The sequence below is a fragment of the Cricetulus griseus genome, assembly GCF_003668045.3.
Source record: "Cricetulus griseus strain 17A/GY chromosome 1 unlocalized genomic scaffold, alternate assembly CriGri-PICRH-1.0 chr1_0, whole genome shotgun sequence".
Taxonomy (NCBI): domain Eukaryota; kingdom Metazoa; phylum Chordata; class Mammalia; order Rodentia; family Cricetidae; genus Cricetulus; species Cricetulus griseus.
Window position 1 is genome coordinate 153423745 of NW_023276806.1, and position 60948 is coordinate 153484692.

Genomic DNA, 60948 nt, shown 5'->3' on the forward strand with positions numbered 1-60948 from the left:
CTGCTGAGGGTTCCTCTGTGTCTCCAAGATGCCACCTGTTGGTGCATCCTCCAGAAATGAGGTCTGTGTCCTTCCATGGAGAAAGGCAGAGAGGCAAGTGAGTCCAATACTGTGGAGAGAACCTCTTTGATAGGGACCTTAATCCCTTTCACCATGCAGAGGCCCTCCTGGCTTAATCACCTTTTAAAGGTCCCTCGTCTTAGTATCATCACCTTAGCAATCCCTGCACTGGGAAAGAACACATTCAAACTATAGAAACTAGAAAGTGAAGGAGCAGGACTTGAATTCAGATGAGAGTCCTTCTTAGTCTTTTCCACAGACTTCATGGCTTTGGCTGCCTGCAGATCTTAACTAAACTTGTGTTTGGTACTCAGCAGGAAACTATGATGCTTTTCCAGTGCATTCTGCATTCCATGACTCCTGCAGCCTCTTAGGGTCATGAAATATCACATCTCCAGAAGAGAATTGCTGTCACTGGTCATCAAACATTATCATATTTTGTCATTTGCTCTCTAGTAATTTTAAGTGACCAATATTTTATAAGCCATCATGGGCTGAGGGAAGGGGCCTGAGCTGCCATTTAAAAATCTAAGGTCTAGTTTCAGTTCTAATACTAGGGGATCCAAGATATTTTTAGTTGCAAGTCACAGAATTTCATCTAGTCTAACCCTGGCAAGGAGAGAATTCAAACGACAGAAAAGCGACTCCAATGCTGTGACCATATTCCCAGTTCCAATCATTAGCACTCTGTCTCCATCCTGCATTTTTCAAGTTGCTACTTGAGTTCCTGCCCTGACTTCCCACAGTAATATACTCTGACCTGGAAGTATAAGCCCAGTGAGCCTCAGTATCCCCTTTTGGTTGAGGTGTTTTATCACAACAAAAATGAAGAATTCCTGCCTAAGGCATATACCTGGTTTGCAGAGCGTTCTGCTCCTCCATATAAAAGAATTAGGGAGCCAGGTTTTCACATGACTTTTGTCTTATAGGTCCATCATCTTTAAATGTTTTGATATTATCTTCATTCAGTCAATAATGGAATGTGACATTTGAAGATGGGACCTTTACAAGGGGGCTCAAGTTAAAGCATGGGCATAAAGATGAGAAACTTATGGAGAAAAACTTGTAGGAAACAATGAATAGCATGAAAAGTCAACCTAAGAATTGACAAGAAAGGGGGTTCCAACAAAACATAACTTAAGTAGTGTTCTTGAAGCAGTATTCTCTGCACATTTGCATACATACTAAACAAATTCTTTTCTGTTTTGTGAATTTGTTTGCATTCCTTTCACCAGCAATGGAGTTTGAAAAGAATGATGCAGCCAAAATCTAACAATCTTCTGTCTCCACTTACGCTTTTCTTTCCTTCTTTACTACGTCCTTGGCTCTCCATCTGGAAGTTCCTCCCCCGCCCCATGCACCTGTGGAGAAACTCCAGCACAGGGGTAAGGATTAAGCAGCATTTGCACACCTCATCTCCTCAGTTTACACCCAACGTGAAAGGAAAGGTAACCCTAATCTGATCTCTTACAGACTCCCTTCTCTACATCTTCCTTTTACAAGCAAGTTCAACCTCGGTTACAATGCTTCGAAGACATTTGAAAGGGAGGCTGTGAGGGAAACTTCTATCTTGGTTGATCTTAGCACTTGGTGCTGACTAATTCCATGAGTAATTAAAATTGGAGTGCAAAAAGAAATGAAAACTGACGAAAACAAATGAATGATCTGCTGTTCTCAATTGTGACTTTTTTCTTTTAGAGAAAATACATAAATTTGAAAATGAAGATTGTATAATTAAAATATACCTATAAATACACTGAGCAAGAAAAGATATAAAGAAAATATGCAGAGCTGTCTGTGGTCCTGAAAAGATGGTGATTGAAAATATGAATATTTTATTCTGTATTTTAATATGTTGTAAATGACATATTTCACACACCATTGGGCTAGTCTTAAATAATTCCAAATGCAAGCAAACAATTTATCCTCTTATATCTTGACGTAACTGCTCCTTAGCAGGAAAAAAAAGCATAGAATTCTGTCTTCTGGCAGATAGCTGTAAATTTTGATAATATATCTCTACAAAGTAAGAATAAACACAAGAGAGGAAGTGGGAGAGGAGATGAGGAAGGGGAGGCTGTGGTCAGGATGTAAAATAAATGACTAAATAAATAAAACAAGAAAAAGAATAAACACACATAAGCAGTTAAAATACTCTAATCATGATGCAGAATGTCTGACATTCTAGGTTTTAGTTAAATTTTCTTCCTTTTGGTAAAGAAAAGTATCCAATCTCTTGAGAAGACTTCAGTACTATCATGTCATCTGTCATCTTCTTTGTTTTTTAAACATGTAAACAGAAGACATTTTACAATTATGCAATTTCTTTTTATTATGAGTATTTTGACAAATTAATACAATTCTATATTCTTGGTTCCATTTCTATTTGAAGACCGTTAACATTTTTACCTTTAGTTCAATTTGTTGACTCATGGTCTTACATAGCTCAGGCTGGCCTAAACTTAGCTAAGGATAATATTGAGCTTCTCATCTTCTTGCCTCCAACTTGAATTCTTCTATTTTTTTCTAAACTGAACTTTCTGTGAGAGGATTTTCCCACAAGGCAGGAGGGTAAAGAGCCTCTCTGAAGGATCATATTCTTTTGTGTGTGTGTGTGTGTGTGTGTGTGTGTGTGGTTTTTCGAGACAGGGTTTGTCTGTGGCTTTGGAGCCTGGCCTGGAACTTGCTCTGTAGACCAGGCTGGCTTCAAACTGACAGATATCTGCCTGTCTCTGCCTCCTGAGTGCTGGGATTAAAGACGTGCACCACCAATGCCTGGCTCATATTCTTAGTGGCAATATTGAGAACCATTGGACTTAATAATGTATGATGAATAAGCAGCAGTATCCAAATGAGACTGTCCAATTCCATGGATGTCATTGCCTTTCCTTAAGACATTTCTTGGTACCCGATAATGTATCATGCCCTTCCTTACTTTGCACATTGGACTTGGTTACTTTCCATCATTGTGAAGGGATGCTCTAACACCTTATCCAGGTAGCAAGTTCCTAAAGACTTCAAATTAGCTTTAAGCTTTTTCAACAGCAGCCTTGTGATCTGCAGTTCAAGGAGGAACTTGGCAGTTGACTTGTGAAAGTTTCAAAGCTTGCACTACTGGTCTGCAGTCAATAGTCATATGGAATTAACAGTATCTGCCTTGCATAGTCATGTGTAGAGTGAAATCAGTTTTCAAACGTATTGGTGAAGACATAGTCAAATAATTTAGGCTATATTTGGGGAAAGAGCAATGGCTTAATTCTGTAACAGAATTGGATGTCCTCGTTGCTGGACACCCAGAACTAGGTGGGCCTTACCCCTAGAAGGAAAGACTGCTGTTGCAGCATGGCCAAGAGCTAGTCAAAGGAGTTGTTCCTCTCAAAATAGAAAAGAATGGAGCCCAACTCCCCAGTTCTGGGCAAGGATGAAGGAGCAGGCAGAGAGCATGAAATAGCAAGACTAGTAAGACTAAACAAATGAGTACTGCCAATAGAAGTCCTCCATGGGAAGCATAACACTAGCAGAGATGGGGCCTCTGTCCATCACCCTGTCATCCCCCTGTTCTCAAGGGCACAGAAAAGCCCTCCTTTGGTCACCATTAGTTTCCCAACACCTCTTGTTTCAACCATCTTCTAACATCTCACCCAAGGCCATTCTTGCCAAAAATTGTGGTGACTGGAACCAACCAGGCCTTATGAACATGTCCTTTGCTCTGCCAGCAATGCTCCCCTCCAGCCTTACTGTTACATAGCTCTCAGGGTACAGCTGTCTCTCCCCGATGTCTCCTTTACTTCACTTGGCAGTACCCATTCTGGATTTCCCATTGTACATTGTACAATTGTGCACCTGCATTAACTGCCACAAATCTCCTGGTCATCTCCTCCCTACAAGGTTGGAAGCTTTTTAAGTGCAGTGACCATCCCTCTTATCTCTGAATCCTCTGACCTGAGATCTCACCTGAACCATGGAGTAACCTCTAATATTTGCATCTGTTTAATGCAGTGGTCTCAACCTTCCTAATGCTGTGACCTTTTAATATACTTCCTCATGTTTGTGCTGACCCCCAAACATAAAATTATTCCATTGCTATTTCATACTTCATGCAATTTACTACTGTTAGGAATCATAATGCCAATATCTGATATGCTACCCCTCAAAGGGTTTGAGACCAACAGGTTGAAAACTGCTGATTTCATGGTTATATAGTGAACCTCCATTCTTCTGACTTTTCATAACCCATTGTCCCTTCTAACAAAAAGAACACTTTGAGGAACTAACACTCTCCTTCCCTGCCCTATATAAGGCTAACATGACTGTATTTTAACCCTGAGCAGAGGGACACAGATGTTAAATAAGAGCAGAGTTTAGTAATGTTGGTGATGGTACCCAGATGTTTCTAGATGCTAATGAATGGTGAGTATCCATTGAAGGAAGGGAAAAGTGGTAGACAATAGTACTTTGGTTAAGTCTACAGAGACAGCTAGATTGTGTCAGTGAGGCTGAGCTACAGACAGGGCAAAGTAGACCCTGGGGTCTGGGTACCTCCTGCTTCTTCATTAAATGGCTTTGTATCTGAATGGCTGCTTCCTTGCCTGAACTATTTTGGTACATCTATTATTGGCTCCCATTTAGCGTCTGTTTATTTAAATCTGCTTTCAACTGGAACATAATTCTCTTGATTATTGGTTGATGCTGCGACACAGTAGGAATACAGATAATTGTCACTGTGCACATTCTGCTGGAAATGTAAAATTATTATCTTTAGAGCTGTTGAGTAGGGTGTTTGAACATGAATGTTATACAGCTTGGGCACGTGGAATTTGTAGAGTGCTAATTTGTTGGCTCTCTTGCCTTCCTCCACTGGCTGTCCTCTGAGCCTCCCCAGGAACCCAGGCAGACACCCAAATCCCTGGAGCATCTACTATTCACTCCCCTGATGGGGAGACAGAGGGTAATTTCTAAGCACTAAGCATATTGGGGCTTCCTTTGTGGTCATCAGAGACCAAAGAGAGATTGCAGACATTAATCCCACCCTCGACCCTCACTTGCCCAAAGCTTCCTTGCTTTTCTGGGATTGCTTTACCCAAGTACAAAAATCTAAGTGAGTGGGGTAGCTGCCTAGGGAAGACACGGTTAGAGTGGAGGAGTCTCCATGGTCTCCCCACTTTCCACTCCTCCATTTCCTAGCCCCTTTCTTTTATCCCATCCCCCACTCCAGCTAGTCTCCTCCTCACCTGCTCTGATTCCCCCCTTTGCCTCCCAGCCTCTGCACACCTACCTCCAGCTGTCAACTCCCCACCCCAAACTAGCTGCCTCTTCATTTACAGGCAGCATCACTAATTGCTTTTTAGGGTTCCTTTTCTGCTCTCTGTTCAAAATTCACTGGGCGTTCCCAGCCCCTTTTATGCTACTTTTTCTGAATCTTTTCAGACTCTTTTACAAACTTAGCACTTTCTGTGCCTCTTTTAGTCTTTGCTAGAAGAAAGAGACTTGAGAGGGTTGGTTTTTTTTTTTTTTTTTGGCAGTAAAGCGCCTTCTCTGGCACCCCCTCCCCCGCTCCCTCCCTCCCCCTGTCTACAGCCCCACTCCCCGCACAGCACACGCATTGGCCCTCCTCCCACTGAATGGGGCTTTGTGCAGAGAATTTCCGGAACATAGCCCAGTGCCCAGGCCCCTGTGTGAGGAGAGGAGGGGCCCAGCCTGCAAGGAGACCCTTAAGCCCACCCCATTACCACGGTCACTGTTTGCCCCGAATTCTCTAAAAGGCCTATTGTTGCCCGTTGCCAGGTGTTCCTTAGCAACGCTTGAGCCAAGCTGCCTACCCTATTTAGGCCCAAAACTTTTCAATGGCCTCCAAAACCCGTGCTTGTCAGTGCTGTAGACCGCTCCTCAAACAGCCTCAGAAGGGAGGGAGAACCCAAACCATCCCCCAGCCGTCTGCTTTTCAAATATCTGTGTTTGAGGCTGTTTTGGGGCTTCTTGTCTTTTGCTTAGGATCAATGGGCCAAACAATCGCAATTAAAATTTCTCCCAATGCTGTCTCTCCCTTTTTTCTCCAACCCCCACCCCCACCAAGTCACAGAGCCCCCTCTAACTTAATATTCAGCCGGGACTGGGTTTCATCATATTTTGTAAGGGCCTCATGACTTTTCTTCTTAAACCATTTCCAAGGAAATTGCTTTATTGCTTTAGGACAGTTGGGTGGGTTTGTGTGCAGGAGTTTGACCCTTCCTCAGCTCTGGCCAGGAGGAAGGTAATAGAATCATGGGGTCTGTGTTCCAGGAGGAATCTTAATGATGGCCCCAGATGAGGGTCTGGAAGTCCAGATCCGGGAATGGCTTGGCACAGCTCACCTACTGATTTACAAACAGATGGGGGGTTCTGGACCCAATTTCCCTGACCCCCTAAGCCTGAGAATTCCCCCACTCCACTGGGATGAAGTAATAAGAGAAACCAACTGTAAGACAGAAAAAGGATAAAAGAAAAAAAAAACAAAACAAACTGTGCCTCACAAGTCAAAAATGGAAGGAGAGCAGGTTTTGGCTTCCCAGGCATTTGAAGCATTGAGAAGCATCCCACTTTCTTATCCAGCCCCTGAGAACAAAGCATGTCTTCCAAGGTCCCTGTTATGGTTTGAGTATGAACTGTCTCTCTAGACTTGGGTTGAGCGCTTGTTCCCCAGGCATTGGTACTATCTGGGGAAGTTCTGAAGACTTGAGGATGTGGGGCCTTGCTGGAGGAAGTATGGCATGAGAAGAGGCAGCGTTGAAGGCTGTACCTGCCCCCAGTCCTCTCTTTGTTTCCCTGACTGTGCCACATGCTCCTGCCACCATGATGCTCTGACCAAGAGGGAAAAGCCAAGAAAACATAAGCTTAACCCTCTGTAGTAGTGAGACAAAATAAATTTTCCCTTCCTTAAGCTACAAATGGAATGGACATGCCACTGAAGTCCTTTTTCCTGTCTTATTTTCCTTCTGAAAGTTCCAGGCATTTCTTCAGATGCTGAATTAAATGGAGTTAGACTCCACAGTCTAGAAGGTAAGAGCCATTCAGCTGTAGTGCCCTTCTCACACCATTCCATAGGATAGGAAAGGGATGATTTGGCCACAGCCACACTGTGTGCAGAATAAATCAAGCACACTTCTTTGCTAGCCTGTCCAGGATGATCTAGTCCTGAATATCTTGGTCCCCTCACACAGTTCACCTCGTCCACACATACCTTTTTTTGTCTGTTGGACATAAGTTTCCTTCAATTTCAAGACTTTGCTCTGCCCTCTGACTTGGTAACTCTGTTCCTAATGTCTTTGTAAGACTAGATCCATCCCCTCCAGGCATACTCGACAGGTTTCATTTTTCTCTTGCTCTTTTAAAATTACTATAGTGCTTAGTGCTATAAATGTTTATGATTTGTTATTATTTATGAACTTTGACAGTTATGACCCTATTCTTCACCCTCATAAAAACATTATTATATATGGATATTTGTAATTGATTTATCATATCCCAACCTCAAGTGTAAACTTCGTGAGAGTGAGAGTTTTGCCTCTCTAGTACTGTGCCTAGAACACAGAAGGAGCTCACTGAATATTTGATGAATAAATAAATGAATAGATGTGCTATTGGTGATAGAGAGGAAAAAGTAAAATTTAAATTCCTATTCCCAATGTATTCCCAAATTCCTTTTCCTTCACAGGGGAAAAGAAGTGGGAAGTAGGAAGAGGAGTAAAGGGCACATAGTAATGTGTTTGCTTTCTTTGATTCGTTTTGTTGTTTGCCTTTTTTTTTTTCTTTTGGAGGTGAGGACAGGATCTCACTGTATAGCCAGGGTAACTTTGAACTTGTGTTTCTGCAGCCTGTTCTGTACAAACGCTGAAATCAAAAGCATACAGTCTACCATATTCAACTGTTCTAATGGGTTTTTTAATTTTCTTGTTTCCTCAACCTTTAAAATTGTTATTACTTCTCTTCCTAAGGGGACCTTTGTCATTCAAATTTCCTTCCAATTGTCCCTCATAAAATTATCAGAGACATGCTTTCTATGTAGTATGGTCCTCTGAGGGTCTACTAATGATAGCAATCTCTAAGATTTCTTCCGATTTCAAGAACAAAGTTTTGTGCCCTTGGCAGTAGTATTAACTCTGTTTAATAATGCATGTTATAGCCAAGACAGTCTAAATCTACCTAGTTCTGATGGTGCCACACACTAGGGAATTCACTATATCTCAGATGAAAATGGAAGAGAGGATTCTGAGAGCTTAGTGTGGAAAAACTCTGACCATAAATGTGCCATGATTAGGCAGAAAGACCAGTGGCCTTTGCTGACTTTGGGCTTCAAGCCTGGCCTCAGCACTATATATTTCACAAAGGTCTTCTAGAGGTCTTTAGAAATATCCCTTCACCTTTAGATCCCAGCACTTGGGAAGCAGAAACAGAGAGATCTTGAGTCTGAGGCCAGCCAGGTCTATGTAGCAAGCTCCAGGACAAGCAAGACAGCCAGGGCTGCATAGAGAAACCCTGTCTCAAAAAACAAGCAAACAAAACTTTGACTTTAGTCCCTGTGATGATAAAACACTAATTGTTAGCCTCTTATTCAGCCTTTAGTAAGAGGATACAAAGTTTTTTAAGGCCAGCGTTTGAACTTGAAGTGGGGTTTCCAATATGCTGCCTCTGAGTTCTGAATTTTAAGGTTTTACTGCCAGATATATCCACCAAAAAGAAAACAAAAAACAAAAGTGTGCACTAAAAACAAAAACCAGACTAGGTATCATGGCGCACACCTTTAACCCCAGCACTCATGAGGCAGAGGCAGGCAGATTTCTGAGTTCAACGCCATGCCAGCCAAGCCTATATAGCGAGACTCTGTCTCACAATGAACAAAGCAACCATTCCTGACACCTGCAAAACTACATGTAGGTTGGAGATTGACAAGGCTGTTCTCAGCATATGCATTCATGCCACTCATTAATTTAACAAGTGTTTATTGAATGTCACCTGTGTGCCAGGCACTGTGTTATGAGTCACAGGGACATTTTTTTCTTGGTAGCTGTTTTTTGTTTGTTTTTGGTTTTGTTTTGACATTTGTATCAGGTATTAGGAAACTAAAGAAGTGATTATTAGTTGGCTTTTCTCAAACAAACTGGCTATTCTTGAAGTCCTCAATAATGTTGCGGGGGGTGGGGGGCAGGTCCAATAATCTCTTCTGTAGACAAGTTAAATGAATGGAATGGTAACTTTCCACAGCAAAGTACTCGATGTTTGCCCACCCATTCAGCACCCTTCAGGTCCTTCAGGTCATGTAGCAGGACCTTCTTTGGGGAACCAAGCTCTCTGAGCTCTCATGGTTCTGGTGTGACTGCAACAGAGTATCTCATGCTGCACTTAGGATATCTCACACTGCTCTTAGATAGAGTGTCTCACACTGCACTTAGAGACTAGACAGATGGCATTTTCACAAGTGTTTGCCACTGAGCCCATGGACCCAATATGACTAAAAAGAGCTTTTCCTCTGTCTGTTTCTACCTCAATACAATAAAATAGCTATATGATGAGAGCAGATTGAAGACTACAACCTTTTGTAGGCAAGGAGTCCAAGAAAAATAATAAGCAAATGTTAGAAGTTAAAAGTCCCCAGGGATCATGAAGGCTGCTATTACTGACATCACAGTGAACCGAGAAGTTGGAACTAGAGGGCAGGTCCTGATAAGGGAGGTCAAGGGTTATGTTCCTGAAGTCGTCTGGATTTAGACGTAGGAGTCAAACCAGGAGTTCAGAGTTTATTAAGGAAGAGTTCAATACACAGAGCAAATAAGTCAACAGCTTGCAGATCACACCTGGACAATTGCTTCACATGCTGGGTAGGTCAGTAATAAGGTAAACCTAGTACTGTGAAGGGCAGTGAGCAGGGTCAGTTTAGAAGAATATATCCTTGGAGGGTATGGTTTCTTCTTCTACAGATTTCTTGATCTGAGCCTGAGTTGTTGGCTCCATCATTAATAAACTTGCTGTGAAGGTGTGAGGACCCATATTTAATCCCTAGCATGAATCTGAAAAGTGTGATCTAGTAGTGTGTCTTAATAGTTTCAATGCTGGGGAAGCTGATCCAGGTGGCTCTCCAGGGCTCCCTGACCAGCCAGCTTAGCCTAATTCCTAATTCTACAAGAACAAGAACACAATGAGAGACCCTGTCTCAAAAAATAAGACAAGAGGACTCACTCTCTCCAGTCAATATAGTGTTTGAAGTCTTGTCTGAAATAATAAGACAAAAAAAAAGAAAATAAAAGAGATACAAACAGGAAAAGAATGTAAGAGATCCCAAAGACTCTACCGAAAACTCATAGACCTGAGATCTATTTTCTCACTCATTTCAATGATACAGATTTATATTTTCATAGTAATTTGCTACAGCAACAATACTAAACTAATACAACCTCTAGCTTGTAATGATTTCAATTGTGTAGACCTATCTCCTGAATGCCACACCTCTCTTGTGACTGATGACTTGAACAGCTTCATGCTGATGTTTTCCAATTCAACTTTGACCCGGGCCTGTCTCATCCTTGTCTCTGTTTTATGTTGATAGCATCTCCATTATCTGGAAGAGGTACATCAAGGAACTTAAAGAATTCTTTGGTTCTTTTATTCATTGTTTCCTATGAAGTATGGATATCCATCATGTCCTCTATGTTTATCTACTGTACTGGTTACCCTAGTTCAAATCTTTATCTCTGAGATATAGAGTACCCAATAGACCCATAACTGTCTTGTTTCCAACCAATCATAGTCAATGCCAGCATGGTTATCTTGGACAGCTAAGTCATCCTCCTACGACCTGGTGTACACTAGCACACCCACAAAGTAAAGTCCAGCTCTCTAAAATGTTCAAATACCTTTGGCGTTTTGCTCCACTGTGTTAATATAATCTCTTATCATTCATTCCCCATAAAACACAAATGAATCTCACACAAATACACACATATACATACATGTGCATGTATATGCATAAATATAACCACAAGATATTACACAAAATTATTTACCCCCAGAGCTTCTATATTCTTTAGCATACAAGCCTCTTCTAATCCTTCATTGTCCAATGTCAATAGGACATTGCCCCCCACACTTCTATGTCCCCACCCAGAATAAGGACTTTCTTCTGTGGTTCTATACTGTAATCCATGCTCTCTTGTGGTATTAATCAATTATACTGTGGTCTTTCATTTATGCATCTGCTTTCCCCACTGAAAGGTGAGCTCCCTTTTCAATGACACTGTGGCTTGTTTCATTTCTTTTCTCTTTAACACCTGAATTCCAGTTTGTTGAACTTGGAACTACTTCTGTGAGAAGCCATAGGGAGGAAATTGGATCAGCGGTGACCTTGTTTCTTGTTTCTGCCAGACATGAAGGGGTATAATTTAGGAATAATGGGTGAAATAAAGGAACTACCCTTCTCTGCATATGTGCATAACAATGCACTTTCTAACTCCATGGTAGGAGATGCCTTGCAAGTTATCAGATGCTGGGATAAATATTTGAGTCCTTATTGGTTTAGGGTTTATTGACATAGAATTCATATTTTTCCTTCAGAGGTATGTTTTTATATTTAATGAAATCCATTAATTTCCTGTAAAATATTAAACAGAATAAATAAGTATTGCTATAATTTTCACTGAAAATGTTCTCAAAGGCAAAAACCTACAAGGCTGATGCTACTCAGAAATTTTCCATACAAATTACATCCTCAGACCTGCCCCATCCAGCCTGTTCTGTGAATTCCAGAGTTAATATAGAATGATGGCCCAGCATTAGCAGAAAATGACTAAGGTGAAAGTGGCAAAATTCTTCCTGGAATGTACAGGACAAACCTTCACATCAAGAGGCTGAGGAAATGAAAGAACAGATATCTGCTTCCATGTTAGTTAGTTAGTTATTAGTTGGACAATCAGTCAGTTAGTTGCTTAGCTTTCATTACTATGATCAAAATACATGACAGAAACAACTCAAAGGAGAATGTTTCCTGTAACCTATTTTGTCTGCTTAGGTCCCACTTCCTAGAGTTTCCAGAACCTTTAAAAACAATGTCACCAGCTAGAGACTAAGCATCTAATACATATTAAGCCCATGGCAATATCCAAATTGAAATCTTAGGATGTGTCTATTCTTTAAATGGTTTCACATAAATGATATTAATCAAATTTTAAATAAACTATTATTGAATTATTAAAGCAATGGCTTTGCTGGGCAGTGGTAGTACACACCTTTAATCCCAGAACTTGAAAGGCAGCTAGCTGTAAGAAAATAGAGTATGGACATAAGCATTAGAATACAATAGACTATTGGAGTTTATGATTCCCAGCTTACAAGAACCACTTTCTAAATATTCCTAAATTGTACAAGTCAATTCTTTTAATAAATCCATAAAGAAAAATCACATTAATAAAGTTACAACAAAATTAGCAATATTTTAAGTAACAAATAAACAGTATTTATCATTCCATTTGACTATGTTTTGCTGAGGTGATATATTGTTTATGATCTAATGCCAGAAGATCAAATGCAAAGCTAGCCACAGCCATAGAGGTCAGGCAGTGGTGGCACACACCTTTAATCTCATAATTCAGGAGACAGAGGCAGATGGATCTCTGTGAGTTCAAGGTCATGCAGCGCTACATGAGAGTGAATCAGTCTAAAAGAGAAACAGAGCTCACACCTTTAATCCCAGAACTAGAGAGTTATATAAGACAGGAGCAGGGTCTCAGATCTTACATTTAGTCTCAGGGCAATTTGTCTCCAGCCAGTTGAGGATAGGAACTCCCAGCCCTGGTAGAGGTAGGAACTCTCTGGTAGGTTGGCTGATTCGCTTTTCTGATCTTTATCTTGAACCCCCATATCTGTCTCTGGGTTAGAACGTGTGCAGGGAGTTAGTTACCTGTGGTATTTGTAACATGAGCAAATTCTGTTGATATTCCCTGTCAGAAATGGTTGCATGCAACTATAAAACTAGCACTTGGGAGGCTGAATCAGAAAGAGTTCCAGAATACCCTGAGTTACATAAGGAGATTTTTTTCCCAAAAGTCAAAACAAAACACCTAACAAGATGTCTGTCCAGCAAGAGAGTTCTGACTTTAAATCTCCTTCTGGCAGACAGTGGTCTTAGGGAGTTTAGGGGATAGCTGTGTTCAAATATATGCAGTAGAAAATGTTATAATTTCTACTTAATGACTTCCCTCAGAATGAATGTAGTTATAGCAAGAACTCTGAGCCCTGCACACATTCTAACTTTTGTCTATACAGATAAAAGTGAGGCTGGGATATAGAGAAGAGAAGTAGACGCTGAAACATAAGCTAATGAATGAGGGGGTCTTTGAGGTACTAGTAGAGGCAGCCAGGCAAGTGTCTTCTAGGCTTGATAAAGTGTGGGGGATGCTTTGATAGACATCTGTCTTGTCCTGAGTTAGTAAAACTGAAACAGATCTAGGGAAACCATCCATCTGATAAGTTAGAACTACCACAGAGAGGCTTAGGCTGTACAAGTCACAGCCTGTGAAAACAAGCATGAGCTAATGAGGGCCTTGTCAGAGACCCTGGGCCTCACATAGCATAAGACAAGCTGGCAGTCTTTTTTCTACTCCCAGAGAGGATCAGCTGAGACTTCTGTGTCAGAAAAATTTTCAGCAAAAGGAATGTATGTTTGCTTTGTTGAGCTGTGAAGAGGTTATGATTGAGTTCAGTAGTCAAGCCAAAGTGATGTTCTATGAGAAAAGTGAAGATATAACCCTAACTTCTGAGAAAAATGTGATTCTATTATGCCCAAATAAAGTGTAATTTTAATAATTGGTATTAATTAAAACATTACTCTTTAAAGATGCTTTTAAAAATCTAATTATAGATCATCTTACAGAACTCACTATGGCCAGATACTGAGCTAAATGCAGTATAGAAATAATCCTGTTGAATCTTTGTAAAAATCCTTTGAGATGGAGGGTATTAATAGCTCCTTGCAAATAAGCAAATTCAAGCTTTAAAAGCTAATAGAGTCACATAGAGCTAAGACTCTACCTTAAGCCTGCCTAGCTCCATGCAGTCCTTACTACATTCTACTTCAGCTTTCTAGGTATTCATAAAAACCAACAAGAGATGCATTTATTAATTACATTTCAAAGAGAAAGACTTCAACCAAATTAAAGGATTTATTCTAGGCCACCTCACTCAGCAGAAAATGGTGTCAAGCAAGGTCATCTGCTGGCAATGCACAAACAATGCAGCAGGATATAAGCTGGAAAATATGTCTAAAATCGGTAGGATTGCATTCAAATGACTACTGCTAAATGCATTAAAGTAATATCCCAGGACCTCAAGGCCGTGAAGTGAGATTTTGATACCTACATGAAAGGATAATTTTAAAGATTAAATGAGAAAATACACATACCCAAATCTTAAGCATTTTCTTTTCCTTTTATTGAGATTTCCCTATATGCATGAACACATTCACTCCCCCCATTGCCCTTTCTTATCCCTCTCCCACTCCCACTGAGTCTCTTCCTCTCCCCAACAAGTTTCCCCTCCTACTTGCACCTCTTTGTATTTTTGTGAACTACTGATCTTCATTAAGATCCCTTGGATAAGCATGGGTGGGAATATTTACTGAAGCACAGACAAATTGTTGGTTTATATACCACTGAAGGAAATAATTTCTCCCCCAGCTGTTATTAACTGCCACTGATAGCTATTCAGGGAGGAGTGGAGCTTCATGAGTTATCATCCATTTATGATGAAATATTGGCAAGAACTTAAATGTTTTCTTAAAAAGCATAGACAAAACTGTCAAGTCCTTGGCATACTTACTGAAAGAAAGAAGATGCAAATAAGATGAAATGGGCTGTTACAATAGACACCACTGAAATCAATAGACTCCTTAAAGAATTTTTTTAAATTAGATGTTGATAATTTGGAAAATTTAGAAGTAAGAAATAATTTTCTAGATACCAAAATTTACCAGAGGGCACAAAAAAATCTAAATAAATGAACAAGAAAATAAATGAAAGGTGTAACTAAAGAAGTCTCCCACCCAACAAAAGTCATGGGTCAGATGGAAGAACTAACATTACTGTTCCTCAATATAACCCCATAAAATATAAACTTAACAATTTACAAAGCTGGTATTAGCCTGATATAAAAACTCTTCATAGACACAACAGAAAAAAAAAAAAAAAACTACGGGACAATATCATCAATAAAGTGTTTACAAATTAAATTCAACAATAGCAAAAAAACATAACAATAAAAATGCAAACAAAGCAACAATGAGGGCTAGGAAGAAATACAACCAACCAAAGAAATGAAAGATCAGATGCTGGGCCTCGGATTAGTGCAGCTGGTCAGATCATGGTGCTGAGATAAAAAAGAGCATCTCCTACCTAGTCAGATAGCTCCACACTGTTTCTAACAGAATCCAACCGGTTTTCTCCAAACAGAAAGTGAGAATAAGGATATATCTCACTATGGTGGGTAATATTCCAATGAGGACCCCTCCGACCAACAATAGATCTAAACAAAAGACACATATAAGACTGACACAAGGTCTCAAGGCATAGTGAAAGATGACTGGGTGTAGGCATCTGGTCTGTGGACCTGAAACTGTGGCAATAGCACTTTGGGTGTGGCTTCAGGCAGACAGAAGAGGAAAGAGAGGAACTTGAGGTGTGCCTTTCCTTTATGCGCTCTTTCTGGTGGATCATCAGATCGGGAAGGAAGAGCAGGGAAACACTCTGGACGGTTCTTTGAATTTTTCTATCTAATTATCCCCAGTAAACACCCATTTATTGTTTATCTTGAGTCTAGTGATATAATTACATCCTTGCCTTCAATTGGCACCCAACATTTGCTTGGGTAAGTCCCCACGGCCGACTCCTGGTTAGCTGTATAGCCCTTATCTTTTGCATTTTTCTCCAGCTGCTGAGTTGGCTGTATAGTTTCTGAAGCCTATACAGGGGAACAGCTGGTACTTTGCTGTGCCTTTTGAGTGCCTTGGATTTGCAGGCTTGCACCTGTGGAAAGTAGCCCAAAGCTCTGAGTTGCAGTGTTTTTTCTTCAGCTTGATTTGCCTGCCCTGCTGCAAGGTTTCCTATGAGCCAACAATCACCCCTATCTCCATGTTTCAGGAATGTACTTAAGGTAAATTGACTACCTATAGCAATAGCAGATAATATTACAATACAGGAAGTGAAGGATCTTTTGGCTTCTTATATGGATGGGATTTTAGAAAAGATTAAAACCTACCTGAAAAATATGTATTATTCATGGTAGCAATTAGCTTTATGATCCATATAATATCCTTAAAGAAATGGTTTGACAATAGAGCTAAGAATGAGGAGCTTATAGAAATCATATGAACTTTACAGACTAATAATGAGAGTTTAGAAAAAAGGATTCAGAACATTGGAAATGGTACAGATGATTTAACAAACAATGCAAAATATGGGACATAAAACTGACCAGCTAACAGAAAAAAATTGTTCTGTGTCTGATGATTCTACAAACAGAATGCAAAAAAAAAAATGCAACATAAGATTGAAATACTAACAGAAAAAAAAATTGTGCCGTGTCTGAGACTAATGACAAGCTAGCAGATAGAACATTGTTTTTGGAAGGCAATTTACATGCCATTCAGATAGTATCTAAGGATAAGAATATTAAATCTTTAGAATTATATATAAACGAAGAGAACAAGAAATTAATTTACTGAAGTCCCTAGAAATTTATACTGTCCAGGAGATTCAAACACTCAGAGAAACAATGGTGAATAGATTACAGGCCATAGAAAACCTTCAGGCTGATACACCAGAAGTGGAGATACAAACCATAGAGAAAAAAATGATTTAACATGAGCAGTATCTTTTAGAGTCAGGGATGATCTACCTAAGGTCATTACATCATCCCCTATGGTTTACCCCATTATGGGCACTGAAAAACCATCAACAAAAAAAAAAAAAAAAACACCCAAAAGGATTTGTTGGCTTCATTGGAAGCCAATACGTATGAAAGATTTAAAAGGTATAAAGAAAGCAGTAGTTGTTATGGCATGCATTCACCGTATGTGAGGCAATTATTAGAGTCATGGGCAACAAGAAATAGGGTGAGCCCTAAGGATTGGGGCCAATTAATCCCAGCTGTCCTTGAACCTGCATCTCAAACTGAATGGAGGGCTTTATGGAGGGAAGACAAAGCACTTGAACTTCAAGGTGAAAAGAAAGATTATAAGGCTCCCCAAGATAAAATTCTTGGTGAGAGTCTTTATGCTGATGCAGAGACTCAAGCTGCATATGATGAACACATCTTGTCCCTATGCTGTACATCAGCCTTGAATACTTTGGATAAGATTCAAGAACCAGGGGAAAGAATTGAGTCCTATACTAAAAGGTTACAAGACCCGAAGGAATGTTATAGTACATTTTTGCAAAGATTGAACAGAGAGGTTCAAATAGGGGTAGCAGACCCAGAAGCTAGGTGAATACTCATAGAATATCTAGCTTACAAGAATGATAATTCACAGTGCAAAAAGGTGTTTTGGACCTTAAATATCAGATCAGCTCCATTGGATGAGTGGATTCTGCACACAGGCAATATTGAGCATAATGATTATGACACTGAGGCTTGGGTGGAAGAAGCTATTTCAAAAGGTATGATAAGAAATCAAAATACCAAATGCTTTAATTGTGATAGAACAGGACATCTGAGAAGAAATTGTAGGTAAGACATTCCTAGAAATAATGCTTCTTAGAAGAATAACTCAAACAGAAGGCCCCAACCTTCTGGATTATGTAGAGGATGCAGCAAAGGCAAACATTGGACCAATGAATGTAAATCAATCAGGGAAACAAGAAAACCTTTTACCATTGGGAAACTCCTTGGGGGACTCTTGAAGGCCCCCATGTAGAAAGTGGTCCAGTCATTCCCAGTCACTATGGAGGATAGTCCTCCCCAGAACAAATAAAATATTCGATGCCTATTGTAAAAAATCATACTCCTTTGGATTGTAGATTAGATCAAATATACATGGAGGAAACAAAAAAACATATATTTTAGCAGATTTCTATAATTGATAAAAGACTGAAATTAAGAGTACAAATAAGCCGGATGTTGGTGGTGCATGCCTTTAATCCCAGAACTCAAGAGGCAGAGGCAGAGGCAGAAGGATTTCTGAGAGGTCCAGGCCAGCCTGGACTATAGAGGGAGTTCCAGGACAACCTCCAAAGCAATACAGAGAAACCCTGTCTTAAAAATCAAAACAAACAAACAAACAAAAAGAGTGCAAATAAATAACATTTTGCTAATAGGCTTGGTGGACACAGGGGCAGATGTTACTATTATAACTCAAGAATCTTGGCCTCCAAGATTTGCAGGAGGTAAACATTCAATTCTTAGAGATTGAAACCCTATCTCAGGTCAAAGAGAATATGAGATGGGTTGAATTTAAAGGGCCAGAAAGACGAAGAGGAAGGCTGAGACCGTATGTGGCTAATATAGCAATAAATCTATGGGGCTGTGATCTATTACAGCAATGGAATATGCAGATCAACATTCCTCCAGTATCAGATATGAACCATAAGCAAACTCATGGTTGTTGAAAAAATATTGTAAGGCACTATAGAAAATAGTCACCAACTATCCTGGCTGCACAAAACAGAATACAAGTGCCAAACTAACAGAGGAACCAAAAGCCCTACCCTTAAAGTGACTAACTGATGAACCTGTCTGTGTGAGGCAATGGCATATGACATCTGAGAAGCTAGGGGCTCTAGAAAAGCTGGTTCAGGAATAACTAAATGCTGGGCATATCAAAGAATCTACCAGCCCTTGGAATTCTTTCATTTGTATTAAAAACAAATCTGGAAAATGGAGAATGCTCACAGACCTGAGAGCCATCAATAAAGTAATTCATCCCATGGGTTCTCTACAGCCTGGAATGCCCTTACCTTCTTCGATACCTAAAGAATGGCCCATTATTGTTATTGATTCAAAGGATCGTTTCTTCACTATACCTTTACAAGAAAGGGATAAGGAAAAATTTGCCTTCACGGTGGCTAATTACAATAATTCTCAGCCAATCAAGAGATATCAATGGAAGGTCATGCCACAGGGAATGTTAAACAGCCCCACCATGTGCCAATATTTTGTGCAAAAACCATTGGAAATAATTCATAAACAGTTGCCACAATCTATAATTTACCACTATATGGATGATATATTGTTAGCTGATTCTAAGGCAGAAACATTAGAAAAAAATGTTTGAGGAAGTAAAGGAAGTTTTACCTCACTGGGGTAAATTACAAATTGCCCCCCAAAAATACAAATAGGAGATTCTATCAATATTTAGGATATAAAATAGGTTTACACTCTTCTCCTCTCCTCTCCTCTCCTCTCCTCTCCTCTCCTCTCCTCTCCTCTCCTCTCCTCTCTTCTCTTCTCTTCTCTTCTCTTCTCTGTGGAGAGATGCTGAACAGATGCCATGTAGACCCCAATGGAGTAAGAGGCCCAGACCTTTTTTCCACAAAACTATTAGCTAAGCGCAGTTACAGGTGTGATGTCATTTGACCTATCTGGATTTCACAAGCATCTATGGAGACACCTTGGCAGAACAGATGGGATGGTATTCTATCTGGAGTTTACAAATGTCCTAAGTATCTGGGCAGAGAGCAACTCATCAGTTGACTGTTTTCCAGTTTGCCTCTCTTCTATTGCCTTCAAAGGAGGCTGTGCCCAGCCATTATACAATAAGACCAGTTCTCTGACTCTTGAAAAGCCACTGCTGCCCTGCCCTGGTTAGAGGGTGAGAAAGCCAAGGTCACATTGACAGGAGACACTGATGCTCCTCACCCTGCCTACAGAGACCTACTGCTACTTCTTTGGCCCCAGGTTCTTAAAATGGAAATAATCCTGTTCCTGAAACCACTGGCTTGTTGTGATGACAACATCAACTACAGGAAATGAAAGCCTTTGGCGAACCTGGGAGGGTTAACATGCAAGCCACAATCAACATCAAGGCAAGGATCAACATAGACATGTTCTAGAGACCAGCCCTGCCTGCAAGAGACATGGAGCACAACACAAAATATCTCCATGTGTCATAATAGAGGAGAACAAATGAGAAGCTTCTTCCAGGAAGAGAGAAGTGCTTGTGGCTACCCTCAAAGACAACCCCTCACCTCCATAAAGGATCAGGACAAAGGAAACCAGATGTTCCTGGTCACAAGCACACCTTCTCTTCTCGAAAGTTGTGGACAGTGGGATTAATTTCACCCAGAAATGTTCAGTAGATTCTACAGAGATGACTCCTAGGCCATTTCTTTGTTTCAGGGAGGTGACTAGTCACTGATTTTTATTTAACTAATAGATAAAATGTATTCTGGTATCTATATCTCCTTATGTGAGTTTTGGCAGTGGGAATTCCCAAAGAAATGTATTTTTCATATAAATTATCAAATTTGTGGACAAAGATTTCACAGTATTCCTTCATTGTCCTTTCAATGTCTATGTGATCCATAATGAGAATCTTCCAGTTCAGCTATGGAAATTTGTTTTCAATTTTCTTGGTTAACTTGAATAAAGTTTTATTAACTTTATTAATACTTTCTTAACACTTTGATCCATAGTGATTTCTGTACTTTCCTTTTGCCACATTCACTGATTTCTGCTTCAATTTCTAACTACTACTTTTTTGTTTGCTTGCCTCATGTTTACATTGTATATTTTCTTTTCCTACATGGAAGGTGAGGTTATTGGCTTTAGATCTTTGTTCTTTTGTAATGTATACTATATACTATAATGTATGTGATAATATGAATGCTGTTGTAAACATAACCTTGACTACAGTTTTATAAAGTTATGTGGCATTTTATTTTCATTAAATAAAAATACTTCCTGATATTTTTTTTAAAAAAATAGGTCTACAGAAAATTAGATCACAAAAAGTACAGATCAGGAGGGATCTTAATCTTCAATTTTTTTTTTTTTTTTTTTTTTTTTTTTTTTTTTTTTTTTTTTTGCTAGGCGAGATTTCCCAGCTACAGACTATTATTGGAGTAGAAGGTCATGATCTAAAAAAAAAATTTAAAAAGACCATAAAATGGGACAAAGACTTAAATAGTCAAAGAACATTATCATCTGAAGCTGAAAAGGAATTATAATAGGTAGAAAAAGAACACTAGAGGCACATGTGGACCGTGTGGATCCAAAGCTACACTGTATTCTGGTTATATTACCATCTAGGGAATACTCTTCAGGGATTTTGATACAGAGGGAAGATATCATATTAGAATGTATATTTCTACCACATAAACAGAATAAAATATTAAAAACATATGTAGAAAAAGATTTCTGATTTGATTTTAAAAGGGAAATTAAGATTTCATCAACTGACAGGAATGGACCCAGCAGAAATCATACCTTTAACTAATGAGGAAATAACCTCCTTATGGAAACATAATGAATATTGGCAAAAAGCTTATAGTAACATTTTTCGAACAATTAGCAACAATTATCCCAAAAACGAGAGAATAAAATTCATAAAGAAAACTATTTGGATCCTTCCATACATTGTAAGGAAAACACCAATCTCTGGAGACCCTACATTCTACACTGATGCAAACAAATCATGTAAGGCAGGATATAAATCAGGAGAAATAAGTAAAGTGGTTCAAAGACCTTATAACTCTGTACAAAAGGCAAAATTGTATGCCATTTCATGATACTTACGGATTTTATAGAACCCCTCAATACAGTTACCGATTCTCATTCAACATGCAGAGAGAGTATCTTATACATTGAAACAGCTGAATTTATTCCTGATGATACAGAATTAACTTCATTGTTTATACAATTACAAGAAATAATCAGGAATAGGATTCATCACATATATCACACATTAGATCCCATACGGGTCTGCCAGGTCCTCTAGCACAAGGCAATGATGAAATTGATTGTTTATTAATAGGAACTGTGTTGGAGGCCTCAGAATTTCATAAAAAACACCATTGAATAGCAAAGGTTTAAAAAAGGATTTTCTAGCACTTGGCAACAAGCTAAAGAAATAGTAAAAAAAAAAAAAAAAGTCCTACTTGTTCTTTCTATAACCTAACTCCTTTACTAGTAGGTAGTAACCCTAAAGGTATACATAGAAATGAAATTTGACAAATGGATGTGATTCACTTTGTAGAATTTGGAAAATTAAAATATGTGCACATATAATAAACACATTTTCAGGATTTCAATGGGCAACTGCTCTGAGCTCTGACAGGGCTGATTCTGTTACTACACACCTATTAGAGTTAGTGGCTATTATGGATATACCTGCACAAATAAAAACTGGTAATGCTCCAGCATGTGTCTCCAGTAAATTGAAACATATTTTTTTTAATATTGTAACATACAGCATGTTACTGGTATACCGCACAATCCTACAAGACAAGCAGTTGTTGAGAGATCTAATCCCACTTTAAAGGAAATGCTCTATAAGCAGTCAGAGGGGACTAAGACCCCCAAAAACAGATTACATAATGCTTTACTAACCTTAAACTTTCTTAATGCTAATGAAAAAGGAAAAACAGTCTCACAGAAAGACATTGGACAATAGAAAAAAAAACTTCTGAGCTAAATCAGCCAGTGTATTTCAAGGATGTATTGACCTCAGTATGGAAACCAGGATATGTGTTACCTTGCAGTAGGGGTTCCGCCTCTGTTTCTACAGGAGAAGAAAAGCGTTAGATACTATCAAAGTTGATCAAGATCTGATTTGAGCAGGAGAAACCTCTTAATGAAGAAAGATAATAGGTCATCCACCAAGGTATATCCTGAATTGTATGGAGACCTCACAAAGGTATTGGGAGTATTCTGTTCTTGTCATTACAGGAAAACAGAAAACACCCAGCTTCTAGAAGCCAAAAGACATTGGACATGTAGATGCCTAAAGAAGAAAGGATAGCTATCCAGAAAGAACCATCAAACAAAGAAGAATGTGACTTATGGTACCAATATCTATTCTTGTTGAAATCTTTCTATATAATAGAGTCTTTATCTTCTTACTTCCTAGTACTCTGCTAGTCCCAATTCTTGTAAAACCAATGCTGGCTTCGGAGTTGGATTTGGCTTTCCTTCTCTAAATTCAAGCATATTGTTTAAGTAAAATTCAGAGTTTCTGTCTTATATCAAGAAGCCAGTTGGTGTAAGATGGAGGGAAATAAAATCTAGGGACTATTATTTATCAAAATTCTAATCTCTCTAAAATCCTAATTTCTCTCATACTTATTCTCATCCTTATCGTTACCTATCCCAGTATGCATAGCTATGAAAGTTTAACTTTCTGTGTTAATATTAATGTTTAAGTCTTCCACAATGAACAATAATGTTTCCTAACAGCAATCATTGAAGTCTCTCAAAAGAAGATGGGGCCCCATTTCATCAATTCAAGTTGATTCAACTTGTTGTCTCTGAACTAGTAAACTTCACTCCAAGACTGGTTTCAGACTAGCTAGCTGAAATGGTGCACCCTCTTATAAGACTCTGGCCAGAGCTTCAGATAAGAACTCAGTCAAGCATCTCCTGCCACTCAGACACTAGCTACGAATGTTACAGCTAGTCCTCTCAAGATTTTTCATTGCGGTTTTTTGTTTGTTTGTTTGTTTGTTTTTTGCTACAGGATCCCATAGAGTCACCGTCACCCAATTTCATCAGGAAATACTTCTAAGAGAAACAACACCCCCTTTCCCTACAGTTGACATAGGGTATTTTGGGTTTTTTTCCTCTTGTTGCCGAAAAAGGGATAATTATCACCTGCTTTAGGGTTGGTTTTAAATTGTAGGGTTGCGTGTGTAAGGTGATGGTTAGACTCAGATATCTCTTATAGAAGTTTAGGGGTATGGATGGGAAGGGAATGGGTAGGATAGGATATAGGCAGATTAACTAATTTTAACAACTATTAGCTATAGATAAATTGTTAGATTCTTGTATGTTGACTAAGTAAGGTCTTCTTTCTGTTTACGATGTTTTGCACACAAATAATAAACTATATGTATATGTTCTGTATATTGATACAATTTAGGATATTTATCATATTACACTTTACAGTTTTACCTCTAGTCAAGACAATTTCAGTTCTGTCTCTGTCATTGATATAGTTACATTTTTTGACGTCATCATCCTTGCTAAATTATGTTGGGAAGCTTCCGCCATTGAACAATTATATTTCTAAGAATTACAGATTATAGTTACCCATGCTTTTTGAGGTTAGTCAGACATAGATATTTTGATCTTCAAACACTTCAAAGACCTGCAGAAATGGCATTTAAATGTGTTAATATTAGCATTCCGTTGGGATGAGACACAATTGCTCCTGACAGCACTGAGCTATTCCTGAGAGTATGTTGTGCACTGATGACACTCCATCAGGAGTTCATCCTCTCCTTGACTACTGGCCTCTTGGGCAAAGAACTGCCCCCACCTCGACTGCTGACCTTCCACATGTTATCCTAACTGAACTTGTAGTAGATAAACTTAAAGAAGACTTCTGAACCCTGCCAAATCACATTAAGACAGTTTTTCAATTTCCCTGCTTCTGAGACAATCCATCTGATACTTTAGGCCTTGCCCAAAGCTGGTTGCCCCAACATTTCTGTGAAACCTTGGGTGACTGTTCAGGTAGACTGCTGTTTATGTCTTTGCTTGCACTTTTGGAAATCACATGCTTGCACTTCCAGCCTACCCTAGTATTGTTACTTTTTTCCTCAGGTCTTCGATGAGGTTAAAGACTAGACAATCATAGCAATATCCTCTCTTATCTTAGACAAGATTTAGACTTTCTAGAATTGGACTTCTGTCAGAGTAATCTCTGTCATGCCTTTACTCTGATACTGGATACATATACTGGACATGTAGTATATATCTATTGATTAATGTTGCTCTTGCTGATCATAGGTTTTAATTTGTGTATGTTTACCTTTCCTTTTCCTGGAGTACACTTAACATTTGTTATCGTTGTATATACTTTTTGCGTCAGGCTTAAAACCTTCTTCTTTAGACTAAAAGGGGAATTGTAGGCATCTGGTCTATGGACCTGAAACCGCAGCCACGCCCCTTGGGTGTGTCTTCAGGCAGACAAAGGGGAAAGAGAGGAGCTTGAGGTGTGGCTTTCCTTTGTGTGCTCTTTTTGATGGGTCAGTGGATCAGGTAGGAAGAGCAGGGAAATACTCTGGGCAGTTCTTTGCATTTTTCTGTATAATTGTCCCAAATAAACATCCATTTATCATTTATCTTGGGTCTAGTAATATAATTACATCCTTGCTTTCAGCTGGACCATTTTGGAGGTCATTTTAGTAATATGCATGGAAGTTAAAATATATATGCTCAGTCGGTTGAAGTGGTGCACACCTTTAATCCCAGCACTTGGGAGGCAGAGGCAGGTGGCTCTCTATGAGTTTGAGGACAGTCTGGTCTATAGAGAAAATTCCAGGACAGCCAAGGATACACAGAAAAACCCTGTCTCAAAAAAAGAAAAGAAAAGGAAAACCACCAACAAAACAATATATGTCTTATAAGCCAGTGACTTCACCTTCAATGACTACCTTAAAGATAAATCACAGATGTATGGCTAGACAACATACAGAGGAGGTGTTTGCTTGAATAGGTAGCAATAATGTTTCTTGGAGACACAATTACTATAGAAACTAGATACAACTTTTGAAGTTTTCTGTATCTGTTTTCATTAAGTTTGATCTGTTTATATTACCCTAATACAGTAGTTCTCAACCTTCCTAATGCTGTGACCCTTTAATATAGCTCCTCATGTTGTGGTAACCCTATCCATAAAATTATTTTCCTTGCTACTTTATAACTTCATAATGTAAATATCTCATAGGAAGGATGACTGATATGCCACCCCTGTGAAATTGTCCTTTGACACACAAAGTACTCTCCACCTACAGGTTGAGAACTGCTGCCCTAATACATATATAAGACACAAGTTTACTATATTGTTTGTTTTTTTAAAGATAGATTTAGAATAGCATTTAAATGTGACACCACATACACTTTTTGTGTTTTTTAATCTTTTATTCATTTTACATACTAACCATAGTTCCACCACCTCATCCTCCCCCCTACTTACCCCCAACACATGTACTTTGACATTTGGTACATACACACACACACACACACACACACACACACACACATTAGATTTTTTTGAAAGTGCAGTTTAGTCTAATTGTATTCTTTAGACTATTTTTATTAGTTCTTTGAGAATTTTATATTCTGCACTTTGATCATATTTGCTGGACTTCCCCCACCTTTTGCTTAGCATGATCATCAGAAGGTCCATCCATTTCCCTGCAAATATATTCACTGTAAATTCTTATTTTTCAACTGTTATTTGTTTCTGTTTATGTGTAAGTGCTTTCACAAGTCACTTTAGAAGGGCCTGACAAATATGCTGAAGATGTATTGTTTTAGCGGCCCATGTTTCCCTGCTCCGGTGACAGCTTTAGCATCTCCAGGGCGGCCCGAATGTGCCTGTACTCCCCCATGCTCTGTGTTGTCATTGTTCTCCCTTGCATGGCCAGTGCTGTGCAGACCTTAACTGTGCCCTTGGTGGCGTTTACTTAGCTTGACAGCATTAATTGTAAGATTGCTTACTTCGGTCACAAACAGCTCCTGGCAAGGTTGCAGTAGGATTGACTCTCTTGTTCTAGATCAACTTTGACTGCATGGAAGAAACACCCCCAAAACTCTGAGAATCCTGGCTGCATAGGTACTACCCCAGACCAAAAAGTCAGATTCTCTGGAAATGGAACCAGGTCTTTATATCTTTGTGATTCCCAGGGTCTTTCAGCACCTTGAGCTTGAGCACCATGCCTCTGGTATGTAATGAACTCACCACCAGCTAGCAGAGTAACTGAAAGCCAATTAGTTTTAAAGCACATGACAGGACCAAAGGACTCAGACCACCAGGGCCATTGATCTAGGCAGAAGGCTTCCTCTTCAGACAGATGCTGGGGTGATGTTTTCCGCAGGTTACTGCCAGATAACACTGGCCAGTGAGCTTCATACTGCAGCCTGCCTTTAAGCCCCTTTCCATGGTAATGCTGCTTCTGCTTAATGGGTTCTGTGTTTTCCTTTTACATAGTTAGTGCACCAAGAATATGTTTGTGCCTCTAATTTTGTTGGTTATTTCATCTCTCTAGAATAGAAATCTGAACACAGGGGGCTTCAGCATCTTCCCTAAGTAGTACCAGAGCATAAAAGGATGCCACACAAGAGGTGGTATAGCTGCACACAATTGCAAACCAGATAGAAGAGAGCTGCTAGATTGCTCATACTCCAACCTTCTCAGTGCTCTGAGGACAACAGTCTAGAGAAGAGAAGAAACCAACTAACTAGTGGCTGATAGTACTAGACCCTTCCCTGGCCACCCTGCACCCCACTACGGCATCCTTTCACCTTCCTAAGCAAGTTTCTTATCCCAAGTGCCCCAAACCTGTTATAGCCTTGAAGGTAGCCTTTGTTTCTGCCTGAGACTTTCAAACACTCACTTCACTTTTACAGGACATTATTCACACATTGGGGAATCCAGTTTGAGATTTGAAAATAACCACTAAGTGATCCACAGAATCTGAGCCTAGAAACCACATGGAAAGGTTGCATTTTAAACCAGCTTTTTTTTTTAATGATTTGTTTTTTTGTTTTGTTTTGTTTTCCCTAATTTGGGCAGGAATAAAGAAGCTGTGAGATCTAGGCTTTGAATTGTGTAAATGGGCCCACTGCTCCCCACACTTCTCAGCAAGATAAGACCCAAATGGCATTTTCAGAAGAGCCTGGCTATCTCTCCAGCAATCCGGCTCCTATGCAGGCCCCTTGGTAACAGCCTGGCAAATCCGCAGAAGGAATGCAACTATACGGTTTGTGTGTGGACTGAGGAGTTAGTATGGCTTCCAAATTGCCTAGCAGGTCATTAATCATAGGCCAAGATAGGCCATCACAGCAGTCCAGAGTAAAAGCACTCTGCATAATGCCAGTGAAATCATGTTTAACATGCAGCTTTTGGCGGCACAGATATGGAGGGGGCGAGGGAAGGAAAAAATCATTCCTCTTTTAGGAAAGAAAACTTCTACTTATCTTTGATTTGCATTCAGTCCTCCCTCAATAGTCCTTAAGCCTGTTATTTAATTCATTTTGGTGCCAAGGTTCATCACAAAGCAAAAACTCTAAGCGAGACCTATGCAGTCTGTGACCTCCAACCCCCCCGTCTTTTCTTGTCAGTTCTATGTCATTTGTGCAGTTGAACTCCACCAATTTGAAATGCTGACCTCTTCCATAGACAACCGTATTCTCCTTCAGTGAAAGAAAAGCCCTGGGCCGACAAACCACTCAAGCGGGAGATGGCAAGAAAAGAGAAAAGTGGTTGACTCGTAAATCAATTTCCACAGCCCACCCAAAACCCACACACACATTGAATTTGTATAAAATTTTTAAAAATTGCTGAATGGGTTGATGAAGAAGAGGCCCCCAAGAACAACTAAAAAAAATATGAATTGGAGTCAGAAAGAACGGAAGCAGGGACTCTGCTCCCAGTGAGCTAGAACAGTGTGGAGGCCCCTCTTTCTTTACACCTGGGCTCTCTGAGGTTGTTTGAAAAGAAAAGTTGAAAATAAAATGCAGAATAAAGTTCCTTGTCACTACCGAAGACAACAAAAGAGAAGGGTTTGCAGGGAACTGGAAAAAACAGGACTTAAGTCATTGAGCCTAAGAGCTGAAACTATAAGACCCAGGTCATAGGTAAGTATTGTGTGTACCTTGAGCACATGAACAAGTATTTCCCATTGATGGGCTTAAAATATAGAACTTATCTTATCCAACAATGTATAGATTTATGTAACCATTTTTAATACTGTCTATCATCACTATTCAACTGTAGAGGTTTTCCAGTCATTGGCAAACATCAGTCATATACACTGATATTTCATGAAAATCTACATGCAGACACTGGGGACATAAAATACAGTCCTCTCCCCAAATGTCTAACAACTTAGTGTGCAAATAAAATATAAAATCTATCGTTTACAGTGGAAAAACTGCGGGAATGGAAATGAGTCTCTCCCTTAACACACGAGTCTGGTTTCTCTAATCTTTCCTTCCTGCGTCCCCTTTGTTCTCACTACTAGGATTGACTGCAATGAGAAGACATTTTTTTAACTGAGACTGAATTTTGCTAAAGAATATTCTTTCTGTTTCCTAGACCTCCCGCCTCGAAAGAGTTAAAAAGAATAGTTCTCTTCTTGTGCTGGGAAGTTGAGTTTCCCCATTATGAGGCACACTCTAATGAACTCTTTTATTTCAGCTACTTTCAAGATTCATGAAACATTGTTAGACAATTAATTAATGAGGATTCACAGACTGTTATAGCTGAGTGAGATAAAGCATCATGGAGTTTCAGGCTCCTTTTCTTAAGGGGTATTGTTCTCCAAGCTACAAAATGCTCATTGTAACTCCTGGTGGCCACTACGACATTCTCTCCCTTTCTCTCTCTCTCTCTCTCTCTCTCTCTCTCTCTCTCTCTCTCTCTCTCTCTCTCTCTCTCTCTCTCTCTGTCCCTCTCCCTCTCATTTTCTCAGACTATCAAGTAAAAGTGGTGATAGAAGTTTGTCTGAATTTGAAACCCAGTTCCAAGTTGTTTTGCTTTGACCATTTCTTTCTCCTAGAGCATAAAAGAAGGAAGAACTCTAAAGAAGTTAGGCAGTGTCATCAAAAGGAAATAAATAACAACAAAGCAGATGCATGCATCAGGGGGAATGGGACTAACTTGTTTAAATGGAATCAAGGGATAATTCCTAGAGGAAATACTGTTTGAGACACCAAATCAGCAAAGGGACTATTTACATGCAAAGATACAGGAGGAGGAGAAACAAAAAATGTTTGCTATTTCTAGAGTCAAAGGCCTATCAAAATGTGTGGAGATCATGGGGAGAGCTGTAGGTAGACAGAAGCTGGTGCATGAAAGCACTTCTCAGTCACTCATTAGAATGAGAACTCTGAGATCCGGTGCCATGTTTGTCTAGTCAGCATTACCTCTGATGTTATTTAGGATTGCAAGAGTTCCATAAAATCAAAGACTGAGAAAAGCAGAAACTATTGTGGCCAATGAGGGAACTGTGAAAGTGTCTAAAATAAGAGATGTAATAATATTTGGTTCCACTTTGGTAGCACTCACAGGGTCTGTATATTATTTTCAAAGCACTCTGGCAGCCACAATGTAACAGGTAGATGGGAGAGTGACAAGAATCAGGACACTAAGTAAGAGGCAGAGGTCCCAGGAGAATTGATAACTTCCTGAACAAAAGTAGAAGTGATAGGGTTCAGAATGCAGGAGCTGAATGTAAGTGACCTAAAAATGCCTAGAAACAGAAAAGTAAATTATTCTCAAACAATACATTTTCTGTGCTTTAAATTAAATGCTAATGATATTTTCTTCAAATTCTAGATAACTTCATTGACATATATCTTTAAATATAAAATCTGATGCCTATAATCATTAATCTAGGTTAGAGAACAATTTTGAGACCTCACACAAAAACCTTTGGACTTGATGTGTACTGGAAAATGGATGAAGAAAATGACAAATGACTTGGGTTTCTGGTTGAAAATGTTACATGGATGGCAATACACAACCAGATTTGAAAAGCAAATTAGGCATGTTCTTGCAATAAACATCTGTCTTCAGAGCCAATTGGCTATTAACAAGGGTTGGATTAAGACTTTTAGAAACCCTAGGAATAAGAAAATAGGAAGACTTGTTAATATTTATTGCTTTGGTTTTGTTTGGCCAACATCTGAATAACCCTCCTCGGCTATTAGCAAAGTTCGGGTATCCATTTTCCCCACCTCACTTACATCTACACTATAACCTGCAATGAAATCCAACCCTGCCTAGATATGGGCATGATGGCTAGTGGGACAAAGGAGCAGGGATGAGGAGAAGCCATCATTGTTGTGATGGCATGCAGGGCTATGGCAATCATCCAGGTTCTGGATGGTGACACCATTAGCATCCAGTGCCTAGGCCTGGGGATAGTGTTCATGCAAACCTTGATGTCCAGAGACAAGAGGTAGCAGAGACTGTAACCTGATCTGAGTAGTTTGGGCAACAGATAGTTTGGGCTGCCTTGTGCCTCATTTTTTAAGGCCCATGCTCCATCCCTGGATTTAGTATGTTTGATAATTCTGTAAAGTAGTCAAAGCTCTTTTTTTATTTTAGGACTAGAATTGCTCTTTCTTGTGACTAATTTTTTTAAGTCTGTTTTTCCCCATTTGTACATCAGTTGTAGTTCACCAATCATCTTCACACTTTTCTGATGGCTTTGTGTGTGTTTATACATCTTCCCAACAGGTGATGAAAATGGGGCTATGTGAGGATAAGCAGCCTCTTCAGGTCAACACTAGGTTTCTTTGATAAAAATAGAAAATGCCATTTTCCTATGCCAAGCAGGCAGAGGTCTTTTTATTACCGTCGTGCTCATTGGTTTACTTGTGAATTAAACAAATCACTTCTCTTCACAGCCAGTGGAGGAAAGGGCTCTGCTAATCCTTACCAGCGTCTTGACATTTTTTCTGGCCTCTTTTATTCCTGTCCAGGTGGCTTTATTTTTCATTTGAAAATGTCATCACCACGTCATTAGCAATGTGCTGTTACCTGACAGTAGGAAGGCTCATCCCCAGGCCATATGGCTGAGTTGAATCTACATGGTCACGGTGTAATCCCGTTGAAATGGCTTCCCTTTGCAATCAAAACCGAATTTCACACTCTAGCAAGATGGGGACAGCTCTTGTCTTCCCAGGAGTAATATAGATCTCCCCAGGCAGCCAAGGCCAATGGAAATGGCTTTCTTCTCTAGGCTAGCAGCATGTGGGGGCCAGGGCTAGGAGGTCAACTTGAATGGGAAGAGGTGGGGGGGATCACTAGGGGAATCAGAATCTAAAGCAATTCTCTCCATTCAGTTCCTATGGATAACCATCAGGGATGGTCATCCCAAGAAACTTGCAGAAACAAATGTATGAAATATATATGTAAACTTTATGGCATAGGTGGCTTTTCTAAATTACTGAAAGCTGTCATTTCTAGAGTTGGTTATTTGGTATATTCTCCCACACACAAAGGTTGTAATGAATAGCTGCCCATCCACTGATTTCTATTAAAGCCCCTAGTTGCTTAAAAGTCTGAGAAATTTTAGCAAAGCTCTCCCATGCTAGCCACCAGTGTGAGAATCACCAATAATAGTAAATGTAACCCCAAATTCAATGTCTCTAGTGACATAAGACAAGCTGAATAAGAGTGAGATAACTCTTTTCCTTGTTTATCACATTTGTTGTGGTGGTGGTTTGGTATTTTATTGTATATTAAAACTTTTGTGTCACTTTAGGACATTCTCATAGATGTACACATTGGGCATATTTGCTTTTTAAAAAATAAACAAACACCAATTGTCAATATTTGTTTGTTTGTTTAAAGACTGGCAATATGCAACAATGTCCATGGAAGTTGACACACACACTGCTGATGAAATCATAATTGATTCAACCTTTCTGAATTCCATGGGAGAAAATAAATCCAATTTTCTCTGATAATGCAGTTTTCTTCTTATAGATTTGTCCTGAGAACAGAATCATGAACATTCAAAACTGTTTATAAAAACATTTGTGTGTTGAACATAGCAAAAGAGGAAAAGAAGCCTTTGCGAAAATACACAGGGGGCTAAAATGTCACCCACATTCATCACCATTTAAAGTTACCTTATAGAAAACAAAAGGTCCATAAATATATGATTTCTAGAATTTGAATTTCTGTCTTATTATACCACCTGTGAGGGATGGAGTCAGCATGTATTTTCCGCTGCTGTATTTTGGTGGCTTAGAACAGAATCTGAGAAAGTGTTTGGGGATTTAGTAATGAAATCAATAAACAATAATGATAGTTTTGTCCTATCTTATTGTATTTTATTTTCTATATTAAAAATGGATGAATGGATGAATGAATAAAAGAATCAATGAAAACATAGCCTCTGGGGTAAAAGTTAACAACTGAATTGTGACTTACATCTGTGGAGAGAGGGAAATTCATTTTCTCCAATCGAGTGGCACTAGGTATATCAACCACTCCAGACAGCTGGCATTCAGAAGTTGTTGCCTAACATATAATGGACTCCATAGGGTTTTTTGTGTGTGCTTTTATTTAGTTATAGTTTGGTTGTTTTATTGGGGTGGGTGTTTATTTTGTTTTCTTGGTTTTGGGGAGTTCTGTTTTTATATTGGGGTTTTGTTTGTTTTTGGAGAAAGAACTAAAATTGGGTGTATAGGATGGGTGAGCAGATCTGGAAGGATTTAGAGAAGGGGAGGATATGATCAACATATTTAAGTTTAAAATTGTTTTTAAATAATCAAAACTATTGTAATAAAAATTCTTTGGAATTACATATGATTTTGAAACCATGCAAATAATTATGTGAACCAGTATTTTAAAAGTTTCAACTAATTTCATACATTTGTCATTATTTAAAAAAATTCTGCAAAAATACTGTCTGCTATCTGTGCAAACTTAGCTGATTGTTTTTCCTCATAAGCAAGTACCCAGAACTATATCAGAATTAGCAGATTTGTCATTTTTAGATGATCTCTGTAACAAATGAGCTACTCACAGAAGTAAATACCCTGCATAGATGTCACCCAGTAAATGTCCCTAATTTATGTGTCTAGTGAAGCAGAGTAACTTGCTGAGGGTGTAAAGGACATAAGTCAGACATCGTTGGGTTACTTCAGCAGAAGAAAGTGGTTTAGAGAAGCAAGGTGCTTGTTTCTACTGCTTCCAAGTGATATATCCTCCAAGGAGTGGCATTGCTCCAGAAGTGAAGGTATGAGTATGTTCTGAGCCCTAAAGCTGAACTGGCCCAGCTTGGTCTTCTCAGGGCTAAAAAACATTTGGTCATGGTGGTTTTTCGTGGGTTTTGAATGCAAAGAACTCGATACTAGTTTGCATGGCCCATGATCGGTATGGTTTTTGAACTCTGGTATCCACTTGAGCTGTCCTAGCTCAGATGCTTGTGTGGGGGAGACCAGGGTCTTGCTCATCAGATCAGTCCATATTTCAGACATTACTATATAATCTGAGAGCATATTTGCATAAGCACCCTCTTGTCTCTCTGTCCCTCCGTCATTTGGGCCAGTGGTCTATGAGATGATGGTTGTGACTCTGAAGGCAAAGATGTTTTCCTAGAGAAAGAGGAAAGAGAAAAACGTCAGACAGACCAAGATGTCTGGAAACTGAAGCATCACACAGAGAACTGGTATAAAACTGAGAAGCTGAAAAACTTAGGCACAATTAAGCATATTTGATTAGATGGTAACTTTTTTAACCTTTTCTGTCTTAATTGGTATTTGGAAACTGAAACAGCTAATCAGTAGGTGGAATCAGAAACAGATCCTGATGCCAGTTCTGGAGTTTAGGAACCAAATCTAAAAGATTTTACCATGATTCAATGGGATTCATGATTATCTCCTAAATCTCTATGTATGGTTTTCTGATGCTTCCTCCTGATGCCTGTGGAGGGCATCTGTAATCTGACCCACTCTAAAATGTGAAGAGGATACCAAAAGATCCTGAGAGGGAGCAAAAGTAGCACTTGGTTCAAATGTCTGGTGCTCATTTTCTCCTACCAAAGTAGTCGCTTCATGGGGTTTCAATTTTGTCTTCCATGAAATGGTTGACAATGATCCACCTGCCTCACTATGGAAAAGTAAGCAGCAAACAACAGCCACTGCTCTTGCAGGAAGTTGATAACTGACACTTGTCTTGGAAGCACATAGGAGTCTATGTAATACTCAGAACACAGTCTCTGCTTTAACTTGAACAGCGTCAGCAGTGTGAACATCACAGAAGCCTGTAACATTCCCTGTAACTCAGCTGTAGTTCAGTGTGTGTTTTTATAGATGTTGTTGCATGCATGCATGGAATATGCTTTCTTAATACATAAAAATAAAAGACTGGCTCCTATTTCATTTTCAACGGACTTTTTTGAACATCTACAATAATTTCACATTAAACACTTTCACACAGTTTATTTTATTCTGCTTTCACCACAGTCCTAGCAAGCAGTTATTATTATCTCCACTTATGCAAATAAGAATTCATCTAGATAACTGATAACCAAACCCCTGGAATCCTAACTGGCTATCTTAATTCACAATCAAATATCTTTCACAACAAAATAATGTTTAAAGAAAATCACAATGGTCTTCTTAAAGAGTTCCTTCCTTCCTCCTTCCTTCCTTCCTTCCTTCCTTCCTTCCTTCCTTCCTTCCTTCTTTTTTGCCTTTCCCCTTCCTTCCTTCTTCCCTTCCTTTCACAAGCTCATGACAGTCAAGCATCCTGTGCCAAATCCTACTCTAAACTAGATGTTCTTAGTGTATTAGTTAGTGTCCTCACTGTTGTGACAAACCACCTGGTGGAAATAACATGAGGGAAGAGAGCTTTCTCTTGGCTCACAGTTTCATGGATCCAGTTGTGGCAAGGGGTACATGGTAGCAGGACTTACATATATCTGTGGCGACAGGAGCATGCTTGCTGCAAACAGGAAATATAGCTAGCTCAGAAGTAATAATGACCCATAACTCTCAAGGTCTACCCCTTAGGGTCCCTCTTTCTATCTTCTGATTCCTCCATGTCTCATAGGCTTCACAACCTCCTCAAACAGACCACCCACTGGGATTCAAACACATATTCCTGTGGTGGGGAAATTTACATTCAAATCATAACACCTGGTACTGTGCAGAAGATGGCTAAGCACATGCTTACATACAGGTAATGCCTTTAGGAGCACAGTGAATTGTATCTCTCCCTGCAGATTATGGTAGAAAGTCTACAGAATTTGGAGATGGGCAAGCCTGAGTTCAAAGTCTGTCTCTGCCACCACCTATAGCTATGTGACCATGGATAGCTATGTGACCATGTCATACTGCCTCTCTGACATACTATTTTTCATCTAAAAGGTAACTATAATAGATGCCACATGTTAGAATAATATACAGTCTTAAAGGTCTGCTCCAATTGTAAACAAGATGCCTGGAGAATATGGCCATTGACAGACATGGTGATTCATAATTTAATCCTAGCACTAGGAGGCAGAAGCAGGCAGATCTTTGTGAGTTCAAGGCTGGCCTGGTAGGAGATTGGGTACACAAAACAAATGAACAAAACAAAAGAAAAAGAATGTAGTCATGTGTGTATATTTTAGCCTTTCCCTTATAAAACAAATAAACAAAAGATGCTACCTTGCACCCATGGTGGGCAAGAGCTGTGTGCTTGCAGGACTACCTGTTGTGACCTCTCCCCCGGGATCCTTGAGCAGAAAGTGGAAGCTGAGGACATGTCCATGCACCTAAATTCTTAACAGAAACAACACTCCTGTAGACCCCCAGCTCTTCAGCTTTCAAATCCTTGCTCCTTTGGCTGGCGACTTCAAGGGGTGGAGGGCCAATTCGCCATGGCGGTTTGTGTGTGCAGCATGCCTGACAGGCTGGGAGAGGAAGGCGTTAATGTTTTCTGACAGGCGACCCCTAATTGTGGGAGCTTTTCTTCTGGGGTTTTCTGTGAAATTCTGACTTAGGCGAGCAGCATAACGAAGCGCTGGGGCATTGAGCAGGGCTTGCCCTACACTGAGCTGAAGAGCTGGGGGTGGGGTGGGGGTGGCCCAGGATTATTCATGAAGACTTTTCAGCTGGTTTTGTCTTTTAACTAACCTTTGAGTTTGATCAGAGGGCTGGCAGGCCTCTCTTTCGCCAAAGGCTCTGCTGGCACCTGGACAATGGAGACAGACTGTTTTTCTAGTAAAGAAAGATAGCTGGGGGAGGCCGAGCTGTGCGGACTCTCTGAGGGGAGGGGCACACGCCGCCTTTATTTCTGTCTGAATCTTCTGGATAGGGAAGGATGTTGACAGAATTCTCAACCCCCCAACACCGAGGTCACCCTCTGTCTGCTGCCTCTCCACTCTCAACAACTCTATCTCTGCCAGTGCACACAGTGGGCAGATTTTCCCATTGGAGTCTTCAGAGCCACGCTTTTCTGCAGCCGTCTTCCTTTGCTCTTTCTTCCCCTCCACATCCTCTCTTCTTCGAAGGGGTATATTGACTGACAGGGCTGCAATGTAGAAATGTTCGGTTATGCTGTTGAGATTTTACACCGGAAATGGTTTGGGGGGTGGAGGTGGAGAATAAGTGAATGGAGAAGGAAGGAAAAAGGAAGAGGGTGGGGTCGATGACAAGGACAGTTCCAGAAAGATGCAGCTGAAGTGCTTTGATCAGAAGAGCAGAAGGACTGACCATCCTGTGGGGTCTGGAATTGGAGCTAGGTCTCACTGCAGGGACAGGGGTGAGGGAGATGATTCCTAAGTTCCCTTGCTTCTCTGGCAGGTGGGGAGCTTTTGTCTACTGCATCCACATCCGGTGCCAGACAACCCAGACTCAGGGCCCAAACCTCTATGTGACACTTAAGAGAAAGTGACTCACTTAAAGAAGCGTGGGTTGGTGGCTTTCCCCCAGCTCATCCTCAAAATAGCCTTGATAGCCACTGCATCAAAGGCCGCTTTGTGAGCGGCTGGCCGCCTGCAGAGGGGCGCGCGCTGCCCGAGGTTCTGGGAGCGCGTCCCACTGGGCTCTGCAACCTCCAGTCGTCATTCTTAGTGCCCTTCTTCTTTCTCCCTCTCCCCCTCCTTTCTGTCCCTCTCCTCCTTCTCGCCTTGCTTCCGTCCAATCTCTCCTTTTCCCTTTCCCTCGCCCTACTGTCTACCTCCATTTCTTTGGTCTTGGTCTCACCTCCAACCTATTCCTCCTTTTCACAGCTCCCTTGATCCGGTCCCCAATCAGCTGTCCCTTCACCTGCCCCACCCCCACTCCCTTGGTCACTGTGTCCAGATCAGGTAGCCCTGCAAGTCTCCAGCGCACGCAGCTGACAGCGGACGCATGCCTGCAGCCAATCAACTCCCGGATGCGCTGCAGCTTGAATAAATCATTAAGCCCGACACGCGCTCAGGGCTAGCGCTGCACACTGCAACTTGCTTCCTGCCATTAACCTACACACCCTCTTTTGTAACAACCTAATCTTGCATACAAAGGAAGAACGCATATAACTTGGACCTGCACTAGAGCCCAGCCATTTTCGCACGCCTCAAGTAAAGAACGTTAGTGTCGGGAAACCCATTTACTTCCCTCCTTTTACCTCTGTAGCCTACAATTTCTGGGAGAAATCTGAAAATAGACACTTCTCGGCCTAATAGTGGAGGAGCGAAAAGTCAGAGACCTCAAAGCAGTAAGAACAGGGAAATACACGCAGTCACTGGCTTTAGTGTGTGAGAGCAGCGCCCTTAGCGTGTTGTTTTATTTTTTATTAAGTTGATTAAGACACGATTCCTAGAGTAATGACAATGAAGACCTAGAAATGCTGAGTGAATGTCATCATTGCCCATCTGCTTTTAAGTGGGAATGTGGGTGGCCCCACCTGCCTCAACCTTTGCTTACCTTACCTATGTCAGTACCATCTCCCTACGATGTTCCAAAAGACCAAGGGGGAAAGGTGGTGGTTGAAAGACAGCCTTTGGCAGCTCTGAGGCCCTCTCATTTGTTATCCATCCCTATTAAAGTTATTCTTACACTCTACTGTCATGAAATGTGTAACTAACTTCTTTTCCAAACTTGCAGTTAAAGTCATCGCTGGTCCAAAAGATGGAGTGATTTTCCAGAGATGGTGTTGAAGAGAGTTCATGTCAACCTTAGAAAGTTTCTTACTTGAAAACCCTGAAAAATCTTCCACAAAGCAATTCATCCATAAGCTCCTGAGGCATGATGGTTAAGAAGCAGTCAGGGGCAGCAGAAGACAACCGGTAAGGGATCCTTAAAGGAAGGAAGAGTTAATGATGGGGCAGAAATATATACCGGTGAGGGCAAGTGAGCTCAGAGAGGCAGCACTGCAGAGTGCAGTAACAACAGGAAGCTGCTGTCCATCACCTCTGAGCCTGCAAGAGTACTGAACATCAGCAAAAGCTGTGCCTGTGGCAGAAACAAGTTGACAAACTGTGGCCTTAGTCCAAGGAGCAGCCACTTCCACAGCAAGTAAGAGAATATGGTCACCCCAAACCATCTCCCCTCCTAATCTGCAGTCTTCTCCCTGGCCAAATGCAGCAGGAAAGCCAGAGAGCAGCAGAGCCTCTGGTGATGGGTTCTGTGTCAGCTTGTTGAGACACAAGGGCAGAAAAAGACAGAATAAATCTGGGTGTTAAAGGTAGCAGATGTGACACAGCAGTGGAAGGGAACATTGTGAACCACCCAGGTTCTCATCTCCAAGCAATTGTTTTCAGGGACCAAGGGAGGTGATAATGAACAAGATAGGTGAGGTCCCTGTCATTATGCACAGAGCTCACTACTGCATAAGGGCCAGTCACAACAAGCACACTATGAAGCAAACATACAGAATTTTCTCATGCATACCTAAATCCTAGGAAGAAAAAGAAGGGTAGGCGACAGAAGGTGAGTGACAGGTGGAAAGATGGGGTAATCTGGGAAAAATGAATCTTGTAGGAGTTATGCAAGCTGGAGTTTCTAAGAAAATTGCCTTTGACCTGCTTTAACTCTTAGAAATCATTCTGTGTGGGTTGTTGGTACAAATCCAGTGTGGACTGTGATTGAGACACATTGATTAGCCCCATGATAACTAGCTGGGAAGAACAAGCAGGCATATTTACACAGGGCCTGCAATTTCCACCATAAGGACATTTACTAGATCCCTTTAATGTACTTGCTATGGACACCAAGGAATTAGGTTGTTCCTTCCCAGTGGGTGTTCTAAGGTCCCTGTGGAAGGTAGACTGGAGATGCATGTCCTAGTCCCCCACCATCACCTCGCCCATGTCAGCCCTACTCTCCTTTGAAGTTCTAGGTAGAAGCAGAACACACACACACACACACACACACACACACACTTGTGTGTGTGTGTGTGTGTGTGTGTGTGTGTGTGTGTGTGTTCTTTTTTTTTTTTTTCCATTGTCTGATGGATTTACTCGAAAAGTTGAAAGACTACTGATTTGGGAGATGAGACACCTGACCCAGTAGCTATCCAGGCTTAGGAGTGGCTATGCAAACAGTTCCCCCCTCCCTTCCTCCCTCCCTCCCTCCCTCCCTCCCCCTCCTTCCTCCCTCCTCTCCCTCCCTCCTCCCTCCCTCCCCTCCCTCCCTCCCTCTCTTCTCCCCTCACCCCACTACACTTCCTAGCTTCCCCTCCCCTTTTGCAGACCAATTTCCAGCCTTAACTAGTGGTCTTGGTCTCCAAGACTGTTAACAGAATAGGTAAGATCTCTCAGTCAATAATGCAAACCAAGTCTTCCCCAGAGTGCCCCCCAGGGAAGGCTTAAAACGGAGCGGAGGGTGTGCGATTGCTGGCCACTGGGGTCTACATTTTGTATTTCGCTGACAGCCCTAAGTCCGCTGCGCAGCCAATGGGCAGTGGTGATTTATGGAGCTGGCTAATGCTGGCTGAATGCGGCCTGTCAGAGCACTGTGAATGGCTTCCCTTCGCTGCACAAGCCCCGGCTTTGTGTTGCTAAGCGATTAGAGCAGATGTAATGAGATTTTGCCCATTCCTAGCTTCGGCAAAATTGTGTGTGTGTGTGTGTGTGTGTGTGTGTGTGTGTGTGTGTGTGTGTGTGTATGTGTGTGTGTGTGTGTTTTGTGAATTTTTGGAGTTTGCCTTCACAGTGTGGCAAACAACCACTAACTTTGCCCAGAGTTTAACTGAGACTCCATGTTTCTCATTCAGTAGGGAGTAAAAGAACACCTGTCCTTGCAGGCTAAAGAAGGAAAAAAATCCCTTTTGTAGAGGTTGAAACATTATCCTAATGTTATATTCATAGCCATAAATGACTTGCAACACTTTCTTTGCATACCTTAAGCAGCTAAATCAAATGGAAAGGGAATGGAGGGTGGAGGGGAGTGCCTAGCACTGGTCTTCCAAATAATATAAAAACAAAGCAAGTACCACGGGAGCATTGCTTCCCCAAGTAAGCTCTAAACTGGCCCACTGCTGGCAGAAACTCCAATTATTTATGGCGATGGGGAATTTACTGATCCCCCCTTAATTACGCCCATCTCTGTGAAAGAGACTGAAGCCTCCATGTGCATTCTATAGAGGGTCATTTAGCAAAATGACATCAAACTCTGTGGCATGCTCCACACATAGTGCCTTTTAAAAATGGTTATTCTGTGCCACTAAATGGTATAGATATACCAACACAAACTAGATTTTTAACTCTGGAAGACGTGCGGGCTCCTTGCTCTTTGTTGGGTTTTGTAAGATGCATTTTGCGCCTGGTTTTCCGCTTGGCTGGAGACACGCAAACTGAATCTGCAAGTGATGCAGGCAGAGAGCAAGGAGCCTGCTAGAGGGCGAGTAGGATTCTAAGCACGTCCTTGGTAACTGACAAGAAGCAAGCCAGCCAAAACCCCACCAATTTCTTTTTGAATCTTGGTAATTGGGTACTTTTACACGCTGCTCACGCTATGGGGATAGAGCCACAGGCTTAGATGGGCTGGGGTCTCAAAGCGACCACACATTTGTACTACATTTACATATTCAAGTCCAATTCCTTCTGCAGGGAATTTTTATCATATGGGTGTTTTACTTCAACTAGGGATGGAAGGTATGTATATTGGGGGGAAATGTGTATATATTGAGGGGGGAGTATGTGCCTAGAAGTGAGAGTAAAGAGTCCACACTACCCCTAAAGTTTGTGAAGAGGGAGAACCATTCCATGCCTCAATTTTCAGCACTATCCTTCCAAGCCTTCCATCTCCCCACAGTGATAACCTCAAATGGGCTAAGAGGGGGAAAGGGGAGAGGAGCAGTATCCCTGCCCAGGTTATTATTATTTTTTCATGCATAATGTTTAGTAGGATGATGCAACTATGAATTGCTATCTATTTCCCTGCAAATTGTATACATGCATGGTGAGTAAAAGAGAAGGGGACCCCTCACACAACTGGAGTAGGACTGGCTGAACCACTTATCCCCCTCTGTTCTGGAACTGAGCACCCTTGGTGCCACCCTCCTTCTCCCCTCCCCCACTTTGGGTATTTTGGTAGCTTAGCCAGGAGTGTCAGAGCCAAAGAAGACGAGCTGGTCTTTCTCTCTCTTTCTCTCTCTTTATATAAAAAAGAAAAACAGTTTTATTACAAAACTAGTTTGTATAAAACAGGGTTATACATGTTTTTTGTAAGTTTGTAATAAAACAGTAAGGGAAAAAAGGCAGTGATAGAAATTTCCAAAAGGCAACCCATGGAAACCAACTGGCTGCCACTTTTCGTTTGGACAGTAGCTGCATAAACTTTGTTCTCCTTGAACAGTTTTTAATAACATTATTAATACATTAACAACGTTTCTATGAAGTAAGACACATTGGTGCTGAAGTCATTCTGGTGGCATTTAGATCTCACCTGTGAGGAGAGTTCTTTACAAAACCACACAAGGGAAATGGCAGTTGTAAGATGGACTACACATCTAAAGTATGCAGAGGTAATCGCATTACATGTTAAAGTATCAAGATATACACATTTTAAATCATTTGTACAAAACTTCTATAAATTTTTCTCTTTCTTATGTACAAAAATATCTTAATATATCCCCAAACTGGTTAGGATAGATACAAATAGATTTTTCTTATAATAAAAAAATTCACAAAGATTGGAAGCATTCTATGATGAAAACAGAAGCAAAGACAGTGGGAGAATTAGGGTTTGGGGAGGAGGCCACCAGGATAGGGGAAGGGTGTCCAAGAACTGAGTGTGGTATAGCGTAGCTGCTTCACTGCAGACGAATGCCCAAAGCTGACTGGGATGGAGCTTACTAAGGAAAGACGCCAACCCAGATCCCGAGGGCTAAGACTTGGTTTAGATGGAGGGCTGGGGGTGAAGGCACTGGCAAGTGCTTTCAACCCTGTTTGTTAGTGGTTGGCTGGGAGTAGCTAGAGGGTGTGTGTGGCTCTCTTGCTCTAGGAAAAGACCCCACTGCTTTTGCACACCACCTGTGACCAGTCACTCTTCTCTGTCTGAGAATGATTGGAGTGCAACGTTACTGTCTGGAGCCCAACCCTGTTTTAGGAGAACATTGCATCTTAGTCATTTGTCCCTGGAGGTTGGCCGTCTGGTTTGTTTGTTTTCTTTCTTCTTGTTTTCTTCCTCCCTCTCAATGTCCTTGGCGAGAAACACTAAAGACACAGGATCTGCTGTCGCTGCTCTGCAACAGAAACAAGAGAGGTTAGTGTGAATTTGGAGGGTAGTGGTAGAGGATGTGGAGGCTTGGGGACAGTCTGTCAGGTAAAACATCTCTTTGAACAAGTCAGTTCCAGTGCTCAGTACCTAGGGTCTTGGCACCTCACCTTTACTCTCCTCCTTTGGAAACTTGGGCAAGGCCACTTTCAGGGGTCAATACTGAAGCTAACGAACTAGGATTTGAAATAGACAAACTAACAGCGATAGCAACCCCTCCGAGTTCCTGGAGACAGCCCCTACCCTCTATGGACCCTCAAAAGGGGGAAAGGGGGCCAACGCCAAATGAAACCTACCTACTTCCAATGTCCATTTCCAGTAGGGCCGGACAGCTCCTCAGAACCAGTTGGTGAAGTCTAGCAGTTCCTGTTCCTCTGGACTGAGAGGGTCATAGGATCCCTCGTCGGAGGAGTAGGATGAGACCGGAGAACCCGCCATAGAGTTCATGTCATTGGAGTAGTTGGGGGAGATGGTGGGCGACAGGACGCCCGCCTGGAAGGCAGCGCTCACCGCGTCGTGTTCGTCCAGCAGCTGCTGCAGAGCTCGGATGTACTCGACCGCGGAGCGCAGCGTCTCCACCTTGCTCATCTTCTTGTTGGCAGCGCCATTGGGGACGTGCTCCCGGAGAGTGGCAAAGCCCAGGTTGACCAACTTGACCCTGTTGCGCTCGCGCTCGTTGCGGCGCGCCACGGCGGCGGGCTGCTGCTGCGGCAGGCTGTAGCCGAAGCCGCTGAAATTGAGCCGGCGTTTGCAGCGCATCAGTTCGGGAGAGGACGAGCGCTGGCGCTTGACCTGCTTGGCCGCTGACTTGTGACCGCCCCCTGAGGGCTGGCCGTCGGCCACTGGGCTCAGCTGCGGCGCCTGCTGCGGCTGCGGGGGCGGCTGCTGCTGCTGCTGCTGCTGCTGCTGCTGCTGTGCGCTCTGCGCTGCTGCTGCTGCTGCTGCCGCCGCCGCCGTAGCAAAGAAGCAGGCTGCAGGCGGCAGGAAAGGCTGCGGGGGCTGCGGCTGCTGGCCAGCTCCACTCTCCATCTTGCCAGAGCCCTCCATGCCCAGCCAAGGAGTCGCGGTCAAGAGCGCGAGGAGTTTGCGAGGTGCGCGAAGCGCTAGGGGGACGCGGGACTCAGAGGCACAATCAAAAGGGGCGAGGAAAAGGAAAGAGGAGGAACGGGCAGGGAGGAAAGTTAAAGGAGAAGAAACGCACAGAAGGCCGCAGAGTTCTCCAGCTGCGGCGGAGGAAAATGCCTAGGCGATCGTTTTTCCCTCGGAGCCGCCTCCTCCCTCCCCTCCTCCCGCCGCGGTTGGCTTCGGGAGCTTCGCGTGGCGCTCGCGTGTGCGGCCGCCGCCGGCGCCTTCTCGGTATTAAAAGAAAAAGGGAAAGGGAGAGCTGCAGCAAAAGTCAGTGCTGAGCGCGCTCTGCCGGGTCGCGCCGCTCAGGGGCTGAGCTCTCTTGCGCCCGGTCTCCCAGGCTCCAGCCTAGGTTGAGCCTGGTTCCGGGATTATTTGGATAACCCCCTTTCTTTCTAATTCCTCTTTTGCCGCTAATTCGCCCTCCCTGATCGGCTCCCAGCCGGTACGCCTTCCACGTTCCCTGGCCAGAAGTGAGAGTGCTGGGCGGCTGTGGTGCGGCCGCCTTTTCAATGGGACACCCAGCCCCACGCGCAGCCCTGGCCCCGCCTCGCCCCCCACCCCACTGCTGCAGCGGGCGGCTGCAGCCCCCACCCCCTCCTCTTCCCCCACCCCTCAGCTCCCTCCCTCCCTCCCTCCCTCCCCCCCCCTCCGGTTGCCCGCGCCCGCTCCTTGCAAACTCTCCATTCAGCCGGGTTTGTTGTTGCAGTGCGTGCGCCTGGCGCGTGCCGGACTCCCGGCTGAATAAACAGGCTTCGCGCTCGGGGCGGTGGCTCGGGGCGCCAGGGGGTGGCTCTAGAAATGGGGGCCTTCTTCTTCTTCTTCTTAAAAAGGGCAAATGGCTCCGGGATTTGGGGTGCCTAGGTGGGAAGTCTGGGTGGAGAGAGTGTCTTTGGGGTCTACCGAGGAGTTGGGAGAAAAATGCACGGAAGGAATTAGGCAGGAAAAAGTAGCAAAGGGACCTCATTGAGGTGGCAAGACTGGGGTTCTGTTTTTCCCCCCTTGTCTTCTCTCTACAGTCATTTTGGAAGATTATTTGGTGGCCCTAAAAAATAAAGCAGATTTGCAAATAGGTTTAGAAAGATGAAAAGGGCGAGACCGTGAGTAAAGAACTGGCCTCTGTATGAGAACTTGAGTTCTAGTCCCTGGAGTCCTCTCACTAGCCTTGGTGCTAGATAAGTTCTGCAGCCCTGTAAGGTTGTTTGGGGGTGGAGGGAGCACTGCTATCCTATCCTGCTTCAAGAAAAGGGTGCGCTGGACACAGCTCTCCAAGTGTGGAAAGGATAAAGACATGAACTGGTGCTTACCAGTTCTCTAAGAAGCTGAGGCAGGAGAATCATAAGTTGGAGGCTAGCTTGAACTATATAGTGAGATTCCCCCTCAGTTTAAAAAATGGTGTGTCAGGGGGCGCAGGTGGTCAGTGGTACAGGGAGTGTATACCGCGGAGTTCTTGGGGTTAGCTAATTCTGGCCCTCTGTAACACCTGCCAATCCTCAGAAGATGCTTTCTGGGTTGGCTGGGGAAAGGAGAGTGCTCCAGGATATTCCAAATCATTTGGAAAAGGAAGATGTGTGCATCGCAGCAGAATGGAGGGTGACTGAGTTTGGGCAAACGGAAAGTCTTTCCTCCTTGTCCGGCCCGGCCACAGAGGCCTTGGCGCAGCCTTCATCCCGCCCCAGGCGTGTGCCTGGCTGGCCGGTGGCAGGCGACTGGGAGCAGAGCCCGCTGGGGCTGGGGCCTTGTGCTGGCACCGCCAAAGAGAGGGAGGCGCCTGCAGCGGTCGCCCAACTGCTGGGTCAGTGCCTGCCCAGACGCCCTTTCTGGGCCCTAGGCCTGGCACTCTCTGTCCGAACCTAGTCCAGCTTAGAAACGCCACGCACTGCATGCAAAGGTCTCAGACTTCTCTGGTACACGCTAGGATAGACTCTGATCAGGTCTACATAGGCAGAAGCAAGCAGACAGCAATCGTCTGGTGGATTTGTTGAGAAGTTCTCAGGTTTGATCAAGGACAAGAGTGCAGTAATGACTATAGTGAAATTCCAAGATAATGGCTTCTAGTTATCATGGTTATTATTATTTTAATTATTATTGGAATTATTTTTCAGTGTCTCACTGCATAGTGGAAGCTGGCCTTGAGCTCTTAGCAATCTTCCTACCTTAGCTTTTCCAGGACTAAGATTATGAGCATTGGCCACAACCTTTGGCCAGGATAATTGCTTCTAGTTGACTTCTCTTTGTGGAGATAGGTCTTTCTAAAGGGTCCATGAGGATGTCCCAGAGAGATGTCCTAGACATGAGTGGCTAATGGAGAGTGTTCTCAGAGTAATAGTAGTACCATGTGGAGAAAGAGTGGACTTCCCAACCGAATTACACACCTCACCTTGGCTATCTTCTTGTAGAAGGACAGGTTTGGGGAGCACAGGCTGTAACCATGTCATCAGACCAATTCTGTAATTCTCACTCATACAGCCCATAGGCTCTACCATAGTTAGCTTATTGACTTATGGGAGTCTCATTTTCCTTACCTGTGATGTGCCTCCCCCCAACACACAGAGAAAAGCAGAGACAGTGGAATGAGACTGGGTTGGTGAGAAAGTAGTTCTCAAACACCTATTTAGGACATGAGTTGTGGGAAGGTGTGTAAGTCATCTTTCTATTGCAGCTAGGAAAGGCCTGGGGTGCTCTATGAAGAAGAGAAGTTTGTGTAAGCTCACAGTTTCAGAGGTTTTAGTCCCTGATCAATTGGCCCCTTTGTTCTGAACCTGTGTCAAATGGCATATCATCACTGAAATATATAAAATGGCAAAACTACACATATTATGGCCAGCGGGAAAGGTGGCAAAGGAAGAGTGCTGCTTGCTATTTTGTCAACTTGACACACAGACACATCTGTGAAGAAAGAATCTTCATTGATAAAAAGGCCTCTGTCAGATTGTCAATTCACACCGTCTATGGGAAATTTTTTTTGATTGATTAATGTGGAGGGGGCAGTGGTCCTAGGCAGATAGTCCTGGGTTGTATAAGAAAGAGGCTGAGCAAAACCACAAGGACCAAGCTAGTAAGCAGTGCTTCTTTGTGGTCTCTGCTTTGATTCCTGCCTGGAGTTCTTCTCGTCTTTCCCTCTTGATGAATCACAACTGTAAAAATGAAAGAAATCCTTTCCTTACCAATTTGCTTTAGGTTACGGTCTTTGTCGTAGCAATAGGCACCTAACTAATGCAGAAATTGGTACCAGCTACAATGCTGTGACAGACCTACTGTTTTCGAAGGATTTATAGAAGACTTTGGAACTTTGGGTTTGAGAAGCCATTGAGTGTTTAGAGCTTAATGCATTGTTGTGGGAGCTTGAAAGATAGGGATGCCAAAGGAGATGCAGATGATGGAGACCTGGCTTGTAAAATTTCATAGGGAAGCAAAGATGATTCATGTGCGATTTTGAATTAAGAATCCATGGCTCTGCTCAGCTGGGCCTGAAATATCAGCTGTGATTAACAAGAGGCCAGAAACACTAAAGGGAACTTCTGCTTTGCTGGGACAATCAATGCTGGCCATCAAAAGCTGGAGCCTAGAAATCAGCTGCAGCTAAGAAAAGACCAGTATCATCAAGGAATAAGCACCTGAGAAGTGTTTCCTTGGGAACAGCACAGGGAAGCTGTGGACCAGAGGGAGCCAAGGCTGCATATTAATGCTGACAACTGAAGATGGTAATGGGTAAGAGCCACCCAGGTTATACTGGTTTTGAATATTTGCAGGAGCCTTGAAGAGTGGCTAATGCTTGTACTGTAAGGTAGGACTGGAGTTCCTGGGTGAAGGTACAGCCTCACAGTAGAGATTCCAGTATATTGAAGATACCAGTAGCGTGAGATTACTGACAAGGATAGCAGCAGCTGTGGGGTGGAATCTATTTGAGCCTGTGAGACAGGTTTCATGTGTTGTGCATGGCAGAGCCAGAGAAGTGGGGCTGCTCAGGCTCTTTGGAGGCCAGAAGATTATGAGTGAGTCCCAGATGTTGGGCACTAAACTATTTTATACTACTGAAGTTTGCCTTTCTCTGATTTGATTATGATGATGGTACCCTGATTCTTCTTTCTTGAAGTAAGTATTTAACTTATTTTTTTTATTTTACAGGAGCCTACAGTTGAGAGACTTTGAACTTCTAAAGAGATGTTTAGGGGGAAGAGGTTACTGGTTGTTCAGTGCCACAGGATAAACCCTGAAAATATACATACAAGTAACACTATACAGACTGAACCAGTTAGATTTAAGAATATATATGTATATACATATTTGTATACAAAAACAATTAATGAAAAAAGAGGCCACTAATTTGAATGAAAACAGGGAAGGGTATATGGAGGGGCTTAGGAGGAGGAAAGGGAAGGGAGAAATGTTGTGATTGAGTTATAATCTTAAAAATAAAGAGATGTTAGAGTTTGAAAGAAAACTTGGGCTTTTAGAGTATTGAAATCTTTTGAGTATTGAAAAATTTTAAGATTGGAACTTATAAAGTTATGCTATACTTATAGTGTGAGATCCTGGGGATTAACAAGAAAGGAAATGCTATGGTTAAATGATGTATTTGTGTGTCCACTTGACAGCAGGTCAATTATACTGGTCGGTTTTGTCAACTTGACACAAACCTAGACATGTTTGGGAAGGGGGACACTTAGTTGAGAAAACACCTCCATCAGATTGCCTGTAGACAAGTCTGTAGGGAATTTTCATGGTTAATTATTGGTGTGGTAGGGCCTAGTCCACCGAGAGTGGTGCAACCCTGGGCAGGTGGTCCTGGATGCTATAAAGAAGCAGGCTGGGCAAGCCATCAGAGCAAGCTAGTAAGCAGACAGAGTTCCTCCATGGCCTCTTCTTCAGTTCCTGCCTTGAGTTCCTTCCTCAGCTTCCTTCAGTGGACTGTGACTCAGGACACCCAAATTTTCCTCAAGTTTCTTTTGGCCATGGTGTTTTATCACAGTAATAGAAACCTTAACTAATATGTAAAGGGGCTATGATCCCCCAATGTCCTTCAGGCCTCCAGGACTTCACTAGCTCTCAGGAGGCCCTACCTCTTAAAAGACTCTGCCTCCACCCCATAGCATCGCCCTGGAGAAACACATGTAATTCACAAAGCCTTAGGGAATTTTTAAGATCCACTGTAATACTGAGCAGGAGACTCAGCTCTTGGCTTCCTGGAGTCTCACTGAGATAATTGTTCTAACTACTGGAAATTCAATAGTGTATCTAACTGCCTAACACTTAAGGTTAAATAATTCTTTTTATTCTTGATCAGTGATGATGCTGGTGAATCAGGGTAGTAGAGATAGGAACCCACATTTTAAAACACTAACCATCTTGAAGATATTAAATGCTGATCATGCAGTGTGGTTTTTCATGAAAGAGACTACAGCAGGACCACTGGCGCACATTCCATATCAACTTTCTGTGGCTACCTTGCCACCAAGTGGTTTGACCCTGAACAAGTCCCCAGGGTTTTCCTTGACCAGGTCACTTGAACAAAGTCTCATTTATCTGGTCATGAAGGAACACGATACTTCATACAAGAAGAACTGCATATCTTTATCCCAAATGGGGTTAGAGGCACACCCTTTGCCTATCTGTCAGAGCTGTTATGAGAATGAAGTCAGGGGTTGTTGATGAGTTTGCTTTGTAAAGAGCACGATGGGTATCAGGAACTGAGCTTTCTTTCTTCCAATGGGAAGCACACAATGAGTGTTCTGTCCCGTGATGGGGGAGGGCAATAAATTGACCCCTGTTTGCTATTATCCAGAACAGACATTCTTGGGAAAGGGGATGGTTGGCCTCACCTTTACATACAATAAGGGACTTAATTTCTGCACTTGGTCCTTCTTCTCATAACATCCTTGAGCTGGACCATACTGCAGATTGGCCCTTATGTGTATTCAGAGATGGGGTCTAGTAGGGGAGAAGGTTCTTGTAATGAGCCCTGGGAGCTGCTTCCTAGATGACTTGAGCTTGGTGCCTTTAGTCTTTTGGAATCTTAGTTTTCGCTAACAGTGGAAGGTCAGATAGGTAATACTTTTATTCACACACAGCTCAGAATCCTGTGGCTTCCCTCTGTGGAAATGAGGTATGTTTTATCTCTTTGAAAAATTTCTATTTATGTCACATTTTTGGGGTGGGACATTCAATACTAAAGGCTTTCTTCCTTCCTTCCTTCCTTCCTTCCTTCCTTCCTTCCTTCCTTCCTTCCTTCTTTTAATTATTTTTGTTTGTTTTCCGAGACAAAGTTTCTCTGTGTAGTCCTGGCTGTCCTGAAACTCACTCTGTAGACCAGGCTGGTCTCTAATTCAGAGATCCATCTGACTCTGCCTTCTGAGTGTTGGGATTAAAGGCATGGCTAAACTAGGTTTCCCATGGAACAATTTCTTTTCTTTTCTTTCTTTTCTTTTTAATTTAAATTCAAAACAAGTTTCCTTTACATGTCAATCTCAGTTTCCTCTCCTTCCCCTACTCCCCTGCCCCCCACCAATCGCCTATCTCAACCCCTTTCTGCTCCCCAGGGAGGGTGAGGCCTTCCATGGGGGAATCTTCAAAGTCTGTCATATCATTTGGAGCAGGGCCTAAAACCTCCCCAGTGTGTCTAGGCTGAGAGAGTATCCCTCTATGTGGAGAGGGCTCCCAAAGTTCATTTGTGTACTAGGGGTAAATACTGATCCACTACCTGTGGCCCCATAGACTGTCCACACCTCCAAACTGACCTCCTCCTTCAGGGGTCTGGAACAGGCCTATGCTGGTTTCCCAGCTTCCCATCTGGGGTCCATGAGCTCTCCCTTGTTCAGGTCAGCTGTTTCTGTGGGTTTCTCCAGCCTGGTCTTGACCCCTTTGCTCATCACTCCTCCCCCTCTCTGCAACTGGATTCCAGAGGAAAAATTTGCTAATAAGGTTGTATGTATAGTGGATCTTAAATGAGGGACAAAGAGTAAAAGAAACCATTGAGTTTCAGACTCTGATTTTAGTGCAATCATCAATTTGGAGGTTTGGAGGTGCTCTGAATTGCAGAACTTAGGGTATTCTGAGAAAAGAGGGTGCAAATGAAATCAGTTGCAAGCCCAGTTCCTGATATCCATGAAACACAGGGCCTCATTACTGGAGGGTAAGCTGCCTTATGTCCATGCTAGATACTATGCGAAGGGAAGACTCTGTCCCACCCAAGGAAAGTGCAAAGTACCTCCCTAAAGAATTTCTTCTTGTTAGGTACTCCCTTTCTGAGGTAACTTTGGGGAAACTGCTGGATCTGCCACTGAGAGGGACACTCAGCAGGACAGAAGCACACAAGCCTCCCTTGTGGCTTGGTTCTGCATCTTGGTTACAACAGCCCGGCCTGCACCTGCATCAAGGACTCCAGACATCTAGTGATTCTATTCACTTTTTCAGCATGTCTTAACAAGGAAAAAAGTTGGAATAAAACAAAACAAAACAAGCACAAAGTATATTTCATTGTGGCTTTTGGGGTAAAGAGGAAGGTGGGGGAGGGAGTAATTTGCAGTCACCCTCACAGGAGCTTTTGAAGTTCTCCAAATGAGGAGAACTAATGCTAACTCTTACTGTTTTCTAAAGCCCCATTTACATTATGATTAAATACCTTCCTTGGATAAGCATAAAGAAAGTCGTTAATCTATATAGCTCTCCAAAGAATCAATACATTCTAAACTTTTGTAGGATTTGTTACACTCTATTTTGTTGTTACAGTAGGTCTGCCCGCCTCTGTCTAGGCACATGGTTCTTCTTCCCTCCCCCTCAGCACCTCCTCCAAGAATGAAAACAAAGCAAAGGTCTTTCACCATAAACAAAACCAGCTGATTCTTCACAGAGAACCCCTGAATAGCTTGAGAAGGGAAAAAAAAACTTACAATAAATGGTGCATTTTTTTCTCTGCTGGGTATAGTATTCAAGGATCAGGGCAGTATTCAAACAGAGGTCCATTTTTTTGCTCAGCAAGAGAGTTTAGAAAAGAAGCGTGGAGTCCATTCAGAGCTTCCCCGTCACAATCACAGGGCTCTGTGAAACCTATCTTCCATGCCTTGTCAGAGTGTTTCTGGGGACCAATTAGCGCTTTGTTGCACGGCTTCTTTGCTGAATCGTAGAGCCGCAGGAAAAAGCGCTCTTGAGTCTCCCCTTATTTTGACCATTTCAGTCATTACTCGGTGTAATAATTAATATGACAACTGGACGCTCCAGTTTGTATAGAAACACCTCAGCGACAGGAGCGAGTTTGCAGTGGGTGGTAATGAGCCGCACATTGGCCCCAGAAGCCACACACACAAAAAGGGAATGAATGGCGACAGAGAAAGAGAAGGAATAAAGATAAAATAGTTGGCACAACGCAGAGAGACATAAAACAGCCTGGATTGGAGAGAGGGAGGAGGAACCAGGACAATTAGAATGGGAGGGGTAAACACCCTATGGAGGTTAACTTATTTTGAAACTGTTTTGTGAATAGAACCGTGGACGTGAGTGGCCAGATTTCAGCCCATTGCTGTCCCCCCACCCCCGCCCTTTTATGGACCATCTTGGAGGCGAGGTGGGGATAGGGGCTGTTGCAAATTTTAGATTGTTTTGGGACTCCTAGAAGGTGCATCCGCTGGCTACCAAGCTCAAATGCCAGCAGCCCCTCGCTTGGGGTTCAGCAAAAGCCAGATTACCCTGGCAGGAGCAGAGGTACCCTACCATCTCAGGAGATGAATTTTGGGGAAAAGACATTCCAGACTTGGAGACACTGCATCAACTCTACCTCTGTAGGGTTCCAGAGCTAGGAGGGGGCTTCAGGGTTTCAGTGCAGCTACTGTGACCTAGTCCTGTGCTGCCTCCCTGGGCTGCGACCCCTGTTGGAGGGCATAATAAATAATTAGAACATTTAAGTCTGTTGGCCACAGCTCATGCTAATGAGGCAGATAAGAACTCACATTAAGCCTAAGTGACAGTTTGCTTATAAGATCAAAAACAAACAAAAACTCCCCAAACCCTGCTTTTTTTGGCCCCACTTGCTCCTTCTGTAATTCCTGTCCCCATACCCTTTACTTAATTCTGATTTCTCTAACAGACCTTTCCTCCTCCAGTCACACACTCAATATTCCCTCCATCCAGAGGGGCCTTCTTGTGAAGACTGCCCAGACGTCTGAAAGTTCACTACTAGCTGCCCTGTCCTAGTCATCGAGTGACGATTTTCTTCATATGGAACACATGCTATTTCACACCTGAGCATAGAACTTGAAAGTCCAGGAGACTTAAGGACTTACTATTTATAAAATTCTGACAGAAGTGCCAGGCACACAGAAGTCACAGATGGGTGTTAAATATACCACCCACATTGAAATGTGTAGCAAGAGGTGACACACTAGTCCTGTGAAGGGCTAGGAAATGCTGTTTAATTCTAGAAGTGACTAAGACTGACACGGCCATCGATCCAATAATAACTGACAAATTTGAGAGAAGGGAGGCAAGTCACATTTGCTGCTTCCTATGAAGTTGCAGATGGACTAGTCGGCATGGAAGGAAAGAAATCCATTAAGACACAGCAGGACTAAGGATGGTTCTCTTCCTCCAGACTCCACCCTTTCCATATACCTGACAGACATTCCAGGTAAAACAGCGGGCTGCACAGGCATCCTCAAGTCACCTAGAGCCTCTCTCCTTTGCTTGTCTTTCCTCCAGAATAACCTGCATGGGTAAATGGCATTATCCTCAGCCTGCACAATGTGGCAGCAATGCTGATGCTCAACTACGGTCCTTGCTAGAGACAAATGATTAGTGCTAAGAACTAGGGTAAACTTTGGGTCTTTGGTGAATCTTGATTAACAAGCAACGAATGAAGCACCACTGTTCCCCACAGCTTTGCTGGAGAAACAGGACATTCATCTGTGACTGGAATAGTTTCTCGTCTGAGATTTGGGGACCGGGCAACCGCCTTGTCTTCCATTGTGGGATATGTGAGTCGCTTGCCACCTGCTGGTTGTTTGTCGAACGGCAACAGGAACTGTGGGTAAGAAATGTGCAAAGGGATTCATACCACTCAGTTCAATTCTATTGATTCTGCTCTACATAATGCAGGTGTGTGTGTGTGTGTGTGTGTGTGTGTGTGTGTGTGTGTGTGTGTGTGTGTGTGTGTGTGTGTATGTGTTTGTCTGGAAGCCAGAGGATGATAGGCCAATACTGAACATGTCCCCCCCTCATTCCAGCGTTGCCTTACTTTTTGACACAGTGTCTCTCACTGAACCAGTAGTTCATCCATTTGGTGAGACTCTGGCCACTGAGCTCCAAGGAGCACCTCTTCCCTTCTTCCCTCACTACACTGACTGAATTTTATTTTATTTTACTTTTGCTAATCTGAACTGTCTGGATATATGAGCTGCAAGAACTTAGTCAACTGAGCAATCTTCCCAAACAGTTGAGATGCCTTAATCATTCGGGTTCTGATGTTTTATCCCATGCCCATCAAACAGGACAGGGAACCTTGTTCTCTCCACAAGCTACGTTTCCTATGCTGAGGCTGGGAACTGCCTCACCTGAGGCATGCCAAGTGCTAAGGCAGTGAAGACTGAACCTTTCTGGTAAGAAATGTTTATCTATCCTAGAAAGTCAGGTTCCCTGGTGGTTTTGAGGGAGGGGAAATGGGTAAATTAATACTGAGATGCTTGTCCTGCTGGGCCCATTGAGTGGTCAGAAACTGGACTCAGAGGGAAAGGCACCATACAAATGTCCTGTCCAGTGCCAGGGAGTAAGATTTCTTGCCTTTACATCCAATCCACTGAGTCCTCCATTGGAGGCTACTTCTTGGCTTTGCTGTCACATCATCCTCGGGGTCCTCCTTACCCACATTCCTGCTCGGTTTCTCTTCAGCCTCAACTACTTTTTTGGCATTTGGTCCCTTTGTCACTCAGTTCAGAAAGCTTGACTGGTTACCCCATAGATTTATGACCACTAACCTTTCCTGGCAACTCCTTTAGAGAAGCCTCCGTCCATGTTCTTCAGTCTCATATCTTTCATTCTGAGCATTCTTCTTTCTCTCGCTATTTATTTTTATTATATTTTATTTTTATTATTTAAAATGAGTTTTAAATTTAAATATATTTTGATCGTATTCTTCCCCTGTCCTAAGTCTTTCCAGATCCTCACCCACTCAACTTTAGGTTCTTTCTCAAAAAAAAACCCAAAACAAAACAGAAAAACAATACAACAAAATCCCCCCAGACAAAGACAGCAAAATAAACCACTCCCTAAAGAAATAAAAACCACCAAACTGTAACCAAATGAAAACATGTACACAAAACCTCTGGAGTCCATTACATGTTGGGCAACTATGCCTGAAAATGAGTCCTGGAGTGGTTGGTGTGCCAAGTGCCACTCTATCGGAGAAAACTGATTTTCTTTTTCCCATCAGGTATAACTGACAGTTTAGTTGTTAACTTTACTCTGGTGGCTAGGTTTTCATTCATTCATTTTTTAAAAATAACAAAATAAAATATAAGGTAAAACTAAGCTATCATTTCAGAATTGCACAAGATGTCAACATAAGAAAAAGGGCCCAAAGAAGGAACGAGAATCAGAGACCCATTTGTTCACTCACTCAGGAAACTGCTAGAAATATTAAACACATAATATCGTTGCAGAGGACCTGATGCAGGACCATGTAGGTCCCATGCTTGCTGCTTTAGTCTCTGTGAACTCTGTGTTCTCCTGGTGTCCTCCATACCCTATGGCCCTTACACTCTTTCTGGCTTCTCTACTGCAGGGTTCCCTGAGCTCTGAGGAGAGGGATTTGTAATCAACCAATAACTGATTTGACTTAAAGACTCACACTAGGAGATGTAATCCATACCTGACTTTGGTATAGATTGCCCTGGGACCTAGGGGAAAGCCACATTTAAAAAGGGGGAGGCTGGAGAGATGTCTCAGAGGTTAAGAGCACTGGCCGTTCTTCCAGAGGTCCCGAGTTCAATTCCCAGCAACCACATGGTGGCTCACTACCATCTGTAATGAGATCTGGTGCCCTCTTCTGGCATGCAGGGATACATGCAGGAGGAACACTGTATGCATAATAAACAAATCTTTAAAAAATGTAGTGGTGAAATCATCTTCTCTTCTTCCCAAGTCACCTATCTAAGATACTTAAAATGTTCTCCTTTCTTTCTGCCCCAGCTCTCTGCCTCCCAAATCTATGCAGATCTTCCCACCTTTACACTTCCAAAACACATAAACACTGTTTTGGACTGCTCTTCCTCCCCCCACCCCCACCCCGTAGCCTACCTCTCCAAATCTAGACAACACCATACATGACTGACCTCCTTGTGTTCACACTCTTGCCTCACCTCTCTGCTCATCACTAAATCTAACAAACTAACTCAGATTCCCCACTCACAGATGCCCTCTCATTATCTATTCCCACCACTATCTCCCTCAACTCCTAACTTACAAAGGACTCCAATCCCTTGCATTGTCTGGGCTTCTATCCCTCCAAACTTCTCTTATGAAAAACTCACCATTCACATTCCTTACCTATCCTTCCTTCAGTCTACCCACATTTATTCCTTTGTCTTAATGTTCCCCAGATCCTCCTGTCCCAAAACTCTCAAAGACCTCCCTATCCATCTCACACACAAGCGGGTCCCCTCCATACTTCTGCCTGCACTTCTTTACATGGATGGCAACTCCTTCCTCTCAGACAGCCATATAAGACAGACCCCTCCATTATCAATCAGTTAGGACAATAGACGACAGCCCAGCAAGCTGCCCTTTCACCCCTTATGACTCACCACACTTCCCTCCAGGCTATATAACCCAGATAACAACATAGCTAACCCTCCTCCAACACAGGGTACCCTCCAAACCTCCCCCATCACCCTCCTCTTCCTGTTCTCTCAACATTCCCCATTCCCCACAAATCTCATCTCTCTTCCCACAGTCCTACTTTTCCTCTGCCCAAATGACTGCTGAATATCCACTGCCTTACCCCCACAACTGACTGCTGTCACCTTGACCATCTGTGGTGGTTTGAATAGGAATGTGTTTGAATGTCTGGCCACACCTCACTATTAGGAGGTATTCCTTGTTGGAGGAAGTGTGTGACTGTGGGGATGGGCTTTAAGGTCTCAGATGCTCAAGCCCAGATACAGTGGCTGACAGTTCTTTTCCTGCCACCTGAGGATAAGGCTATAGAACTCTCAGCACCTTCTCCAGCACCATGGCTGCCTGCATGCTGCCATGCTTCCTACTGTGAAGATAATGAACCAAACCTCTGAAACTGTGAGCCATCCCCAATTAAATGTTTTCCTTTATAAGAGTCGATGTGGTCATGGTGTCTCTTAACAGCAATAGACACTCCAAAGAAGATACCATCCAAGTTCTTCCTTGAAACCAAAACCAAGTTCTCTCCAGGCTTTCCTCACCAACCCTCCCACACTGTTACATATCATTCCTTTCACTGTTTGCCAAGAGCCTCCCCAATCATCCCTAAAATCATTCCTAAAATATCTCAAATTCAGAACCCACCTGAACACCCCAGGAAAGACCATTCTGAAGTAACAAACACCTCTTCAATTGTGTTTTCCCCAATGCAACCAGACCCTGATTTCTGATGACAGATGTTCCCCAGTTAACCTTATATATAGCCAGTCTAAGTTTTCCTGGCTCCTCTCAAGAACTCTCAACAGACTTCAGATGCATGCTCCTGTCCAACCACAGCCTGAGTTCTTCTGCCTATTGCCAATTCCTAAGGGTGGGGTCCCCCCACCCCTGGTATTGGGACTTCTTTTCCATGGCCCCAAAGTCTCAAATGTACGTCCAAGCTAAAACATTTCCCTAAGTCCTTAACTTCACCTCCTCTGTCTCTAGCCTATGTGTTCCAGCAGGTTTCAAAACAGGTGCAGCAACTCCAGCAACTCCAGTACCAGCACCTGCTGTTTCCTTGGAATCTATATTCTAGACAGCTCCAAAGTGGCCAGCCGCAGACAGTCCAGCCTGACACACTCTTCCAACTTGGCCTACACTTCCCTACAGAAGTTAAGAAGCTCCTTAACTTCTCTTCGCCATCTAATAAAGGACCTTTCTGTGAGATCCTAATTCTCCAAGATCCTAATTTTAATGGTTAAATTTATATGTCAACTTGACTGGACCAGAGTGCCCAGATGTCCAGCTAAATGTCTCTAAGAATGTTTCTGGATGACATTAACATTTTAATTATAGAATGAATATGACATTAGTTTCCCTAGGTTGGGACCTCACCTACTTTGATGATGACCTGAATAGAACATAAAAGGAGAATTCTGTTTCTGCCCACTGTTTTCTCACTCGCCATCTCTTGCCTCTTGACTTGGGCTTGGACTAGAACTTGTGCTACAGGAACCTTCCTGGAATAGCACTCCAACATCGATGATAATAGAAGAGAGGAAACGTGTTCATTCACCATAGATCAAAGCAGGATAGATCCTGAAAGGCCTTGGTCCTTGGTCCAGGTTGCATTCTCATTTTATACTCTAAAACCACAAGGTGGGGTGAACAATCAAGTGAGCTTTTACAGAAGTGCACACGGCAGTCAGCCTTTTGTTTTTGAAGGTGTATATTATAGTTGACAGATAGAAGTGTTTGTGGTCAGGTTGCTAAGGGCAACGACCCCCTGTTTCAGCTATTTCTCCAGGTCTTTTTGTTCCAGATAGCAGGTGAATTCATGCTTGGAAATGATCAGTACAAGCAGCACTTTAGGTAAATCACTAAATCAGTATCTAATTTTTTTCTGTTATTCTACTTCACTTGTTTCTGGGTCTCCAGGTTGTAGGAGTTGAGGCTGTGTGTCATTATCCTCAATATATAATGTCTATCAATCTATCTTTCACCTACCTATCTGTCTGTCTCTCTGTTCATCCATATATAATCTATCCATTCATCTATTCATCTGATTTTTAATCTCCTGCTGGTCCTGATTCTCAGGAACACTCAAGACTGATACATTTGCCAATGACTTTATATTGCTCAATGTATCAAATACTTCAAGCATTTGACTGGCACAAGGCATTAGACACTGCTGGCCTGTGATATTTAGTCTTAGTTGTCAACACAACTGTAACTGAGATCAATTAAAAGGCAAGAACTTGGGCACTCCTATGGGGGATTTTTTCTGGATCAGATTTGAAGTGAGAAGAACCTACCCTAAATCTTGGTGCCATTTTCTAGTGGTGGCCTAGATAAAAGGAGATAGAGAAAGCTTTGCCTTCGTTTTCACCAGCAAGTTTACATACTTTAAGCTACACACCTTTGCTGATATTAGAACTCAGATTCCATGGGCTTCCAACAAGGACTCAAGACCAGCAGCTCTCCATGAACCCTCTGTTCTTTCAGTACTGTGCTGGAATTGCTGGGACAGCTCACTTTGTGGATTGAATAGCTACCAGGTTCTTGGTTTCTTTAGTGTGAGATATTCATGGTTGGATTATCTGAACCATACAGTATGAGTCAGTCAAATAAACTCCCCTTTAATCCCTATTCATCCTGTCCATTCTGTTCCTCTAAGGCTGTGATTCTTAAGAAGGATATCTATATAAAGATACACAGCCCCTCATATCTTCTTGAACTCTCTTCCTTGGGACGCCATGATTCTTATCCCCTTGATCACGAGAGAAAAATGAAAGAGTGTGTCTACATTTATTTATGCCTTATTATCAAGAATACTCCTGACAAAAGAAATTCTGGACAAGAATTGAAAAGAAAAAAAAGTAGATAGTGTAGAACAGAAGATTTCTCAAGACTGTAAAATCATCAGCTGACTGACATGATTGGATGCTTCAGGAGCCCCTTTTACACCTGGCGTCCATGAAATGATGCAATCATATCCACTAAACACACATGAAATGTATCTTTGTCTGAACTTAGCATCTGGCTCTCAGAGTCTGTGGCCCCTGGATGTGAGAAATGTAATGGGTGAGAAAAGACTTTCAGTAGCATATTATGTAGTATCTCTACCACACTAATAACCTTCTGAGCATAGATAGTAACAGACTGCAGAGAAGTGTTAGTGAGTAATGGGTTTTGTCATAGTTTTAATATACATACTTTTGTGAATTGTGAGTTTGTGTGATTTATTTTTAAGTTACAATGATACTTAACATCCAGGTTGCTAAATTCTTCAAAAATCTTTCTAGGAAGCCTGGATAAGCTTGCCCTAGCCTGCCATTGATTATGGTACACCAGTAGCAGGAACTCACCTTGTCCATCCAACCTCAGGTCACAGCTTTCTCTCTCGCTCCAGGCACAAGTAGCTTAGGTATACTCCTGAGAAGTGTCACATTTAAATCTAATCTACATATTTACACAGGTGTTTCTTCTATTAGAAACCCCCTTTGCTCCCAG

At 42.2% G+C, this 60948-nt stretch overlaps 1 protein-coding gene across 1 annotated transcript; it reads right to left on the reverse strand.

Annotated features, from left to right (window-relative positions):
* Positions 1-43785: 43785 nt before the first annotated feature.
* Positions 43786-44496, reverse strand: Ascl1 (achaete-scute family bHLH transcription factor 1). Its single transcript, XM_035450728.1, has one exon. It carries the CDS (start codon positions 44494-44496, stop codon positions 43786-43788), a length of 711 nt encoding a protein of 236 aa, XP_035306619.1.
* Positions 44497-60948: the final 16452 nt, after the last annotated feature.

Coding starts and splice junctions, on each gene's coding strand:
- Ascl1 (XM_035450728.1), bottom strand. CDS start 44,496: ATGGAGGGCTCTGGCAAGATGGAGAGTGGAGCTGGCCAGCAGCCGCAG.